Source organism: Aegilops tauschii, chromosome 6 (genome assembly GCF_002575655.3).
Source record: "Aegilops tauschii subsp. strangulata cultivar AL8/78 chromosome 6, Aet v6.0, whole genome shotgun sequence".
NCBI classification, from domain to species: domain Eukaryota; kingdom Viridiplantae; phylum Streptophyta; class Magnoliopsida; order Poales; family Poaceae; genus Aegilops; species Aegilops tauschii.
Genome location: NC_053040.3, coordinates 376,806,764 through 376,878,852, shown reverse-complemented (window position 1 = coordinate 376,878,852; position 72,089 = coordinate 376,806,764).

Below are 72,089 nucleotides of genomic sequence, written 5' to 3'. Positions count from 1 at the left end.
GCCACCCGAAACAGTTTTTCCGCCGCCACAAGTTTCTGTTGTTCCGCGCTCCCATCTGGAGGCCTTTTCGGGCATCCTGCCAGAGGGAAAATCGTTCACGGAGGGCTTCTGTATCACCCTTGCTGCCCTTCCGATGATGTGTGAGTAGTTCACCACAGACCTATGAGTCCATAGCTAGTAGCTAGATGGCTTATTCAATCTCTTTGATCTTCAATACATTATTCTCCTCGATGTTCTTGGAGTTCTATCTGATGTAATCTTCTTTTGCGGTGTGTTTGTTGGGATCTGATGAATTGTGGGTTTATGATCAGATTATTCATGGATATTAATAGAGTCTTTTCTGAATTCTTTTATGCATTATTATTATTATAACATTGTATTTCTCTCCGGTCTATCTATTTAGTTTGGCCAACTAGATTGGATTTTCTTGAAATGGGAGAGGTGCTTTCTGATGGGTTCAATATTGCGATGATCAATCCCAGTGATAGAAAGGGATATGACACATATTTGTATTGTTTCCATTAAGGATAAAATGATGGGGTTTAGTCATATTGCTTGGGTTTACTTTGTCTACATTATGTCATCTTGCTTAAGGTGCTAATCTGTTATTATTAACTTAATACCCTAGATTCATGCTGGATAGCGGTCGATGGATGCAGTAATAGTAGTAGATGTAGGCAGGAGTCGGTCTACTTGTCTCGGATGTGATGCCTATGTACATGATCATTGCCTTGACTATCATCATAACTATGCTTTTTTATCAATTGCCCAACAGTAATTTGTTCACCCATCGTATGTTATGTGCTCGAGAGAGAAGCCTCTAGAGAAAACTATGGCCCCGGGTCTACTTTTATCATATATAAAACACAAAATACATTGCTGCACTTTTCTTTATTTTATTTTATTTTGCTGCACTTTTATCTATTTACCTACCACTACGAGATTCGATTCTTGCAAATAACCGCCAAGGGGATTGACAACCCCCTTGTTTGCGTTGGGTGCAAGTATTTTCTTTTGTGTGTGCTACTAACGAGGTTCTGTATGGTTCTCCTACTGGATTGGTAATCTTGGTTCTTAACTAAGGGAAATACTTTTCTCTACTATACTGCTTCATCCTCTCCTCTTAGAGGAAATCCCAACGCAGCTCACAAGTAGCAGTACAACGCTACATGGAGAGGGAGGATGATGTTGATGACGACGACGAAGTTGATGGAGATGGTCGACGTGACGATGGTTCCCCCAGAGGTGCTTCGGTACCACCGGGAGAGAGAGGGAGAGAGGCCCACATCCTTATTGTTGCTAGGCCTTCCCCCCTAGATGGGACAAGATTTCCCCATCTGGTCCTTGGCCTCCATGGCTCCTAGAGGGCGGGATCCCCTCCTAGATTGGATCTATCCTCCTCCATTTCTCTCTATTTTTGGTACAGTTTTTTGGCCGAGCACCGTTTCTTTTATAACCGGCGATTCATAACAATGGTTGAGCTGAAATTTTGAGGGTTTTTTAAGTTATCTTTGTTGCGGCAAAAGAAGGGCTCCAACCGACTTAAGGAGGTGCCACACGGCCTCCCAGTGTGCCCTTCCCCCAAGGCATGCCACCTGGCTGTGTGGGGCCCTTGGGCGCCTCTTGCATTGATCCCTTTGCCCAAAAATCACATGTATTCCAAAAACTATATATATTAAATTGCCAAGGTATTTCGAATTTCCTAGATATTGATTTTTTTGCAAAACCAAAAAAGTAGAAAACAGGAACTGGCACTGTGTACTAGATTAATAGGTTAGTCCAGAAAAATAATATAAATTGATGACAAAAATATGTAAAAATGGTATGATAATAGCTTGAAACAATAAAAAACATAGGAGACGTATCACATCTCATTATGGATAGCCAGATGGACCAAAACACCCTTTCTACCCCAATACCTAAGAGATCTTGATTTACCAGCTCTCCCCAGGAAGACCCAAAAATGTGAATACGACCAGATGAATTGAAATTAAATGGTAAATAAGCAACTCTCCATGCAATAAGTTCGACACAACAATAAAAGAAAGATGATGAATGATTTCTTGTTCAAAACAAAAACTATAATGAGTATTCCCCTTTCATATTTAATTAACCAAATCATACTTAGTATAACTACAATGAAGAATCAAGGGGCACCCTATAATTTAATGATATGGTCTTATTTATCTTAGTTATCCTTGTTGTATTTACAGATACTTGCATAGAGGGTATTATTGTAAGTATGTATGTGGTCCAAGTAAGGGCGGTACATAAGCACATGCTCCACTACACAACATTTATCAAAGCAATGAAAGTTGAAGTCAATGAAGTAGGTGAAAACAACTTGGTGACATCCCTTTGTCCTCGTTATTTGATCCATATAAGAAACAATACCAGCTTTTACTTAGCACAATTAAGGATTGGTCCACTTGCTTCATCCTTTTACTTTAGTTGAAATTTACATTGTTGTCGTTGCTCTCTCGTTCAAACAAACAACTAAACAATCTTTGCAACTTCCACCATGATCCCTTGCTAATTTCCATCGATCAATTCCTTCTGCTCCTCACTGGGGTCAACACTCTTACTTACCAAAAATATCTATAATTGATCCCCTGCATTTGTGGGTTATTAATAGTCCACTTGGTGAACAATCATATTTTAGGTTATTTGTATTCTCGTTAGATTTCTATCTGTCGTGCCAACATTAGGACTCCTGGCCATTTTTATTATTTTTTGACAACATTTAGATGTTCTACCATTCCCCCCTCTTAGATAACTGGAGAAAAATGCTAATTAATGACTGTTCCATAAAAAAGTTTATTTATTTCATGTTCATTATTATTAATGCTAAACCAAGGTGTAGTCAAGTTTTGAAGAGGAAAACAACTCACATGGTCAATGAAAAGGGTATGTGGACATTTAGTATGGGATGTTATGGGAGATAGTCCACTTGATGAACAATCATTTTTTCTCTTATTTGTATTCTTCTCAGATTTTATCATAACCAATTGTAATAAAATTAGAACTCCTGGTCAATTTTAGTATGTTTTACAACATTTAGATATTCTTTCTTTTCCCTGATCTAGCCGCTAAAAATGCTAAATTATGACTATTAGATAACAAAGGTGACTTTAATTTATATTTTTATTATATATCTTAAACCAAGGTGTAGGCAAAATTTTAAAGTGGAAAAGTGCTCAAATGATCACTCAAATTGGGTATGTGGATAATTGCATTGGATGTTATGGGAGATAGCCCACTTGGTGAAAAATCATTATTTCTCTTATTTTTATTCTTCTCAAATTTATACGATAACCTATTGGATGAATACTAGGGCTCCTTTCTTTGTAGTAATTTGTTTTACAACATTTAGATATCTTTCATTTTGCTCTCATGAATAACAACAATAGCAACAACAACAAAGCCTTTAGTCCCAAACAAGTAGGGGTAGGCTAGAGCTAAAACCCATAAGATCTCGCAACCAAGTCATGGTTCTGCACATGGATAACAAGCTTCCACGCACCCTTGTCCATGGCTAGTTCTTTGGTGATACCCCAATCCTTCAGATCTCCCTTTACGGACTCCACCCATGTAAAGTTTGGTATATTCGGACCTTTCTTGACATTATCAACACACTTTAGCCGTCCGCTATGCACTGGAGCTTCTAGAGGTCTATGTTGAATATGCCAAACCATCTCAGACAATGTTGGACAAGATTCTCTTCAATTGGTGTGATACGTCTCCAACGTATCTATAATTTTTTATTGTTCCATGTTGTTTTATTATCAATCTTGGATGTTTTATAATCATTTTATAGTCATTTTATATCATTTTTTGGTACTAACCTATTGACATAGTGCCAAGTGCCAGTTGCTGTTTTTTCCATGTCTTTTACATCGCAGGAAATCAATATCAGACGGAGTCCAAATGCCACAAAACTCCACGATGATTTTTTATGGGCCAGAAGGAACACAACGGGCCCTGGTTGCACCTGGGGGAGTCCCGAGGAGGGGAAAACCCACCAGGGCGCGCCAGGAGGCCCAGGCGCGCCTTGGTGGGTTGTGCCCACCTCAGGTGCCCTCCGGACCGCCTCTTTGCTCTATAAATACCCCAATATTCTAGAAACCCTAGGGGAGTCGACGAAATATTCATCCAGCCGCCGCAGAGTCCAGAACCACCAGATCCAATCTAGACACCATCTCGTATGGGGTTCACCACCTCCATTGGTGCCTCTCCGATGATGCGTGAGTAGTTCTTTGTAGACCTACGGGTCCGTAGTTAGTAGCTAGATGGCTTCCTCTCTCTCGCTGAATTCTCAATACAATGGTCTCTTGGAGATCCATATGATGTAACTCTTTTTGTGGTGTGTTTGTTGTGATCTGATGAACTTTGAGTTTATGATCAGTCATATCTTTTTATATCCATGAAAGTTATTTGAGTTTCTTTGATCTCTTATATGCATGATCTCTTATAGCCTCATATTTCTTCTCTGATATTTCGGTTTTGTTTGGCCAACTTGATCTATTTATCTTGCAATGGGTAGAGGTGCCCAGTAGTGGGTTCGATCTTACGGTGCTTGATCCCAGTGACAGAAAGGAAAATGACATGTATGTATCGTTGCTACTAAGGACAAAAAGATGGGATCTGTATCTACGCAATAGATAAACGGATCTTGTCTACATCATGTCATCGTTTTTATTGCATTACTCCGTTTTTCCATGAACTTAATACACTAGATGCATGTTGGATAGCGGTCGATGTGTGGAGTAATAGTAGTAGATGCAGGCAGGAGTCGGTCTACTAATCTTGGACGTGATGCCTACGTAATGATCATTGCCTGGATATCGTCATAATTATTCGAGGTTCTATCATTTGCCCAACAGTAATTTGTTTACCCACCGTTTGCTATTTTTCTCGAGAGAAGCCACTAGTGAAACCTACGGCCCCTGGGTCTTCTTTCTCATATATTTGCTTTGCAATCTACTTTTCCTTTGCATTTTTATTCAGATATATTAAACCAAAAATACGAAAATACTTTGCTGCACTTTATTTTATTTGCGATCTATTTTTCAATCTATTAAATATTTCTCTCGTCATCACGCAATTTCTGGCATCGTTACCCGAAAGGGATTGACAACCCCTTTAATATGTCGGGTTGCGAGTAGTTGTTGTTTGTGTGCAGGAGATGTTTACACTGTGTTGCTTGGTTCTCCTACTGGTTCGATAACCTTGGTTTCATCACTGAGGGAAATACCTACCATTGATGTGCTACATCATCCATTCCTCTCTGGGGAAATACCGACGTAGTCCTAGCAGACAGGAGCTTTTCTGGTACCATAGTCAGAGAGCAATCAAAAGGAATTTCTGGCACCGTTGCCGGGGAGGATCTTCAACATATACCAGGTTCCTAATCACAATTCTCATCTCCTCGCAATTTACATGATTTGCCATTTGCCTCTCGCTTTCCTCTCCCCCACTTCACAAAAATTTGCCGTTTTATTCGCCTCTCTTTTCCATTCGCCGTTTTCTTGCCGAATCTGTTTTTGAGTGCAATCTTGTTGTGTGGTCATCATGACTCAAGAGAACACCAAATTATGTGATTTTTCAAATACCAAAAACAATGATTTTATTGGCACTCCGCTTGCTCCTCCCATCACTAGTGCGGAGACTTGTGATATTAATACTGCTTTGCTGAATCTTGTTATGAAAGATCAATTTTCCGGTACTCCTAATGAGGATGCCGCGTCTCATCTTAATACCTTCGTGGAATTATGCGATATGCAAAATAAAAAGATGTGGACAATGATGTGGTCAATATGAAATTATTTCCATTTTCTTTGCGCGATTCTGCAAAAATTTGGTTCTCTTCTTTGCCTCGTGATAGTATCGATTCTTGGAATAAGTGCAAAGATGCTTCTATCACTAAGTATTTTCCGCCCGCAAAAATTATTTCCCTTAGAACCCAGATCATGAATTTCAAGCAACTTGAACATGAGCATGTTGCAGAATCGTGGGAAAGGATGAAAATGATGCTAAGGAATTGCCCAACTCATGGGTTAAATCTTTGGATGATCATACAAATTTTTTATGCGGGCTTGAATTTTGTTTCTCGTAATCTTTTAGATTCCGCCGCGGGTGGAACTTTTATGGAAATTACTTTCGCTGAAGCCACCAAATTGCTTGATAATATCATGGCAAATTATTAACAATGGCATACTGAAAGAGCTCCTACTAGTAAAAAAGTTAATTCGGTTGAAGAAATTTCCTCTTTGAGTGAAAAAGTTGATGCTCTTATGAAATTGGTTGCTAGTAAAAGTGCTCCTATTGATTTTAATGATATGCCTTTGTCTACTTTGATTGAGAAAAATTGTGATGCCCTTGATGTGAATTTTATCTCTTGCAATAGTTTCAATAACAATGCGTATAGAGGTAATTTTAATCCTAGGCCTTTTCCTAGTAATTCCTCTAATAATTATGGTAATTCCTATGGAAATCAATCTTACAATAATAATAGGAACACCTCTGATCTTGAGAATAATATTAAAGAATTTATCAACATGCAGAAAGCTTTCAACACTTCTATAGAAGAAAAGTTAAATCAGATTGATGATTTGTCTAGAAGTGTTGATAGAATTGCTCATGATGTGGAAAATCTCAAGTTGAAATTTTTTGTGCCTAAAGTAGATGAATCAATTAAAGATCTTTATGTTTCTATGGATGAAAGTAAGAAAAGAACTGCTATGCTTAGAGCTAAAAGAGAATTTTTAGAAAAAGCGTTCTCTAGTGATTTCTTTCGTAAAAGTGATGAAGATATTAAAATGATTGGTGTTTCTTCTATTGATTCCTTGTTTAGTACAGTTAATATTGATGAAAAAGGGACTGGAGAAGAGTCAACTTTAGGTAGAAGGCATCCCAATATTTCGGAGGGTGAAAATCTTGTTGAAGAAATTGAAAAAAGTGGGTTTGGAGAGGTCAAAACTTTAGCTAGTGATGCACCCACTCTTTTGGATTACAAAGACTTTAATTATGATAGTTTCTCTTTGATTGATTGTATTTCTTTGTTGCAATCCATGCTAAATTCACCCCATGCTTATGAACAAAATAAAGCTTTTACTAAACATATTGTTGATGTTATGATGAAAGCTTTGGAAGAAAAGTTGGAATTAGAAGTTTCAATTCCTAGAAAATTGCATGATGAATGGGAACCTACTATCAATGTCAAGATTAAAAATAATGAGTGTTTCGCTTTGTGTGACTTGGGTGCTAGTGTTTCCACAATTCCGAAATCTTTATGTGATGTGCTTGGTCTTACCAATCTTGAAGAATGTTCTTTGAATTTGCACTTGGCGGATTCTACTATTAAAAAGCCTATGGGAAGAATTAATGATGTTCTTATTCTTGCAAATAGGAATTATGTGCCCACAGATTTTATTGTTCTTGATATTGATTGCAATCCGTCTTGTCCAATTATTCTTGGTAGACCGTTTTTATGCACTATCGGTGCCATGATTGATATGAAAGAAGGCAATATCAAGTTCCAATTTCCTTTGAGAAAGGGTATGGAACACTTTCCTAGAACAAAAATCAGGCCACCTTATGAATCAATCATGATGGCATCTTATGGATCTCGAACCAAAGATGACAATACTTAGATCCTTGCCTTATGCCTAGCTAAGGGCGTAAAACTATAGTGCTTGTTGGGAGGCAACCCAATGAATGAAATTTATTTTCGCTTTTTGCTTTATGTTTTTGTGTGTTTGCACAATTATTCTACTGGGATGATTGTGTTTTTTGTGTTTTAATTAGTATTTGTGCCAAGTAAAGCCTTTAGGATCTTCTTGGGTGGTAGTTGTTTGATCTTGCTGAAAAGACAGAAACTTTGTGCTCACAAAAATAATTTTCATAAATCACAGAAAAGAGCTTTTTCCCTGATTCTTTTTGTAGAAGATTAATATACAAATTAACCTGATCTTCCTAATTTGGTAGAAGTTTTGGAGTTCCAGAAGTATTCGCAAAAGTCAGATTTGTACAGACTGTTCTGTTTTTACAGATTCTGTTTTCTTTGTGTTCTGCTCTATGGTTTTCTTCGATGATTTTTTGCCATAGAAAAGTTGGAATACAGTAGATATAATGCAAAAAAAATGAATTGGTTTGATACAGTACTTATGGTAGTGGTTTGCTTTCTTATACTAACGGATCTCATGAAGGTTTTGTTGAGTTTTGTGTGATTGAAGTTTTCAAGTTTTGGGTTATCTTATGATGGATGAAGGAAGGATGGATGGGGATGCCCCGACATCCCAAGCTTTTATCCAAGAATGAGCAACCAACTAAGCTTGGGGATGCCCCTGAGTGGCATCCCCTCTTTCTTCTAACAACTATCGGTATTTTACTCGACGCTACATTTTTGTTCGTCACATGATATGTGTTTTGCTTGGAGCGTCTTGTATGATATGCGTCTTTGCTTGCTTTATTTTGTGTTTTAAGTCATCAATCCTTGATGTACACACCTATTTGACAGAGCCAAAATTATTTCATGACTTGTTAGAATTGCTCTCTGTAGTTCACTTAAATCTTTTATGAGCTAGAACTTGCTGTAGTACTCCACTTATATCTTTTTGAGCACGGTGTGCTTGTTATTTTTGAAGAAATACTCTCTTGATTCACTTAGATTTGTTTGAGAGTTAGTAAATTTTTTGAAGAAATTCTCTCTTGCTTCACTTAAATTATTTTGAGAGAAAGAAAAAATTTATGCTCCTGATGTTCACTTATATTTGTTTGAGCTTATGAAAAGCAACACATGAAAATTAGTCCCAAAGTGATAGATATCCAATAAGGATAAAATAAAAAAATTGTCATGAAGATCATTGGACAAAATAAACTTGATTCTTAGTAATATTTTTGAGATATGATGATGTGATATGTGAGTTATGTTGATGGGTAATTATGCTTTAGTAAGAATATTGGTGTTAAGGTTTGTGATTCCCTATGCATGGACGAAAGTCAATAGTCATGCAATGAAATTATATCCTACTTGTGGTGCATTATTCAGTGTTAATTATGCTTAATGCTTGCTTATGAGATTATTCGTTTCTTGGTTGGTCGCTTCTCAATCTTTTAGCTAGCCTTCATTTTGCACCAAGTATGACCTCTACTTGTGCATCCAAAATCCTTTAAACCAGTTTTGCCATATGAGTCCACTATATCTACCTATATGCGGTATTTTTTTGCCATTCTAAGCAAATTTGCATGTGCCATCTCTAACTTTCGAAATAAACTTCTCTTTTGTGTATTTGTTTCACTCGCGGAACTGTAATGGGTGGCTAATATTTTCCATGCTGGATGTGTTATTCTCATGATGAGTGTTTATTCACTTGTCATTGCACGAGAGTAAGGCAAAGGTTTTAGGGATGCCCAGTCCCAAAATGCAAAAATGAATTTACTTTATTTTGTCAAATAATAAATTCCTTGGAAAGTGTTGGTATGGAAGGCGCCCGTGGATAAGGCTAGCTGATAACCCACAAGTATAGGGGATCAATTGTAGCCTCTTTCGATAAGTAAGAGTGTCAAACCCAACGAGGAGCTAAAGGTAGAACAAATATTCCCTCAAGTTCTATCGACCACCGATACAACTCTACGCACGCTTGACGTTCGCTTTACCTAAAACAAGTATGAAACTAGAAGTACTTTGTAGGTGTTGTTGGATAGGTTTGCAAGATAATAAAGAGCGCGTAAATAAAAAGTAGGGGCTATTTAGATAAAGACACAACTAAATTAGTTTTATTAGAGAGATTTTTTACGAGAAAGTTATTTGTCACTAGGCAATCGCTAACTAGACCGGTAATCGTTATTGCAATTTTATTTGAGGGAGAGGCATAAGCTAACATACTTTCTCTACTTGGATCATATGCACTTATGATTGGAACTTTAGCAAGCGTCTGCAACTACTAAATATCATTAAGGTAAAACCCAACCATAGCATTAAAGTATCAAGTCCTCTTTATTCCCATACGCAAACAACCTACTTACTCGGGTATGTGCTTCTGTCACTCACGCCACCCACCATAAGCAAATCATGAACATATTGCAAACCCTACAACGAGGATCCCTCACGCTTGCGCGACACGGAGAGCACCATAGGACAGCACCAATAATAAAACATGCAACCGATCACGATCATCAATTAACCCATAGGACAAAACGGATCTACTCAAACATCATAGGATAGCCACACATCATTAGGAAATAATATATAGCGTTGAGCACCATGTTTAAGTGGAGATTACAGCGGGTAAAAGAGGGGTTACACCACTTCATAGAGGGGAGAAGAGTTGGTGATGATGGCGGTGAATTTGTTGGTGAAGATTGCGGTGATGATGATGGCCCTGGCGGTGTTCCGGCGCCACCGGAAGCGAGGTGGAGAGAGCCCCCCTCCTTCTTCTTCTTCCTTGACCTTCTCCCTAGGTGGGAGAAGGGTTTCCCCTCTGGTCCTTGGTCTCCATGGCGTGGGAGGGGCGAGAGCCCCTCCGAGATTGGATCTGTCTCTCTGTCTCTCTCTGTTTCTGCATTCTTGATTCTGCCCTTTCACCGTTTCTTTTATAACCGGAGAGCCGTAACTCCGATTGGGCTGAATTTTGGACACAATCTCTATCCGGATATTAGCTTTCTTGCGGCGAAAGAAGGGCTCCAACTGCCTTACGGGGTGGCCACGAGGGTCCAGGGCGCGCCTGAAACCCTAGGGCGTGCCCCCTGCCTCGTGGCCCCCCTCGGTCATCGTATCGCGTTGATTCTTCTTCCCAAAAATCACAAATATTCCAAAAAATCCTCCGTCAGTTTTTATCCCATTTGGACTCCGTTTGATATGGATTTTCTGCGAAACAAAAAACATGCAACAAACAGGAACTGGCACTGGGCACTGGATCAATATGTTAGTCCCAAAAATAGTATAAAAAGTTGCAAAAATTATATGAAAGTTGTAGAATATTGGCATGGAACAATCAAAAATTATAGATACGATGGAGATGTATCAGCATCCCCAAGCTTAATTCCTGCTCGTCCTCGAGTAGGTAAATGATAAAAAAGATAATTTTTGATGTGGAATGCTACCTAGCATAATCTTGATCATGTATCTAATCATGGCATGAATATTAAGACACGAGAGATTCAAGGCAATAGTCTATCATTTGACATTAAGACAATAATACTTCAAGCATACTAACCAAGCAATTATGTCTTATCAAAATAACATAGCCAAAGAAAGGTCATCCCTACAAAATCATATAGTCTGGCTATGCTCCATCTTCACCACACAAAGCATTCAAATCATGCACAACCCCGATGACAAGCCGAGCAATTGGTTCATACTTTTTAATGCGCTTCAGCCTTTTCAACCCTCACGCAATACATGAGCACAAGCCATGGACATAGCACTATGGGTGGAATAGAATATGTTGATGGAGGTTTGTGTGAGAAGACAAAAAAAAGAGAAAGTCTCACATCGACGCGGCTAATCAACGGGCTATGGAGATGCCCATCAAGTGATGTCAATGTGAGGAGTAGGGATTGCCATGCAATAGATGCACTAGAGCTATAAGTGTATGAAAGCTCAAACTGAAACTAAGTGGGTGTGCATCCAACTCGCTTGCTCATGGAGACCTAGGGCATTTGAGGAAGCCCATCATTGGAATATGCAAGCCAAGTTCTATAATGAAAATTCCCACTAGTACATGAAAGTGATAACTCAAGAGACTCTCTATATGAAGAACATGGTGCTACTCTGAAGCACAAGTGTGGTAAAAGGATAGTAACATTGCCCCTTCTCTCTTTTTCTCTCATTTTTTTGGTGGGCTTCTTTGGCCTCTTTTTTTATTTGGGCTTCTTTGGCCTCTTTTATTTTTTGTAAAGTCCGGTGTCTCATCCCGACTTGTGGGGGAATCATAGTCTCCATCATCCTTTCCTCACTGGGGCAATGCTCTAATAATGATGATCATCACACTTTCATTTACTTACAACTCAATATTACAACTCGATACTAGAACAAAGATATGACTCTATATGAATGCCTCCGGCGGTGTACCGAGATGTGCAATGATCTGGCGTAGCAATGACATCAAAAAGCGGACAAGCCATGAAAACATCATGCTGGCTATCTTACGATCATGCAAAGCAATATGACAATGAATGCTCAAGTCATGTATACGATGATGATGGGAGTTGCATGGCAATATATCTCGGAATGGCTATGGAAATGCCATGATAGGTAGGTATGGTGGCTTTTTTGAGGAAGATATAATGAGGCTTATGTGTGATAGAGCGTATCGTATCACGGGGTTTGGATGCACCGGCAAAGTTTGCACCAACTCTCGAGGTGAGAAAGGGCAATGCACGGTACCGAAGAGGCTAGCAATGATGGAAGAGTGAGAGTGCGTATAATCCATATACTCACATTAGTCATAAAGAACTCATATACTTATTGCAAAAGTTTATTAGCCCTCGAAGCAAAGTACTACTATGCATGCCCCTAGGGGGATAGATTGGTAGGAAAAGACCATCGCTCGTCCCCGACCGCCACTCATAAGGAAGACATTCAATAAATACCTCATGCTCCAACTTCGTTACATAACGGTTCACCATACGTGCATGCTACGGGACTTGCAAACCTCAACACAAGTATTTATCAATTTCACAATTACTCAACTAGCACGACTGTAATATCACCACCTTTATATCGCAAAACTATTGCAAGGAATTAAACATATCATATTCGGTGATCTACAAGTTTTATGTAGGATTTTATGACTAACCATGTGAATGGCCAATTCCTGTCAACTCTCTAAATAGATATAAGTGAAGCAAGAGAGTTTAATTCTTTCTACAAAAGATATGCCCACGCTCTAACAAATATAAGTGAAGCAAAAGAGCATTCTACAAATGGCGGTTTTCTACATGAAGAGAAACAGGCAATCCAAACTTCAAATGATATAAGTGAAGCACATGAAGCATTCTATAAAGCCGTACTAAAAAAATATAAGTGAAGTGCAATGAGCATTCTATAAATCAACCATGGACTATCTCATACCAGCATGGTGCATAAAAGAAAAGTGAAAACTAAATGCAAAAGACGCTCCAAGATTTGCACATATCGCATGAACGAAACGAATCCGAAAACATACCAATACTTGTTGAAGAAAGATGGGATGCCTTCCGGGGCATCCCCAAGCTTAGAGGCTTGAGTCTCCTTGAATATTTACTTGGGGTGCCTTGGGCATCCCCAAGCTTGAGCTCTTGCCTCTCTTCCTTCTCCTCACATCGAGACCTTCTCGATCTTCGAACACTTCATCCACACAAAAATCAACAGAAAACTCGGTAAGATCCGTTAGTATAATAAAGCAAATCACTACTCTAAGTACTGTTGCAAACCAATTCATATTTTGTTTTTGCATTGTAGCTACTGTAATATAACTTTTCCATGGCTTAACCCACTGATATAAATTGATAGTTTCATCAAAACAAGCAAACTATGCATCAAAAACAGAATCTTTTTTAAACAGGACAGTCTGTAATAATCTGAACATTCACCATACTTCTGTTACTCAAACAATTCCTGAAAAATTAGGAAAAACAAACAATTTGTATAGAAAGACATTGCAAAAAGTTTCAGAACCATTTGATGTTCCAGTAAAAAATGTAACATCGCGCACTACAGAAAAAAGTTTCTGTCCTGCACCTCACAAACCAACAAGCATTGTAAACATCCTAAAGGCAAACCTTGGCACATTATTTTTATAATACAATGGAATTGTACAAGGGGATAATTATTTTTATTGCAAATTTTCTGTAATTAAGATTCACAAAGTTTCCATGAGCATGAACAAAGTTCAAGGAGCTCTCCCACTTCAACAATGCTTGTCTTTCTCACTTTCACTTTCCTTTTTGAAAAGTTTTAGGTTCCCCTCTTTATTTATTTTTGTTTTTAAACTTTATAAAAGCACTCAAGAGAAATAAATGACTCTCTAAAACTTCCGGGTTGTCTCCCTGGCAGCGCTTTCTTTAAAGCCATTAAGCTAGGCATATAGTGCTCAAGTAGTGGATCCACCCGGATCCCAAGGTATATCAAAGCCAATTTTAATTAGCAATGATTTGGCATTTAGTAGTGAGCACAAAGCAACATATATCAAGCAATAACGAAGTCTAACTCTCTTCCTATGCATCGGCATGTCATAAAAGAACAGTTCATGCACACATAGTAAAGGCCAATGCATAGTATAAACAGTTTCTTGCAATTTTATCATGTTGGGAACATAGAGAGGTGGAGATATAGTTCCTCTCTCATAATAATTGCAAGTAGGAGCAGCAAGCACATGCATATTATATATATCAAAATCATCATGTGTAATGGTAAAAGGCAACCCATCAATATAATCCTTAATAAAGGCAAACTTCTCCGATATAGTGTAGTCGGGAGAATTCAAAAAGATAATAGGACTATCATGTGTGGGTGCAATAGCAACAATTTCATGTTTAACATAAGGAACCATAGCAAGTTCATACCCATAAGCATAATTCATATTGGCATCTTGGCCACAAGCATAGCAAGCATCATCAAAAAGGGATATTTCAAGAGAATCAACGGGATCATAACAGTTATCATAGCAATCATCCTTCGGTAAGCACGAAGGGAAATTAAACAATGTATGAGTAGAAGAGTTACTCTCATTATAAGGTGGGCACGGGTGATGAATCCGCTCTTCCTCCTTTTGTTCTTCGCTCTCCTCCTCATCTTTTTCATCCAATGAGCTCACAGTTTCATCAATTTCTTCTTCCATAGACTCCTGCAAAATATTAGTCTCTTCTTGGACAACGGAGACTTTCTCAATAAATGCATCAATATCGGCATTGTATTCATAATTCTCATAGCAATATTTAAGGATAGCTAAATTTTCAGGTCTATAAACAACATCATAAAGATTTTCACACTCTTTAAATACAGATTCAATTTCATAAGCACCCATAAAAGCAACAAATTCTTCTATTTGTTCCACATCATAGTAATCATATATACCTCTAGCATAAGAAGCCCAGGTTTCATTATCATTAAATTTGCATGAAAAGGGAAGGTGTGGAGCCTTCTGTCGGTGTCAAAACCGGTGGATCACAGGTAGGGGGGTCCCGAACTGTGCGTCTAGGATCGATGGTAACAGGTGACGGGGGACACGATGTTTACCCAGGTTCGGGGCCTCTCTATGGAGGTCATACCCTACTTCCTGCTTGATTGATCTTGATGAATATGAGTGTCACAAGAGCTGATCTACCACGAGATCGTAATGGCTAAACCCTAGAAGCCTAGCCTATGTGTATATGGTAATGAATGTGTCCTATCCGGACTATGCTCTTCGGTTTATATAGACACCGGAGAGATCTAGGGTTACATGGAGTAGGTTACATAAGAAGGAATCTTCACAGCTGGTCGCCTAGCTTGCCTTCGACGCCAAGGAAAGTCCAATCCGGACACGAGTATGGTCTTCAGTCTTCACAACCCATCTGTCCGGCCCATGGATAGCAGGTCGGACGCCCGAGGACTCCTTAGTCTAGGGCTCCCTCAGTAGCCCCTGAACCTGGCTTCAATGACGAGGAGTCCGGCACGCAGATTGTCTTCGGCATTGCAATGTGGGTTCCCCATTCTCTGAACTCCAAGATAGTCTGCGGATGTAGTAGATATATTCGGACCTGTATATATAGTTGCAGAAAATATACAAGCCTAATTTATTAGTAACTGTTTATGACATCATGCCTGCCCAGTCACTATTTCCAACCGTTGGCTGGCGCGTTGCACCGCATCTCGGGACGCAGTTTTACTGGCTTGTCTTGCCAAGGCAGAGATCGTGTTCCTTTTTTCACGAGATTTTCATTAATGCAGGCATGGGTAACCCAACCGTCCCCCGGGTACAACTCTCGGGAGATTGGTAAGTTTCGAGACCGAGGTGGATACGCTTAGTACTTGGGGTCTTTATATAGGGTCCCAGACTCGTCTTCTTCCTTTGCGCTCGCTTCTTCCTCAACCCTAGCCACCCCAAGTTCCAGCCCTCGGGTTCCCATCGCCACCAGCCCCAATCATGTCCGGGTCCAGCCGTCCAGGCCAGTGGGTGGCTTCTTTTGTCACAGAGGAGGATATTGCGAAGCTCCGCGCAGCGAGGTATCTGACCCCGGAAATCCTCCATCGGCTTCCTGCACAGGGACAGGTCGTTCCTACCCCAAAATCCGGCGAGAGGGTAGTGTTTGTGTCCCACTTCCTCCATGGGCTAGGGGTCGCGCTTAACCCCTTCGTCCGGGGGCTCATGTTTTACTATGGGCTAGACTTTCATGATCTGGCCCCGGACTCTATTCTCCACATCTCGACATTTATCGTCACATGTGAGGCCTTCCTCCGGACTCCTCCGCACTTTGGTTTGTGGCTCAAGACTTTTGACGTGAGGCCGCAGGTGACAGAGGAGGAGCAGGTAGAGTGCGGCAGCGTCACAACAGGCAAGCTTGCCAGCGCGGTTTGGTTTGAAGGATCTTTCGCCAAGTCTTCCGACCTATGGCAGCAGGGGTGGTTTTATATCAACGAGCCGCGGGGCTCCAAGTGGCAGCTACGCCTGGGTTCCGTTTCGTCCCTCCAATTCAGCTTGCTTCATGGATCAATAAGGGACTGGACTGGGGATCCGTCAATGAAGTGCAGACTCTGCAAGGTCGCGTCCGAAGCCTTACCGAGAAGGGCATCGGTCCTGTGAACGTCGTTCAAGTAATGCTAGTCCGCCGGACCCTGCCATTTCAGCGGCGACCTCTCCGTATGTGGGAGTTTAATCCCGAAGGACGGCGGACTCTTCAGCACTTCCTCGGCACTACGCACGAGGGAATGTGGAAATTATATTTCGGGGAACGAGAGCAATGGGCGGACACCACCGAAGATGTTGGCCTCGACTGCAGTCATCCGGACACCGCGGTAAGTATTCGATTTCCGCACACCCTTTATTTGAGTATCCCTTAGTAAGATATTGAACAATCCGTCCCTTCACAGGACTGTATAAAGAAAGCGGTGTTGATCTGGTGTCCGGCGCCCCTTCCCGAAGACTCTGCGAATGCCCTACTAACGAGGATGCTAACTCCGACACCGTACCAGGTGTCTGCGGAGGAGGGTGAGAACAGGGAGTCCGGAGGTGGTCTCTGCCCCAAGGATAAATCAGACGTTGTGTTCGGGGAAACCGAAAACCTCTTGCCCGAGGGCAAAGGTGCAGAGGAGGCCTTCCATGGCAAGAAAAGGGCCGCTTCTGAAGGTCAGGAGGGGAAACCTTCCAAGAAAGGGAAAACGCCATCGACGGGCGGCTTGGGCCGGGCAAGCGATGTTGACGTGGAGCTTTATGATGAGGATAAGCCTCTGGCCAAGCTGTAAGTGCAGCAGGGTACTTCAACCATACCTCCTTCCTTTCTTATTACTGAAGTAATCCTCCGACATACGTATGTCCTCACAGGTTAACGCCTAGGGTTTCCCAGTCGTCCTCCTCCTCGGGAGACCTTCTTCCAGAGACGATGGAGAGTGATACGCCTTCTCTGTCCCCCTCGCCCAATAGGGCGGATGATTCTGAGGTATCGTCCCGGGGGGCTCCTCCTGGTCGACAAGCAGTGCAGGAAACGAAGAGGGTGCTACCCAAAGGTGGTGTCTCTGTCACTCAGGGTTCGGGAATCAAGCATGGCGGCCCCGCCCTATCTGGTTTAGAGCCGGAGACATTCCCGGGGGCGAGTGGGCGGATTCCTTCAAAGGGATACCGTACTCCGGCAGCGGCTTCCGAAGACCCAGAAGCGCCGGAAATGCTGACGGACATGCTGCGCGAAGCGTCCATTTCAGAGGAACACTGTGCCTTGATGGTTACGGTGGTCGAAAAGGTTCTATCCGCGAAGAGCGGGTTGAACGAGGCCTTCACGAGCCTCCTAAGGGGTTTTGAGGTTTGTGTTGTAGTTTTGCCAATTGAATAATATTGACAGAATGCACCTGTTGTATATGCAGTAGCCCCTCAGACTTGGATTGCCATCCGACGGAAGCGATCCGAGGATCAAAAAGATATGCTCAGTTGCTAACCTTGATTTAACTAGGAATACAGGCTGCCTCCCCTCCCGCGGCTACCCGAAATACGGAAGTGGCCGAACTGCAACGAAAGCTGGATATTGCAGAAGATGACATTGCATTGATCAACAGGCGTCTTGACGACTCGCAAGGTATATATGTCGAGCATTCCTTACACCAATGTGCTTGTAATGTAGGCCTGATGCCGAAAAGGTTTTATATGAAATGTGCATGATTGCAGATGGTGCTGCCGCCGTTGAAGCTCTTCGGGCAGAGCTAGCCCGGGCCAAGGAGCAGGCCTGGCGTAGTGATGCGGCTGCCGAGAAGGCATCGGCTGATCTAAGAGCTGAACAAGCAGCTCGGCGCCAAAGTGAGGAGAAAATATCCGCACTTGCGCTTGAATTGAAGAATACTGCCAGCCGATGTGTATTCCTTGAGAAGGAGAATAAAGCCAAAATGGCTGAGCTTGATAAGGCTGTACAAGAGGCGAGTGAAGCTCGGTCTGAATCTAGGGCAGCTCGTGAAGAGATTCGGTAGGCTAACGAGATAGCGGCCAGGAAGCCCTTTTTGCTTCAGACTAGGTTTGGCGATCCGGACTATGCTCAGGTAAACCAGGTCTGGAGTTCTCTGGCTGAATTTTTGGACTTGCCGAAGAGTTCTTCCGATGCGGCACAATTTTACCACGCTCAAGAGGGGTATGCAACGGAGAAGCTTTTCTGGTCACAATTCGGCGCGTCGAAGCGCCCTCTGTAGCTCAATGAACAGATGTCCCAATGGGCCGAGCTTCATAGGATATTTGGTGATGCCATGAAGAATGTCATAATCCGGTTATGGCCAAGTGAGCCTATTCCGAGTAGTTATTTTGGCCTGGTGCGGCGGCTTGTTGACGCGGTGCCACATATCGACGTTGTGAAGCGGTCGGCGTGCATTGAGGGTGCACAGATGGCCTTTGCCCGAGTCAAAACATTTTGGGGAAAGATGAAGGCCATTGATGTTGCGGCGCGGAGTCCACCCAAGGGCCAGGACCATAATGAGCCGGAGCACTATTTTGAAGACGTCTTAGATGCCGCCCGCTTGATAGAAGGTCAATGCACCAAAGATATAATGTTCGAGTAATTTATATAATGATGTAACAGACAACTTTATAGTTAATCTATTTATATTTTGCTCAAAAGCTTGAATTCCTCCTCTGTGGCCGTTTTAGCATAATCTGAAAGTTTTTCCTATCGTCGGCTTTAGCCCCCTCGTAGGAAGTACAGGGGTGTTCGGAAAAGCATTTAATCACTCTTTATCCAACGTCTTGGTCCATGAAGGAGGTGATAATGCGGCGAACCAGGCAACCGGACTATAGGGCGTTAACACTTTCACTTAGCCATAAGAGTTTTATGGTGGGGCTACGACATAGCCCCTGGTATGTATACGGCGCATAGTGCCTTACATATGTTGATCTAAAAAAGATCCCTTGTGTGACACGGAGAATCACTAAAGATTCGAATAAGTTGTCAAGTGGTTGACCAGCTCTCGCCGCATCACGACAGTCAGTTTTCGGCTTTCTCTAGTGAGGTGCTCATCCGGTCTAGGCCAGGGCACAATCGCAGTAGTTCTTCCTTTACTACCCTAGCCGATAGAGCGGAACGTAGGGTAGCAAGCACAGGAGCCGGGCAACCCAACTATTGACCAAAGACAATGATTCGGAGCTGATGCATATAAGGCCAAACTTGCGACGCCGAAGTACGCTATAGAGATGTTCGGACATTTACTGGCGGCTCGTTCGTTCCCATACCGGGCCCCTGGCAAGTTATGCTGAGGCGCGTCTTGTAAGGCAGCCGTTACAGCCGGACTCATTGGAGAAAGAGCATAAAAGATTAGTTCGGATAAAGTTTACTGGGAGCGGAGCAATATGCCAATGATAAATATATATAGAGAGTAAAAACCACAACCCAGCTATTTGACATGCTCGGGGTTGGGAACAGAGGAAAAGGGCATGGTACAGGCTCAAAAGAAAGAGTGCGGTCTACAAAAGCTTATTTGGACCTCCTGCCGCACGTCTGCGCCGCCCGTCCTCGGGGTGGGGATTCCTTAACTGGAGTGGCCCCGTAGGTGAGTATGCGGATCCGAACTTCGAGAGAGTCCGTTGTAGATGATGTCCTGATGGTCACCTGTTTTTAAGAAATGATACAGAAAAATAAGAAAGACGGATAAGAACGTTACGGGGCTTCTTGCAGGGTTGTCCATATTGTGCTTCCGCCGATGCCCATGGTATCTTGAGTGCATAGTGATGTACGCGTGGTGTGAACTTTGCCAGTACAGTGGGTGGGCGACGGAAGCCGAACTGCTATTTCCGTTCTGGGAGTGGTCGAACTTCAGAGGGAAAGTGTTTCTGGCCCCCGGTGTTCGGCTGGCAAGCTGATCCGTCGTCTCTATCGCCTGGTAGCCTCCTCCCCTTGTGATCGGCGTTGAGCTTGCCTGCCTGCTTGAGGACCCAACAGTTTCTGTTGGTATGATTAGCTGGCCTATCAGGGTGATCGTGAATCTGGCAAGGTCGGTCCAATATCCTCTCAAGGATGGATGGTCCATCCTGGTTTGCCTTTAGTGGCTTCTTCCCTTGACCAGGCTTCGGATTGTGAAATCCGGTGTTCACCGCTGTGTCGCATGTATTACTGCGAATGTTGTGTTCGGTTTGTCGTGGCTTACCATTGCCATCTCGAATTTCGGAAGTGCCCGAGTTGCTAGCGTTGTTGCTTTTACGAGAGAGCCAGTTGTCTTCTCCCGCACAAAAGCGAGTCATTAGAGCGGTAAGGGCTGTCATGGACTTGGGTCCTTCCTGGCCGAGGTGACGCGCTAGCCATTCATCCCGGACGCCGTGTTTGAAGGCTGGTAGGGCTTCTGCGTCCGGACAGTCGACAATTTGGTTCTTTTTTACTAAGAACCTAGTCCAGAGCTCCCTGACTGACTCGCCGGGCTTCTGGACAATATGACTTAAGTCATCGGCATCTAGAGGCCGGTCATATGTTCCTTGGAAGTTGTCTCGAAAGGCGTCTTCCAAGTCTTCCCAGCTACCAGTAGAATTTTCTGGTGAACTATTTAGCCAGTAGCGAGTTGGCCCCTTAAACTTGAGAGGTATGTATTCGATGGCATGAAGGTCATCTCCGCGAGCCATGTGAATATGGAGGAGGTAATCCTTAATCCATACCGCGGGATCTGTTGTTCCGTCGTATGATTCGATGTTAATGGGTTTGATCCCGTCTGGGAATTCATGCTCCATTACCTCGTCGGTGAAGCAAAGAGGGTGTGCGGCTCCTCTATGTTGGGCCACACTGTGAAGCACCTCCGGCAGACTCCGCTTACGGAGTTCGGACCGGGCGTCGTCGGCTCTGTAGTGTCCGAATGGGTGACCATCATAGTCGGCCGGGGTGTATCTCCGTGATCTGTACATCGATCTTGAGCGCCCTGCTCTATCCTCCGGGTCTTGGTTGATGTCGCGAGTGTTCCCTCGAGCTGTTTTGCTCTTGATTTGACGGCCGTATGGGTTGGTATGTTGCTCTGTTTGGGATGCTGCTTTGTCTGGACCGAACTGTGGCCGGCCCGCCGCATTGTTCGATGGTGGTGTGGGCTCCAGCGCCCTGCCATCGTATTGATGGAGCCACCTACCCTTTGGGTGGCTTTTGTCTGGGCTACTAAGGCCGTATTCTTCGGCGGCCAAGACCTCGGTCCATCTATCATTGAGCAAATCTTGGCTTGCTTGAAGTTGTAGCTGCTTCTTCCTTAGGCTCATTGCAGTGGCTATAAGCCGGCGTTTGAAACGCTCCTGCTCGAGAGGTTCCTTAGGCACGATAAAATCCTCGTTGTCGAGGATCTCCTCTTCCTCGGAGGGTGGGAGATAATTGCTATCCTCTGAGTCTCCATATGTGGCCTGTTCATCAGGGCTGTTTTGCCCGCTTTCCTGTTCCTCCTGTTCGGATTCTACCTCAACAGGGTCTTGATTGTCCAGAGTTTTATCTTTTTTGGTGCTAGCAGTGTTTTCTCTTGGGCGATGTGGCTTGGAGCGGCGCCGTGGGCGCCGGTGTTCGGACTGTGTACCAGGAGTTTTATTCTCGACAGGATCCTCCTTGTCATCGTCGAGAGCGTCGTCGGGTGTGTCTATCATACACACGTCGTACCAGGAAGTGGCCATCCCGTGTCTTGCGGGTAGAAGGCTCTGGCCCTGCCCCTGCCCCTCATCGTCGTCCATACCGGCGATGTCTTCGGAGCGGGGGTCAGGCGTGTTGGTTGGGTCCTCGACGGTGGCTGTAAAGTGGGTGGCGGGTGGGGAGCAAATTTCTCCATCATCCGCCGTAAGTTCGAACCGAACATAGTTCGGCGACGAGCCATCTGCCAGGGATAGATGTTTTAATGAGTTTAGTAGGTCGCCCATGGGCGAGTGTTGGAAGACTTTGCGGCGCTGAACTTGAAGAACGATAACCGATCGAGTTCGGTATCTGCGGCCTCGCATGTTTCGGAACTCGACACCATAGAAGAGTCCGAGGTTCCGTTGATGCAGATGTCGTACACAGCGGAATCCGCGAGCGGCTCCAACGCCGCAGAATCGGTAGCCCCCGCGATGGAGTGGAGCTCCCCATGTTCGGGGGGCTTGATCTGCTCCAGATCTAAGGCCACAGTTGTTGCAGGAGCTCTCTCCTGGATGCGGCCCGATGACAGGTTTAAGCCATGTGCATCAGGGCGGCGGGGAGCGATTGCCGCAGTCTCGAATCCATCGAAGATAAAGTCTCCATGGTTGTCCGCAACGTAGTTCCAGCTTCCGAATTTGACCTGATGGCCAGGGGCGTAGCTGTCGATCTGATCCAGATGGCCAAGCAAGTTGGCCCACAGTACGAAGCCACCGAACACGAAGATCTGTCCGGAGAGAAAGGTTTTTCCCTGGACAGCGTCATCATCGACGATTCAAGGGGCCATCAAACCTTTTGACGACAGCACAGTGGAACTCTCAATGAAAGCACCAATGTCGGTGTCAAAACTGGCGGATCTCGGGTAGGGGGGTCCCGAACTGTGCGTCTAGGATCGATGGTAACAGGAGACGAGGGACACGATGTTTACCCAGGTTCGGGCCCTCTCTATGGAGGTAATACCATACTTCCTGCTTGATTGATCTTGATGAATATGAGTGTTTCAAGAGTTGATCTACCACGAGATCGTAATGGCTAAACCCTAGAAGCCTAGCCTATGTGTATATGGTAATGAATGTGTCCTATCCAGACTATGCTCTCCGGTTTATATAGACACCGGAGAGATCTAGGGTTACATGGAGTCGGTTACATAAGAAGGAATCTTCACAGCTGGTCGCCTAGCTTGCCTTCCACGCCAAGGAAAGTCCAATCCGGACACGAGTATGGTCTTCGGTCTTCACAGCCCATCAGTCCGGCCCATGGATAGCAGGCCGGACGCCCGAGGACCACTTAGTCTAGGACTCCCTCACCTTCATCCTAGAGCAACAAGTATTATCATATCTCAAGCATAGTTGCCTAGCATACCACTTCAACATATAAATTTGATCCAATAATAGTTTCCCTTTTTGAGTCAAGCGATAATCCCTAAAGTATTCACGTTGATCCAACGTGTCTCCCATTACCAAATTGAATGGGTTTTTCTCAGGATTATCAAAGTAGTACATAATATCTATCACATAACGAGCATCGAGGGTTTTAGGAGGTTCCCCATCTCCATGAGTAGCAAGTAAACCTAATTTTTTTGGTATTTCGTGTTCCATATCCATAACTAAAGATAGAGAACAACTAAGAACAGCAAATAAAAATTACTTAGTGATAAAGCAAACAAGCACACACGAGAATATTCACCCCACGCTATAACTCCCCGGCAACGGCGCCAGAAAAAGGTCTTGATAACCCACAAGTATAGGGGATCAATTGTAGCCTCTTTCAATAAATAAGAGTGTCGAACCCAACGAGGAGCTAAAGGTAGAACACATATTCCCTCAAGTTCTATCGACCACCGATACAACTCTACACACGCTTGACGTTCGCTTTACCTAAAACAAGTATGAAACTAGAAGTACTTTGTAGGTGTTGTTGGATAGGTTTGCAAGATAATAAAGAGCGCATAAATAAAAAGTAGGGGCTGTTTAGATAAAGAGACAACTAAATTAGTTTTAGTAGAGAGCTTTTTGTTACGATAAAGTTATTTGTCCCTAGGCAATCGATAACTAGACCGGTAATCGTTATTGCAATTTTATTTGAGGGAGAGGCATAAGCTAACATACTTTCTCTACTTGGATCATATGCACTTATGATTGGAACTCTAGCTAGCGTCCGCAACTACTAAAGACCATTAAGGTAAAACCCAACCATAGCATTAAAGTATCAAGTCCTCTTTATTCCCATACGCAAACAACCTACTTACTCGGGTATGTGCTTCTGTCACTCACGCCACCCACCATAAGCAAATCATGAACATATTGCAAACCCTACAGCGGGGATCCCTCATGCTTGCGCGACATGGAGAGCACCACAGGACAGCACCAATAATAAAACATGCAACTCAAACCAATCACGATCATCAATTAACCCATAGGACAAAACAGATCTACTCAAACATCATAGGATAGCCATACATCATTGGGAAATAATATATAGCGTTGAGCACCATGTCTTTAAGTAGAGACTACAGCGGGTAAAAGAGGGGTTACACCGCTGCATAGAGTGGGGAATAGTTGGTGATGATGGCGGTGAAGTTGTCGGTGAAGATTGCGGTGATGATGATGGCCCCGGCGGCATTCCGGCGCCACCGGAAGCGAGGGGGAGAGAGCCCCCTCCTTCTTCTTCTTCCTTGACCTTCTCCCTAGGTGGGAGAAGGGTTTCCCCTCTGGTCCTTGGTCTCCATGGCGTGGGAGGGGCGAGAGCCCCTCCGAGATTGGATCTATCTCTTTGTCTCTCTTTGTTTCTGCATTCTTGATTCTGCCCTTTCACCGTTTCTTTTATAGCCGGAGATCCGTAACTCCGATTGGGCTGTATTTTGGACACGATCTCTATCTGGATATTAGCTTTCTTGCGGCGAAAGAAGGGCTCCAACCGCCTTACGGGGTGGCCACGAGGGTCCAGGGCACGCCTGACCCCCTGGGGCGCGCCCCCTGCCTCGTGGCCCCCTCGGTCATCGTATCGCGTTGATTCTTCTTCCCAAAAATCACAAATATTCCAAAAAAATATCAGTCAGTTTTTATCCCGTTTGGACTCCATTTGATATGGATTTTCTGCAAAACAAAAAACATGCAACAAACAGGAACTGGCACTGGGCACTGGATCAATATGTTAGTCCCAAAAAATGTATAAAAAGTTGCCAAAAGTATATGAAAGGTGTTGAATAGTGGCATGGAACAATAAAAAATTATAGATATGACGGAGACGTATCACTAGCCATGGAAAGTGAAAAAAATGGTGGAAAAAGGAATAAACTTTATTTTCTGTTTGGGAACCGCCTATGGCATATCTAGCATGGAAAGTGTTCGGATCTCTGAGTCGTTTTCGTTGGTGGGATGGATACACCTCCCAAAATGTTTTTATCTCTAATCTTTCACTTTGAGCTCTGCCACCTCTACAAATCCCTACTTCCCTCTGCGAAGGGCCTTTCTTTTACTTTATGCAATTTTTATTTTTGAATTTGAATCTCCATCTTCTCATATAAAAGCACCAACTAAGAGGCAATATGATCACGCTTAAGTATTGGGTGTAGCTAATATTCAAGTGTGTTTCATGAATGGATCAATGTTTGAGCATGATGGGCTAGGGATAACTTATTTTAGCGTTGGTATTTTGAAATACATGGTTTCTTGTTGATATGCTTGAGTATCTATATTATTATGTCAAAACTAGACTATTGCTCTGAATCACATAAAAGTCCAAATGTCCATGCTATAAAGAAAAGAATATGTTATGACTTGATAAACAGCACTCCACATCAAAAATTCTGTTGTTATCACTTACCTACGCGAGGACGAGCAGGAGTTGAGCTTGGGGATGCTGATACGTCTCCAACGTATCTATAATTTTTTATTGTTCCATGCTGTTTTATTATCAATCTTGGATGTTTTATGATCATTTTATAGTCATTTTATATCATTTTTTGGTACTAACATATTGACATAGTGCCAAGTGTCAGTTGTTGTTTTTTCCATGTTTTTTACATCGTAGGAAATCAATATTAGACGGAGTCCAAATGCCATGAAACTCCACGATGATATTTTATGGGTCAGAAGGAACACAACGGGCCCTGGTTGCACCTGGGGGGAGTCCCAAGGAGGGGACAAGCCACCAGGGCGCGCCAGGAGGCCCAGGCGCGCCCTGGTGGGTTGTGCCCACCTCGGGTGCCCCCCGGACCGCCTCTTTGCTCTATAAATACCCCAATATTCCATAAACCCTAGGGGAGTCGACGAAATGTTAATCCAGCTGCCGCAGAGTCCAGAACCACCAGATACAATCTAGACACCATCTCGGATGGGGTTCACCACCTCCATTGGTGCCTCTTCGATGATGCGTGAGTAGTTCTTTGTAGACCTACGGGTCCATAGTTAGAAGCTAGATGGCTTCCTCTCTCTCGCTGAATTCTCAATACAGTGGTCTCTTGGAGATCCATATGATGTAACTCTTTTTGCGGTGTGTTTGTTGGGATCTGATGAACTTTGATTTTATGATCAGTCATATCTTTTTATATCCATGAAAGTTATTTTAGTTTCTTTGATCTCTTATATGCATGATCTCTTATGGCCTCGTATTTCTTCTCCGATATTTGGGTTTTGTTTGGCCAACTTGATCTATTTATCTTGCAATGGGAAGAGGTGCCCGGTAGTAGGATCGATCTTACGGTGCTTGATCCCAGTGACAGAAAGGGAAACGACTCGTATGTATCGTTGCCACTAAGGATAAAAAGATGGGATCTATATTTACGCAATAGATAAATGGATCTTGTCTACATCATGTCATCGTTCTTATTGCATTAATCCGTTTTCCCATGAACTTAATACACTAGATGCATGCTGGATAGCGGTCGATGAGTGGAGTAATAGTAGTAGATGCAGGCAGGAGTCGGTCTACTAATCTTGGACGTGATACCTATGTAATGATCATTGCCTTGATATCTTCATAATTATTTCAGGTTCTATCAATTTCCCAACAGTAATTTGTGTACCCACCGTTTGCTGTTTTTCTCAAGAGAAGCCACTAGTGAAACCTACGGCCCCCGGTTCTTCTTTCTCATATATTTGCTTTGCGATCTACTTTTCCTTTCCATTTTTATTCAGATCTATTAAACCAAAAACACAAAAATACTTTGCTGCACTTTATTTTATTTGCGATCTATTATTTCAATCTATTAAATCTTTCTCTCATCAAAACGCAATTTCTGGCATCGTTACCCGAAAGGGATTGACAACCCCTTTAACACGTCGGGTTGCGAGTATTTGTTGTTTGTGTGCAGGAGATGTTTATGTTGTGTTGCTTGGTTCTCCTACTAGTTCGATAACCTTGGTTTCATCACTGAGGGAAATACCTACCGTCGCTATGCTGCATCATCCCTTCCTCTTTGGGGAAATACCGACGTAGTCCTAGCAGACAGGAGCTTTTCTGGCGCCATAGTCAGAGAGCAATCATGGTGCTACCCGAACTCTATCTCATATATCATCATTTCGAACCAAGTCCTTCCTTGTGTGGCCACACATCCATCTCAACATACACATCTCCGCCACACCTAACTGTTGAACATGTCATATTTTAGCCGGTTAACACTCAGCGCCATACGACATTGTGGGTCGAATCACCGTCCTATAGAGCCTGCTTTTAGCTTTTGTGGAACTCTCTTGTCACAGAGAATGCCAGAAGCCTGGCGCCACTTCATCCACTCGGCTTTGATTCGATGGTTCACACCTTCATTGATATTCCCCTCCTTCTATAGCATTGACCCCAAATATCGAATGGTGTCCTTCTGAGGCACCACCTGCCCATCAAGACTAACCTCCTCCACCTTGTGCCTACTAGAGAAAATGCTTATTGCGGTTATTACACAATAAAATGGTTTTCATTTAAATTTTTACTATATATCCTAAACCAAGGCAATGGAACATTTTGAACTGTAAATTACTAAAATGGTCATTGAAATTTGTTTTGGCGGTACAAAGTTGGGGATTTGGAGTGAATGTTGTGAAACCTCATGTAAGATAGTCCCTTTTGTGGACAACCTTGCATTTCAATTTTTTATTGTCCCCAAAATATTATGACAAGCTCATGTACCGATATTAGGACTCCATGACAAGTTTTAGTATTTTCGAAAAAATCTATTATTGTTTATTTTTTCTAACATGCAAAAAAACCTTTCATTCTTCTGCCGAAAACAACTGAATATTTTGGAAATCCCCATGGAAATGATCTAAAATTGTATATGTGTACCTCCATATATTCTTGTGCAGTTTTTAAGTATTTAATTTGCACACCTATAGTTCAAAAAGGAATTGATTTCAATAAGTGGGTGGAAATTCATTTAAACTAGAGTCAATGGCATGTGGGAGGCCTCCTTCTATTGGCCGCTCGTAAGGACCACTATCATTGGACCCAACCACTGTGGTTAGATCATAGGTTTTCATCCCAAAAAAATTCTATGCAATCTCTAGGCAATGCCTGAAAAACGAAACAATGTTAAAGAACGACATTGCCAAGTACAACTAACAAGGGTCAAACCTATAGGTTTCTCTCCAGAGCTCGAGACCGTATACTCGAATATAGCAACACGAAGTCAAAAGTTAGCATGTGTTTCCGCCGCCCACTTCCAAAAAAGAAATCGCTGCTACCAGCCAGATCGTACGTGCGCTCAACAATTCTGGATTTGGTAGAACAATCCGACTGGTGAGCTTTAGTATTACTACTAGCTGACCTACCTAACTGGTAAGCAACCCTTTGCTAACTGCATCTCTATGTGACTCATGTTGGTTGGGTGATATCACATACTCCGGGGCTAACATCTTTTACCCCTAGGCGCAAAACAATTTTGATAGCCCTATAAAGTTAGCTGGTGCCCTGCTTGTAAGTGCCTCGCACGAACCCATTAATTCAAGGAGACCTAGTGGCACCCCAATTTTATAGGCCCACCACTAGATATACATGACTTGTGATGGTGTGACATCTAGGAAGACAATTTTAACTTTATATTATGTGAGAGATCATTCTACCATTCATCATGCATAGAAAAAGAAGAAATGACAATCACAAATAATGATATTAAGTGGAATAGTATGGCTCCTGCACAAAGATTCTCCCGAGGCACCAAGTTGGTTCCGAATCAAAAATGTCAAGTCAGAATTCCAAGTTGAGTCATCAAGTTGGATCTCTATTCGACTTGTCAGGCTAGGACAGGGACGCACAACCGAATCGCTATCTGAGCAGAGTGGTTGATTCCGTTCCTTCAAGTACCACCACTAGCAATGAAGTTACAAATAAATCATCTCAATCCAACACACATGACGTTATACATTATAATGAAAACAGTTTGGCTCCAGCCTGCTGACAAACTCATGAAACGCAGGTCATCCAAATTACACACATGCATCACATACATACGAGCCATACTATTCACATCAAACCTGCAAAACAAGGTTATGTATAGAATCACATTCTACTGGGTGTATGAAATTTACGGTGCCACGACACGTGGCAACAGCGGTTAGGGAGAGGGGTTCAAAGAGGTAGCTCCTCTCGCGGGTGCGGGCAATGCTCGACAATTTTCAAAATCATAGATCAAATATGTATTCAGATCATGAAGATTTTTTGATCTGATCAATCACATTGATCATCGTAATTCATGTCGCATGGCCCTGATAATTCAAGTTGGACCACATGAGGGCCCTAGGGTATAACTCTCTAGGTCGGAGGGGCAAATCCCTTCGTAGTTGGCCATGTCACATGACATGGGTCTGGACCAGCCAAAAACCCACCTTTATAACTACCTAGTTATGGAGTAGCATTTGGTCAACCCTAAGCAAGTCAGTCACCATCCACGTCCATGCCCCGGCCTCATGTCTAGGACAAAGAACATATGTCGTGCTTGAGACTAGCTAATAGACGACCTACCGCTGTGTCTCATAGTTGGGTCATTTTGACCTAAGAACTACTCTGATCCCGGTACCGAGTAGCCAGAGCTGACCTCACATCCCATCAAGTCCATATTATATAGTTAGCGTCCAATTCTACATGGCCAGTGAGACTGAGCCATCTACTGCTTTGTATGCCGATCTAATCACATGTGAGTCCGGGCGCATCATTTTACCGAAGAGTGATCTTTTAGAATGCACCATGCAATGCATATTCTCACAAACAAGTCACATACTTTGGATACACAGGAAATATCATCTGAGCTTATTACCTCTAGGGCATATTTCTAAGACGTACACCGCATGCCACTGGTAAGTGGTTACTAGTGGCATGTTTGTCGCACACCATTGGTTTCCCACCTACCAGTGGCATGGGAGACCATCGCCACTTGAACAAACTAACTGGTGGCGTTTCCTTTCGAAGCACACATCACTAGTAAATTATATATTAGTGGTGTGCTATTTTACCAAGACGCCACTAGTTAACGTTGATAGTTTAAAAAAATACCTGCCCTAGCAGTATTTTTGTCTAAATCTGCATTATGGGGTACAACGTACCCTGCAACTAAGAGCACCCCGGTATATAGAACCACAACTGTACACCACATTACGAAATGACACCAATTATTAATTTGGATTATGACTATTTTCATATATATATATAGCTACATTAATTGCGGCTAACTACTGCAAACTCAATGGCATATAACCTAGCAAATATAAAAACATCAGATAGTAGCATGGTATCCTTAGACTTGAGCTGGTGCTTGTGCATTCTAGATGTAATCCTCTTCTCTAGTTTTAACCTCTCATTTAGAGAAAAGGCATGAGCCCGACTTTATAAATAAAGCCACCAGGCAGCGTTCACTACAAATAGACAACCAGAATAAGGGTAGCAACCACACAGAAAATACTGGAATGCAAGGAGTACATGGCACCCAGGCCACCAAACGGCACACAGGCTGAGAGATTAAGACAGAGCATGACAAATGGGACCACCAAGTTCCTCTAGCTGCTAGACTGGTGTTGCAAAAGTGAAGTAGTAGTGGCCCGAATCTTGGCAGTCATCAGGTCAAAAGCCTCGCGGTCGGCCTCCTTAGTCAATAATCTCCACTGCTACAAGAATAGGCAGGATTTAAATAAGCAATCACTAGGTTTAGCGGGAAAGATATGCTCGATAGTGAACTTGTTCCTAGTCGTCCACAGCGCCCAGCAAATAGCCGGGAATCCCACCCAGAACAACCACTTAGAGGCCCCAACTAGACTAGAAGCAAGGGTCCTGTCGTGGTTTTGTCATGGCAGATGCCCTAGTGAAAGGACTTATGTGTGGAGCCATCCCAACGTGGGTTAGCTCGAAGGGGTCGAACAGGACAAAGGACACAAAGGATTTACCCAGGTTCGGCCCCTCACAATGAGGTAATAGCCTACGTCCTGCTTCTAGTTGTATTGCTTGGATTTCAGTTACAATGGAGCGAATACGCTTGACCTAGCTATTGATCAATTGTTTCTTGGGTTAACCTGCCACCGGGTCTCGCCTTTATATACACAGGTCGAGGTCCGATGGCTTACAAGAGTCCGAGCCAGATCATACAACGTGACTAGCTCGGTTTCTAAACCTCCCCGCCTTACTAAGCAAGTCATCATCGGACGGCTCATACCTTCGGGTCTTGAGTCTCCCCCCGGGTCTTGGGCCTCCGATGAGTCTGCTTATGAACCACCGCCTGCAGGTCTTGTCTTCTTGGGCTTTCTTGGGCCCTTCGCTATAAGTCGCTAACTGTGTAACCCGACCCTTGCTGGGCGGGTCACACCGCGGGATTATATCCCCAACATTAGGCCCTAGATTGGTTCGAACCTGTTCAGGTCAATCTTCATCCTTCAGTTGGCGAATCTTTTAAATCTTTTTATATTTAACCTGACAAACCTTCACGACCCGCCATAAAGAAAGTTGACGTCCTGTTATTAATCTCAGGAAAAATCCTATGACATTACAACGAATCCTTGCATTAATCAGCCATCCTAAGAATCAAGGCGCCTCCATGGCTTAAGATAATGATTATGCCTCCTCGATTTTCATGCCTGCCGTTTTACTGTTTCACTTCTTCTTTCATAAATAGGTGCGCGGGGGTTCATTTTTCACTTTTACCCCATCCCTCTCTCTTCTTCTTCTTCCCTGAGTCAAGCGCCACCGTCAGAGCTCCACCGCCGCTGTTCTTCTCCACCGACCTCATCTCTGGCCACTGCATCGACTTGCATGAATCAGAGAACCTCGGCACCCGTCCGCTCATCATCACCGTTGTCAGGTACCACTTTCCTGCATTTTCAGATCCACACTAGGTCACTGACCTTTCGCAAGTTCGTCGGTGTTCATCACAATTTGTCATAGCTCCGAGTAGATCCTGTCTTCCAATCTAAAAATACCATCAAAATAATTTGGCAGCTAGTTTAGCATCCATATTGAATCTCAAATAGATCCTCTTTTTCTTTAGAATCAGTATCATCCCACTAGTTCTTCCACAACCATGTTCTAGGTTTAGCCATTTTCTTTCATTTTCAGTGCTGTAGTAGATCCGAATTTATAAGCAAAAATTGTGAAACTTGTTTTTCTCATACTTAGCAGAATTTTTCCAACTCAGACTCATATATGACTGCCCTGCCAACGCAATTCATGCGCCTTATGTAATAGTCTCATAACCCGCCAGCCTTTTAGCCAGCTCATCTGTAATGCCGATAACCCGCCTGGAGTTCTGAACACACCTGTGCAATCTGACTTAACAATATGTTGCTTCATAACTTTGATGATCATACCTTATAATTGAAATTTCTTTTAGCCATAGCTAACCCATCTCTCAACGGCTTATGATATCCTCATAACCATGACCACCTTATACTTTCCAGGCTATAATTTTTTCAACTGTCAAAAAGTGACCATCGTCAACTGGGAGCGATCCTTGGTTACCAAGCAGATCCTTGATGATTTTGTGGGCAAGGCTTATTGGCGAGTCAACAAGACCTTGGATGGCGAGTCAGTAATGGAGAAGTACCCCCTACTCCTGCTAAAGATGAGATCATAGTCTTTACTGACCACATACTTAGAGGGTTTACCCCACCCGGGTCTAGGTTCTTCCGAGATCTTCTTCATTATTTTAATCTGCACCCTCAAGATATAGGGCCAAACTCAGTGTCCAATATCTGCCATTTCCAAATCTTCTGTGAGGTTTATCTTCAGACAGCACCTACAGTCCCCCTTTTCAAGGAGTTTTTCTATATAAACCACAAAACTGAGTGCAAAAATGGCCCGAGTCAAGAACTAGGAGGGATCTCAATTCAGAGACGGAGGGATAACAACTTTCCCTCTACCGTCTTACCCAGTCACCCCAAGGGATGGGTAACCACCTGGTTTTATTGCAAAAACACCACACCTGCCACAAAAAACCCTTTGTCCGGGTTTAGAGCTGAGCATCTTCCACCGAACTTTGACCCGCCAAGCAAAATTATTCCAGAAGAGCATGCCATGGTTCTCCCATTCCTTTCCAGAGCCAAAGCCTTGTTGGCTAACGGGTTACTTGGGGTTGACTTAACCCGCTGTTGGGTCTCCTGGAAGATACTTCCTCCTGGAAGATACTTCCTTTAAGCCGCCGCTCCGGCTTAATGTATGAATATCCCGACGAACCAGATGAACCTCAACGGTTTACAAAAGATAACTTTACCACTGAAGAGCTTTTTAAGACTTTGAGGACCTTACTTGACGAGTCTCAAGAGAACTGCAACAAAGTGGGCCCGCCCCCGTTCTTTAAACAAAACCCAGCTCCGCCTGTGAGTATTTATCTTTACTTTCTTCAATATATGTTAACCCGCCCCTGTTCTTTAAACAAAACCCAGCTCCGCCCTTTTTTGCGTTTTATGCAGGCTGACTCCGCCTTCTGGACTAGGAAACTGCAAGCTGCCGCCTCGGTTAAGAAACCTAAGGCCAACTCTCATGCTCCAGTTCTCCATAAAAAGCAAACAGCAGAGGATGTTATGAAGCTGGATGACTCGGAGGTAGAACCCGATTCGTTTGGTCGACTTTTTATGCAACTTATTAGCGCCGACTCTTCACAGGATGACGCGGAGACAAGCCAAGCAAATGCAACAGAGGCAGTACCTATCTCCTCCAACTCAAACCCTTTGCCAAGAAAGAAAACGTGGTGGGTCATCCAGAAAGTAAGATTTTCTCATCCTCTTGCTTATTTGGACCCCAATTTTCTTTTGAAGAAGCGGCAACATGACTCCAGACGTATGGCTCGGAGTGAGGGTTCTCAAGACCTCAACTCCAGCTTAACTAATACCCTGGTTTGCAAGCGCCGAAATGAGGTGCCTCATAACCCGACAATTACTTTTCCAAAAGCTGGTCTTTTTTGTCAACCTCTTAATCTTTCCGATTCAAACTATCAGGGGACCCCTCCATCATCTGGTGACTCCTCATGCGCTCAAATGCTGGTCTTCAAAGTTTCCCAAGGGTAAGTATACTGTTTTGCTTTGTATATATAATTTGTGAAAATATATGCTTATGACCACTTTCATCTTTATTGTAGAGGCGTAGCCAAAGCAGGAAAGAGGCAGATAGTGGGCGGGTCTTCTAAAGATCCCAAGGCTATTGAACCAGAAACACAAATAGCTGAGGCCCCTCAAAACCCTGAAGGTCCTGTCAATGACCCGCCACCACAAACTGACCCGACAACTCTGGAATCAATCCATAATGAAACCAACCCAGCTGCCAGTGATAACCCGCCAAATCCCAAGCCGTCAAGCCCTGAGAAGACTACTGAAGATGTTCTCATTACTGGGACAGGCTACACGGAACCAGGGGATCCAACTGTCTTAGGAAAACAAAGTGCTAAAGAAGAAACTCATTCTTTGGAAAAGGGCAAAGGAAAACTGGATCTAGAGACTTATGCTGCCCTCAGTGCTAGCGACATCCACGCTCGCTATCTTAGCTGCCTTCACACCAGCCGCAACCTTGATGCCGACTTAGTGAATCTTATGAAGGAGCGTTATGAGGTACGCGACAAACTTCTTTCCATATGTACTTATATAGCCGCCATGTCTTAATTATAGGAAAGAATGTTGAATATGCTTAGGACTTTCTGATAATCTGTAGCCGTAGCAAGGGCCGGCTTAAATTAACAAGCTAGGCCGGTGCTTGTAATTACTTGAAGTAATCCAAATATGTAGCCCCCAAGGGCCGGCTTAAACTAATAAGTTAAATTGGGACTTGCATGTACTTAAGAAATCCAAACATGTAGTCCCCAAGGTCTGGCTTAAACTGATAAGTTAAGCCGGGTCATAAGAACCTTAAAATGGCCTGCATTAGCCCCCAATGGCCAAGTGCACTGCTTGCAATGTGCTTGGGACTTTTTAATGAATTGCATGGCCAAAAATTTGCTTCTTATTATGTAACCTTTACTTTTATCTATTCCAGGCGGAATTGAACATGAAAGAGTCGCAAGTGGGTGACTTAAGACAAGGTTTAAAGTTGCAGCAATCTGAAACCTCAAAGGACAATCCGAGCTGAAGGCCTCATTAGACGCAATAGAGAAGTTGAATACGGACTATGAATCTAAGAGAGCCGGCTGGGAAACTGACAAGGCAACTTTAATCAAGAAGGCTGAAGATGCAGAAGCTGCTCTTAAGCCGGTAACTGAAGAGTTATAAAGCTTAAAACAACATATTATTCGAAAGCTGCTGTCTTTGGTAAGATTCAAATCTTTACTCATCAGTAACTTCGATATTGCTTTGGCTCGCCTGGTGACTTATGTTTATGCAGTCTTTCTAATTCATCTGGCGGCTCTTATGTCTTATATAAACAGGCACCAGAAGCGCTAGTCTTGGGGAAAGTACGCTGATGAAGTTAAAGGCAGTTTTCTCCTTGACTGAACAGCTGTATACCGGAACCCTGCGCAGCCTCATTGCCCTGTGAGGTGGAAAGAAGCCCCCAGCACTCCTCAAGACTGTACTAGAACAATTGTCAACTGCACCGGCTCAAATCAAAGAGTGCCGGCTATCAGCAGCCTAAGCAGGGTCTATCGTTGATCTAGGCCGAGCCAAGGCATGGGCAACATAACTTGACCCGGAAGAGATCGCCACCAGGTGCTCGAGTTTAAAGATGACGAGTTAGCCTTCGAGGAGCAAGACTTTAACAAGTGCGTGAGAGAGATGCGCCCTGTGGCGTGTAAGCTTATTGAAGAACTAAATCTGAAGCACTACACGCCAGCTTATGATGAGCAGAACAACAAGATTAAGCCGCCCGCTCATCAAGTGATGAACCTTGTTCCTGCCAGGCGTAATCACCTCTTTGCCCCTGATCTTGAGTCTGCCCTCATTATAAACGATGAAGGCATATTCGAGGCCTTAACCAGCATCGACTGGATGTCTGCTGACGTCCAGATGGGCGAAGAAGAAGAGCCGGAGCAGGATGACCCGGAGTCGTCAACTCGCCATGAAGGAAATCAATGATAAACCAGGCGGCTCTCAAGCCAAGGTGCAAGATCTCTTCTTCAAAAAACATTTTAGTTCCAAACTTATGGGCTTATGATAGCCTTGTAATAGAATGGTCTTTTGAGACAGTGATCTGCCTTGTCATGCCATCATGCATGCTAACTGTTAAGATACCAAGTTTAATCTTTTATGACAGGCTTGATCTTGATTGCCCATGTGAGCCATAGCAGTAATTTTACTTGTGTGTCAAACCCTACATGTCCTGTACAAAGTTTAAACAACATATTCCCTGGCGACTTATCGTAAAAAACCAGGGTGGGTAACAACCCAAACATAATATAGTCTTATAACTTTTATAGAAAAGACTAAAATTAATGGACATTCAAGCCAAAATATACTAGCGACTTAAAGTCAAAAAGCCCGGGCGGGTTATCAAACCACGCATACTCGGCTAACAATGCATAACATACCTGTAAAATTGGCCTATATGGCCGGCTTACATCGCCGTATCCAGTGAGGGTGACAACCAAAAGATTTGTAAACGTATGATCCCAATGGCGCAAATCAAAATAGGCTGGCGACTTAAAGTCCATAGCCAGGGCGGGTTACCAAACCCAAAATACTCAAATATGAGTCATATAATCAGGGCTGCATGATCCGGATTGTTAAAAAAATCACTTAGCAGAAAAAATCTTGAGGAAACACAATTCCAAAAGAATCAAAAAGAAAGAAAAAATCTCAAATAATAGTCTGGCCGGGTCACCAAAGCACGGCGAGATAAATTGACTAGCAAAGCCATGTGCTTTCAATGGCCGCACAACCTTTGAGTTAATCCTAGCTCACTGTAAGCCGGCCCTCACGTGACATAACCGTCATTTTAACCTTAGCGAGTTCAGGGTCTTGAAAAGGATTGACTGTTAAGAGTACGGCGGGTCACTCAGGATTACCTAGAGAGTGGCAAGTTGCAAACAGGCAGGATAACTCAGGATTCGGCATCCACGCCTGGTCAAGAGGGTATGAAAGCTAAACCCGGTGGGTTGGAAGCCCCCAAGTGACCTTATGAACAAATAATAAAGACTTGGATACTTAGAAATGAAACGACATAGGCCCTGAATTATCAGGGATGTTGGCTTTATTATATTGATCATAATATATACATTGATAAAAGTATGTACAATGACAAGAGCCGGTGGCTCAAGTGTAATAAGGTCGAAGATGAGTAATATTCCAAGGCCGGCGGGTCTCCTCCTCTGACTTGCGCGAGTCCTTGTGTTCTCGTATATCAATGAGGTAGTATGACCCATTGTTCAGGTTCTTGCTGACCACAAAAGGTCCTTCCCAAGGTGGGGATAACTTGTGCATATCTGTTTGATCTTGGATTAGCCGGAGCACCAAGTCGCCTTCTTGAAATGTTCTGGTCTTGACTCTGTGACTATGATAGCGACGCAGGTCTTCCTGATATATTGCTGAACGAGCCGCCGCAAGGTCACGCTCCTCATCAAAACATCCAGTGCATCTTGACGTGCTATCTCATTAGTAGCTTCAACATAAGCCGCCACTCGAGGCGAGTCATGACGGATATCACTTGGAAGAACCGCCTCTGCCCCATAAACCATGAAGAAAGGCGTATAGCCTGTTGACCTGTTCGGGATGGTATTGATACTCCAGAGTACTGAAGGTAACTCCTCAACCCAACAACCCGGCGTACCGTTCAAGGGAACCATAAGCCGAGGTTTTATACCTCTCAAAATTTCTTGGTTAGCTCTCTCAGCTTGACCATTAGACTGTGGATGGGCCATAGAAGACACATCAAGACGAATATGCTCTTGTTGACAGAACTCCTTCATAGAACCCTTAGATAAATTAGTGCCATTGTCCGTGATGATACTATGAGGGTAACCAAAATGGAAGATCAGTTTTTTAACAAACTGAACTGCAGTTGCCGCATCACACTTATTGACCGGCTCTGCTTCAACCCACTTGGTAAATTTTTCAACCGCCACCAAGAGGTGTGTTTTCTTATCTTTAGATCTTTTGAAAGGCCCCACCATATTAAGCTCCCAGACTGCAAATGGCCAAGTAATTGGAATCATCCTCAACTCTTGAGCCGACACAGGAGGCTGTCGAGAAAATTTCTGACAACCATCACATTTGCTGACTATATCCTCTGCATCAGCATGAGCCGTCAACCAATAAAACCATGACAAAAAACTTTGGCCACTAAAGATTTTGAGCCGGCATGATGACCACAATCATCCTCATGAATCTCACGCAAGATCTCATGACCCTCTTCAGGAGAAACACAACGCTGGAACACACCTTTTATGCTGCATCAGTGTAACTCGCCATTGACGATAGTCATAAACTTAGACCGCCGGGTTATCTGTCGTGCCAAAGTTTCATCCTCTTGTAACTCGCCCCGCGTCATATAAGCCAGGTAAGGCAAAGTCCAATCTGGAATAACATGGAGAGCCACCACCAATTCTGCCTCTGGGTCAGGAATAGCCAGATCCTCCTCAGATGGCAACTTGACCGAGGGATTGTGTAAGACATCAAGAAACACATTGGGAGGCACCGGCTTACGTTGAGAACCAAGCCGTCTTAAAGCATCAGCCGCCTCATGATTCCTTCGATCAATGTGCTCCACCTGATAACCCTTGAAATGACCAGCAATGTTATCCACCGCCCGGCGATAAGCTGCCATGAGCGGGTCTTTGGAATACCATGTGCCCGAAACTTGCTCAGCCACAAGGCCCGAGTTGCCAAAACACCTGACCCGGCTCAAATTCATCTCCTTGGCCATACGAAGGCCATTGAGTAAAGGCTCATATTCAGCTACATTGTTAGTACAAGGAAACATTAACCTTAAAACATAGCAAAATTTGTCACCTCGTGGGGAAGTCAGTATAACCCCAGCCCCCGAGCCTTCTAGCTGCCTGGATCCATCAAAGTGGATTGTCCAATATGTGTTATCAGGCTTCTTCTCAGGCGTCTGTAACTCTGTCCAGTCAATGATGAAGTCCACCAGAGCCTAAGATTTGTTAGCTGTTCTTGGTACATATTGTAAACCATGAGGTCCAAGTTCTATTGCCCACTTAGCAACTCGGCCTGTGGCCTCTCTTTTTTGAATTATGTCTCCTAAAGGGGCAGAACTGACCGCTGTAATGGGATGGCCAAGAAATAGTGCTTCAGCTTACGACTGGCCATGAACACCCCATATACCAGTTTTTGCCAATGTGGGTATCGCTGTTTAGACTCGATTAACACCTCACTGACATAATAAGCCGTCCTTTGGACTGGGTACTCCTTACCCGTCTCCTTACGTTCCACTACAATTGCCACACTGACAGCTCTGCTGTTAGCCGCCACGTATAAAAGCAAGGGTTCTTTCTCAATGGGAGCCGCAAGGACAGGCAGCTCAGCTAGCTGCTTTTTGAGTGCCTCAAACACCTCGTTAGCCGCGTCACTCCAAACAAGATGGTATGTTTTCTTCATCATCTGGTATAAAGGAATTGCCTTTTCTCCCAGGCGGGTTATGAACCAGCTTAAAGTGGCGATATGACCAGCCAAGCGCTGGACATCATTGACACTCGCCGGCTTAGCCAATGAAGTAATAGCCTTAATCTTCTCCGGGTTAGCTTCAATACGTCTCTGGGAGACCAGAAAACCCAAGAGCTTGCCTGCAGGCACACCAAAAACACACTTTGCCGGGTTAAGCATCATCTTGTAGACCTGGATATTGTCAAAGGTCTCTTTCAAATCATCTAACAGAGTCTCCCTCTTCCTGGACTTGACAACAATATCGTCCACATAAGCATGAACATTGCGCCCAATCTAGTCATGAAAACAGTTTTGGACACAACATTGATAAGTCGTCTGCGCACTCTTGAGCCCAAAAGGCATAGCACATAGCAGAAAGCCCCAAAATGTGTGATAAAAGCCGTCTTCTCTTGGCCTTTAACTGCCATCTTAATCTGATGATAACCAGAATAAGCATCCAGGAAGCTCAAATGCTCACAACCCGTCGTGGCATCTATGATCTGATCAATACGGGGAAGAGCAAAAGGATCAGCTGGACAGGCCTTATTGAGGTCTTTATATTCCACACACATACACCAAGTGCCATTTTTATTAAGTACCAGCACCGGGTTAGCCAACCACTAAGGGTGAAAAACTTCAACGATGAACCCGGCCGCCAAGAGCCGGGCCACCTCTTCTCCAATTACCTTACGTTGCTCTTCATCAAAATGGCGAAGGAACTGCTCCACCGGCTTAAACTTAGGATCAATATTGAGAGTGTGCTCAGTGAGTTCTCTCAGTACACATGGCATGTTTGAAGGCTTCCATGCAAAGATGTCCCGATTCTCACGGATGAACTCAATGAGCGCGCTTTCCTATTTCGGATCCATGTTAGCACTGATAGTGAACTGCTGAGATGAGTCGCCAGGGACAAAGTCAAATTGCTTAGTATCATTCGCCGACTTAAACTTCAACAAAGGGTCTTGCTCGATGGTGGGCTTCTTCAAAGGGGTCATATCAGCCGGGTCAACATTATCCTCTTAAAACTTAAGCTCCTCCGTGGCACAAGCAGACTCAGCATAGGCAGCATCACCTTCTTCACATTCCAAACAAATCTTTCTATTACCATGGATTGTAATGGTAGTCTTATGTCCTGGCATCTTAAGCTGCAGATACACATAACAAGGTCGTGCCATAAATTTGGCATAAGCCGGCCATCCAAACAAAGCATGGTAAAGGCTCTTGATCTTAACCACTTCAAACCATAACGTCTCTGCCCTGTAATCACAATCATCGCTAAAACCCACTTCTAAGGCAATCTTACCAATTAGATATGCCGACTTACCAAGTACCACACCATGAAAGACTGTAGAGGACAGCTTAAGATCTTTATCAGTCAAATTCATTTGGCGAAAGGTATCATCATAAAGGATATTGATGTTGCTTCCACCATCCATGGGGACTTTAGTGAATGTGTAACCCCCAACCTGAGGAGCTACCACCAATGCTAGCTGACCCGGATTGTAAACCCGGGGCGGGTGATCTTCTCTACTCCATGTTATTGGCTGCTCTGACCACTACAAGTACTGAGGTACCGCCGACTCAACTGAATTGACCGCGCGCTTATGATCCTTCTGATCTCTCTTGCAAACACTTGTGGCAAAAACATGATACTGGCCACCGTTAAGCTGCTTCGGATTACTCCGGTATCCTGACTGCTGCTGGTGGTTACCCTGACTGTGCTATTGGTTATAACCGCCCTGATTGCCCTGTCCTTGATATCCAGAATTTGAGCCGCCACCCCCAAAGCCGGGCCCGTGAGAGCCAGATCCTGACCTGCCAGGCGGGCCATTATTACTGTCATGACTCTGATGAAAACCGGAATTCTTGTATTCCTTCATAATGAAACAATCCTTCCACAAATGAGTCGCTGGCTTATTGGGAAAACTGTGTTTCGGGCAATGTTTGTTCAACATCGCCTCAAGGTCAAATCTCGGACCTCCAAAGCCCGGCTTACCATGGCGCTGGTTTTTATAACCAATATTGGTGTTAGCTACAAGACCTGACCCTCCATCTGGGTGTCAGCGCTTTCCACCATTACCCTGGTTGTGACCATTATGTCCGGTCACATTCAGCTGTTGACCCTTACTGTTACCACTCTTATTTGCCTTGTTGGATTTTTCATCATCGGACCCAAGATCCTTGGTAGTATCAGAATCAGCATACTTGATGAGAGCAGCCATGAGCTCCCCCATGTCATTGCAATGACGTTTAAGCCGCCCAAGCTTCTGCTTAAGGGGGACAAAGTGACAATTCTTCTCCAGAATCAAAACAGCAGAGCCGGCCGCAATACTATCTGATGAATGAATGATAGTTGAGACCCGTCGAACCCAATGGTGAGCCAATTCATCCTCCCGCTGCACGCAGTTGTCCAGGTCGATAATCGACAAAGGCTGCTTACACGTTCCCTTAAAGTTCTGAATGAAGCGTGACTTCAACTCGGCCCATGAATTAATAGAGTTAGCGGGTAACCCTATCAACCAGGTACGAGCCGGTCCATCCAACATCATAGTGAAGTACTTGTCATATACAGCATCATTAACATCTAGCATCTCCATAGCCAGTTCATAGCTTTCAATCCAAGCCTCAGGTGGGAGATCAGCTGTATGTTAGGCACCTTTTGAGGACCCTTAAAGTCCTTGGGTAAACGTTGTTACGTAGATCCGTCACTAAACATGGCACACCAACCGTCCTAGAAGTCATCCCTGCCTCAACAGTCCTCGAAGGGCTTAACTGAAACTGCTGATGAGTGATACGTCCATTTTGCATCATGTTTACCTACTGTTATTTATAATGTTTTTATGCATAATAATGCTTTTTGGAGTAATTCTAATGCCTTTTCTCTCATAATACGCAAGGTTCACATAAAGAGGGAGAATTTCGGCAGCTGGAAATCTAGACCTAGAAAAGCCACATGGCGCCACCTATTCTGCACAACTCAAAATGAGCTGAAACTTCACGAGGAATTTTTATGGAATAAATAAGAAATACTGGAGCAAATAACTACCGGAGGGGGGCCACCTGGTGAGAACAAGACACGGCCAGGCGCGCCCTGGTGGGTGTGCTCAGCCCAGCCCACCTCTGGTGCCCCTCTTTTGGTATATAAGTCATTTTGACCTAGAAAAAAATAAGGAGAGCACTTCCGGGAGGGAGCATCGCCGTCTCGAGGCGGAACTAGGGCAGGAGCACTTTTGCCCTCTGGTGGAGCAATTCTGCCGAGGGAACTTCCCTCTCGGAGGGGGCAATCATCATCATCATCATCATCATCATCACCAACAACTCTCCCATCTTGGGGAGAGCAATCTCCATCAACATCTTCAACAACACCATCTCCTAACAAACCCTAGTTCATCTCTTGTGTTCAATCTTTTTACCGGTACTATAGATTGGTGCTTGTGGGTGACTAGTAGTGTTGATTACATCTTGTAGTTGATTACTATATAGTTTATTTGGTGGAAGATTATATGTTCATATCCAATATGCTATTTAATACCCCTCTGATATTGAGCATGATTATCATCTGTGAGTAGTTATTTTTGTTCTTGAGGTCATGGGAGAAATATTGTTGCAAGTAATCATGTGAACTTGATATGTGTTCGATATTTTGATAGTATGTATGTTGTGATTCCCTTAGTGGTGTCATGTGAAAGTAGACTACATGACACTTCACCATATTTGGGCCTAAGGGAATGCATTGTGGAGTAGTAATTAGATGATGGGTTAGGAGAGTGACAGAAGCTTAAACCCTACTTTATGTGTTATTCCGTAAGGGACTGATTGGATCCAAAAGTTTAATGCTATGGTTAGAATTTATTCTTAATACTTTTCTCATAGTTGCGGATGCTTGCGAGTGGGTTAATCATAAGTAGGAGGTTTGTTCAAGTAAGAACAACACCTATGCACCGGGCCACCCACATATCAAATTATCAAAGTAGCAAACACGAATCGAACCAACATGATGAAAGTGACTAGAGGAAATTCCCGTGTACTGTCAAGAATGCTTTGCTTATTATAAGAGACCATTTTGGCCAGTCCTTTGCCTCAAAAGGATTGGGCTACCTTTCTGCACTTTTGTTACTATTATCATCACTTGCTCATTACAAATTATCTTGCTATCAAACTACTGTGTTACTTAAAATTTTAGCACTTGAAGACATTACCTTGCTGAAAACCTCTTGTCATTTCCTTCTGCTCCTCGTTGGGTTTGACACTCTTACTTATCGAAAAGGCTACAATTTATCCCATTTACTTGTGGGTCATCAAGGCTATTTTCTGGCGCCTTTGACGGGGAGTGAAGCACTCTTGGTAAGTGGAAATTGGTAAGGAAAAATTATTACTACATGCTGAAATTTAGTGTCACTTGTTACTATGGAGAACAATCCTTTGAGGGGTTTGTTCGGGGTATCTTCACCTCGACCGGAACGACAATTAGTTACCCCTCAACCTACTGCACCTACTAAAAATATTGAATATGAAATTCCTTTGGGTATGATAGAACAACTGCTAGCTAATCCTTATGCAGGAGATGGAACCGAACATCCTGATATGCACTTGATATATTGGATGAAATTTGTGGATTGTTTAAGCTTGCAGGTTTATCCGAAGATGAAACTAAGAAGAAGGTTTTCCCTTTATGTTTGAAGGGAAAAAGATTGGCATGGTATAGGCTATGCGATGATATTGGATATTGGAATTGGAATCGATTAAAATCGGAGTTTCACCCAAAAAATATCCTATGCATCTAGTTCATCGTGATCGGAATTATATATATAACTTTTGGCCTCGTGAAGGAGTAATTATCGCTCTAGCTTGGGGGAGGCTTAAGTCAATGTTATACTAATGCCCCAATCATGATCTCTCAAGAGAAATTATTATTCAGAATTTTTATGCTCGGCTTTCTCATAATGATCGCTCCATGCTTGATACTTCATGTGCTGGTTCCTTTATGAAGAAGACTATTGAATTCTAGTGGGATCTCTTGGAAAGAATTAAACGCAACTTTGCAGATTGGGAACTCGAAGAAGGTAAAGAGTCAGGTATTAAGCTTGAGTTTGATTGTGTTAAATCTTTTATGAATATTGATGCTTTTCAAAAGTTTAGCACTAAATATTGATTTGACTCTGAGATAGTAGCCTCCTTTTGTGAATCATTTGCTACTCATGTTTATCTCCCTAAAGAGAAGTAGTTTAAATATCAACCACCTATTAAAGAACCGTTAGCTGAAGATGAAACTATTGTTTATAATGTTGATCTGGTTGTTCCTACTACTTATATTGAGAAACCACCTTTCCCTGTTAGGATAAAGGTACATGCTAAAGTTTCAACTATGGTCAACAAAAGTTATATTAGAACACCTAAGCCAGCTAAACAAATCAACGTAGAACCTAGTGTTTCTATGGTTAAAGATCTCCTAGAAGAAAATATAGATGGGCATGTTATTTACTTCTGTGATGAAGCTGCTAGAATTGCCAAACCCGATAAAAAGGATAAACATAGACCATTCTTGGCATGCCTGTTGTCTCAGTTAAAATAGGAGAACACTGTTATCATGGTTTATGTGACATAGGCGCTAGCGTAAGTGCTATCCCTTTTACCTTATATCAAGAAATTATGAATGACATAGCACCCGCTGAAATAGAAGACATAGATGTTACTATTAAACTTGCTAATAGAGACACTATCACACTACTTGGGATTGTTAGATATGTTGAAGTCTTGTGTGGGAAAATAAAATACCCTACTGATTTTCTTGTTCTTGGCTCCCCACAAGATGACTTTTGTCCCATTATCTTTGGTAGACCTTTCTTGAACACCGTTAATGCTAAAATAGATTGTGAGAAGCAAATTGTCGGTGTTAGTTTTGGTGATGAGTCTCATGAGTTTAATTTTTCTAAGTTTAGTAGAAAACCTCATAAAAAAGAATTGCCTAGTAAGGATGAAATTATTGGTCTTGCTTCTATTGCTGTACCTCCTACTGATCCTTTAGAACAATATTTGCTAGACCATGAAAATGATTTACATATGCATGAAAGAAATGAAATAGATAATATTTTCTTTGTACAACGTCCTCTGCTTATACACAATTTGCCTATTGAAACTCTAGGAGGTCCTCCTCCACCTAAAGGTGATCCTGTGTTTGAATTAAAGCAATTGCCAGACATTTTGAAATATGCTTATCTTGATGAGAAGAAGATATATCCTGGTATTATTAGTGCTAACCCTTCAGGACATGAAGAAGAAAGATTATTGAAAGTTCTAAGGAAGCACTGAGCTGCTATTGGGTATACTCTTGATGATCTTAAGGGCATTAGTCCTACTCTATGTCAGCACAAGATTAATATGGAACCTGATACTAAACCCGTTGTTGATCACCAACGTCGGTTAAATCCAAAGATGAAAGAAGTGGTAAGAACAGAAATATTAAAGCTTCTGGAAGCAGGTATAATCTATCCTATAGCTGATAGTAGATGGGTAAGTCATGTTCATTGTGTCCCTAAGAAGGGAGGTATTACTGTTGTTCCTAATGATAAGAATGAACTTATTCCACAAAGAATTGTTACAGGCTATAGAATGGTAATTGATTTTAGAAAAATTTAACAAAGCAACTAGAAAAGATCATTACCCTCTGCCTTTTATTGATCAAATGCTAGAAAGATTATCTAAGCACACACATTTTTGCTTCCTTGATGGATATTCTGGTTTTTCACAAATACCTGTTTCTCAGCCTGATCAAGGAAAGACCACTTTTACTTGCCCTTTTGGAACTTATGCTTATAGACGTATGTCTTTTGGTAATTCACCCGCTACCTTTCAGAGATGTATGACTGCTATATTTTCTGACTTTTGTGAAAAGATTGTTGAGGTTTTCATGGATGACTTTTCTGTTTATGGGAGGTCTTTTGATGATTGTTTAAGCAATCTTGATCGAGTTTTGCAGAGATGTGAGCAAACAAATCTTGTCTTGAACTGGGAGAAGTGCCACTTTATGGTTAATGAGGATATTGTTTTGGGCCATAAAATTTCTGAAAGAGGTATTGAAGTGGACAAAGCTAAGGTTGATGCAATTGAGAAAATGCCATGTCCTAAAGATATCAAAGGTGTTCGTAGTTTCCTAGGTCATGCTGGTTTCTATAGGAGATTTATTAAAGACTTTTCTAAAATTTCTAGGCCCCTTCCAAATCTTTTGCAAAAGGATATTCCTTTTGTTTTTGATGATGATTTTTTAGAATCCTTCGAAACACTCAAGAAAGCCTTAATTTCTGCACCTGTTGTTCAACCACCTGATTGGAACTTGCCTTTTTAAATTATGTGTGATGCTAGTGATTATGCTATTGGTCTTGTTCTAGGACAAAGAGTTGATAAGAAACTAAATGTTATTCATTATGCTAGTAAAACTCTAGACAGTGCACAACGAAATTATGCTACTGCTGAAAAAGAATTTCTAGGAATGGTGTTTGCTTGTGATAAATTTAGATCTTACATTGTAGAGTCAAAAGTAATTGTCCACACCAATCATGCTGCTATAAAATATCTTATGGAAAAGAAAGATGCCAAACTTAGGCTTATTCGATGGGTTCTCTTGCTACAAGAATTTGATTTGCATATCACTGATAGAAAAGGAGCGGAGAACCCCGTAGCTAATAACTTGTCTAGGCTTGAAAATGTTCTTGATGACCCACTACCTATTGATGATAGTTTTCCTGATCAGCAGTTAGCTGCAATAAATGTTTCTAATAACACTCCTTGGTATGCTGACTATGCTAATTACATTGTTGTTAAATATTTACCACCTAGTTTCATGTACCAACAAAAGAAAAAAATTCTTCTATGATTTAAGACATTACTTTTGGGATGACCCACATATTTATAAAGGAGTAGATGGTGTTATTAGACGTTGTGTACCTGAGCATGAACAGGGGCAAATCCTACGGAAATGTCACTCCGAAGCTTATGGAGGACATCATGCGAGAGACAGAACTGCTCATAAGGAATTACAATCCGGGTTTTATTGGCCTACTCTCTTCAAGGATGCTCGTAAGTTAGTCTTATCTTGTGATGAATGTCAAAGAATAGGTAATATCGGTAAGCGTCAAGAAATGCCTATGAATTATTCACTTGGTGTTGAACCATTTGATGTTTGGGGATTTTATTACATGGGACCTTTTCCTTCCTCTAACGGGTATACTCATATTTTGGTTGCTGTTGATTATGTTACTAAGTGGGTAGAAGCTATTCCAACTAGTAGTGCTGATCACAACACCTCTATTAAATTGCTTAAGGAAGTTATTTTCCCAAGGTTTGGAGTCCCTAGATATTTAATGACTGATGGTGGTTCACACTTTATTCATGGTGCTTTTCGTAAAATGCTTGCCAAGTATTATGTTAACCATAGAATTACATCACCCTATCATCCTCGGTCTAGTGGTCAAGTTGAACTTAGCAATAGGGAAATAAAATTAAGTTTTCAAAAGACTGTCAATAGGTCCCGAAAGAATTGGTCTAAGAAGTTAGATGATGCACTTTGGACTTATAGAACATCATATAAAAATCCCACGGGTATGTATCCTTATAAAATTGTTTATGGAAAAGCTTGTCATTTGCCTCTTGAGTTAGAACATAAAGCTTATTGGGAAATTAAAGAACTCAACTATGATTTCAAACTTGCTGGCGAGAAGAGGTTATTTGATATTAGCTCATTAGATCTATGGAAAACCCAAGCTTATGAAAATGCCAAATTATTTAAAGAAAAAGTTAAAAGATGGCATGATAAAAGAATCCAAAAGCGTGAGTCCAAAGTTGGAGAATATGTTCTTTTGTACAACTCTCGTTTCAGATTCTTTGCAGGAAAACTCCTCTCCAAATGGGAAGGACCCTATGTTATCGAGGAGGTTTATCAATCTGGAGCTATCAAAATAAATAATGCTGAAGGTACTAACCCGAAGGTTGTTAATGGGCAACGAATAAAACATTATATCTCAGGTACGCCCATTAAGGTTGAAAGCAATATTATCCTAACTATGACACCGGAAGAACACATAAAAGAAACCTTCCGGAACACTCCAGAATTGTGAAAAAAGAGGAGGAACGTGATACGGTAAGTAAACGGACTACGAAAAATCTGCAAAAATATTTTCTGTCCATTTTGGAATATAACAAAAATTAGGAAAATAAGAAACTATCGGGAAGGTGACCATGGTGGGCACAAGACACCAGGGCGCGCCCAGGTGGGTTGTGCCCACCTCGGGTACCTTTCGGACTCCGTTTTTCTTCCGTTTGCTTGTTCCCCAAGATAAAAAAAATCTTTATATACCTCCCGAAACTATTGACCACCGTATCGCGGAGAAATCTCCTATTTTCTTTTCCTTGCTGTTTTTCTGACAGATCCCATTGAGGGAGTCCTGGATTAGGGGGTCCCCGGGCGTCCGTGTTATGTGACATGGGCCGGACTGGTGGGCCGTGAAGATACAAGATAGAAGGCCTTCCCCCTTGTCCGGATGAGACTCTCCTTTGCATGGATGGCAAGCTTGGCGTTCAGATGTGTAGTTTCCTTTCTCTGTAAACTGACTTTGTACAACCCTAGGCCCCTCTAGTGTCTATATAAACCGGAGGGTTTAGTCCGTAGAGGCAATCACAAATCATACAGGCTAGACATCTAGGGTTTAGCCATTACGATCTCGAGGTAGGTCAACTCTTGTAACCCCTATACTCATCAAAGTAAATCAAGTAGGAAGTAGGGTATTACCTCCATTAAGAGGGCCCGAACCTGGGTAAACATCGTGTCCCCTGGCTCCTGTTACCTTCGATCCTCAGACGCACAGTTCGGGACTCCCTACCCGAGATCGGCCGGTTTTGGTACCGACATTGGTGCTTTCATTAAGAGTTCCTCTGTGTCGTCGATAGAAGGTTCGATGGCTCATTCGATCATCTACAACGATGCCGTTTCCGGGGAAGCTTTCCTCCCCGGCCATATTTTCTTATTCGACGGCTTCGTGCTGCATGCCAACTCGATTGGCCACCTTGAACAGATCGGCGGCTATGCCCCTGGTCATCAGATCAGTTTTGGAAATTTGAATTATATCGCTGATATCCGAGGAGACTTGATCTTCGAAGGGTTCGTGGCCCCAACCACCGCTTTGGCCTTAGATCCAGAGTAGACTACCGGGTCCAAGGATGGGAGTTTAGAGCCCGCCGGACTCTCTGCAATTATGGAGCTAGTTGCCGAAGATCCGGAGGGGACTGCATCATCGGCAAGCCCGGAGTCAAACCGGGCTCCCCTTGTCATTGAAATCATCGGAGAGGATTCAGAGGATAGTAATTATCTACCACTCTTCGAGGATGTTGTGAGCCTCGGTGACGAAGATTTCATCGTGCCAGAGGAACCCCTCGAGCAAGAGCGCTTCAAGCGCCAGGTAATCATGACAGCAAGAAGCCTAAAAAAGAAGTAGCGGCAGCTTCAAGCCGAACAGGATATGCTCAATGACAGATGGACTACAGTCCTGGCAGCCGAAGAATACGGCCTCGAACGCCCAACAAAGAGCCAGCCGAAGCGCAAGCTACTACCACAATTTGACGATGAGGCTCTTGAGCCAATACTGCCAAAGTATAAAGCTGCTGACAAACCTGGCCGACCACCATGTGGGCGGGACAGAGCGGCTACTTACGCCGAACATCAGCCCGCACCTCCCCGCCGTAGAGGTAAGGAGGTAGCAGCTACAGGCTACAACTACGACCTATGTATGGACCTGGACAATAGAGCCGGTCAAACCATATCAATCTATGGATTAAGGGGGCGTGCTCCAATGCGAGAAGACGGTCACCAGGCCTGGCGTGACAAGCACAACCTCACCCGGGCCGAAAACCGCATACAGACTTCATCCGAACTACATGGCGACGTCGCCCGGTACGGAGGCGCCGCACACCCCTTAAGCTTCACCGATGAGGTAATGGAGCACCAGTTCCCATACGGGTTTAAACCCGTGAACATTGAATCATACGATGGAATGAGAGATCCCGCGGTATGGATTGAAGATTTTCTTCTCCAATATCCACATGGCTCGCGGTGATGATCTCCATGCCATCAAGTACCTCACGCTAAAACTAAAGGGACCAGCTCGGCATTGGCTAAACAGCCTCCCAGAAAACTCCATTGGTAGCAAGGAAGATTTGGAAGATGCCTTTAGAGACAACTTCCAAGGTACCTATGTTCGGCCCCCAGATGTCGATGACCTCATTCACATAGTCCAGCAACCCGGAGAGTTAGCCCGGAAACTCCGGACCAGGTTCTTAATTAAAAAGAACCAAATTGTCGATTGTCCAGACGCCGAAGCCCTTGCGGCCTTTAAACACAGCGTCCATGATGAGTGGCTCGCCCGACACCTCGCCCAAGAAAAACCAAAGTCTATGGCAGCTCTCACCGCACTCATGACCCGCTTTTGCGCTTGATAAGTAAGCTGGTTAGCTCGTAGAAGCAACAACACTAGTGACCCTGGTACCTCCGAAGCCAGAGATGGAAACAGCAAGCCACGATGCAACAAACACAAGCGTCGAAGCAACAATGAAGATACCGAAGACACGGCGGTCAACGCCAGATTCAGTGGCTCTAAACCCGGTTAGCGGAAGAAGCTATTCAAAGGAAATAAAGATGGTCCATCTAGTTTGGACAGAATACTCGATCGGCCTTGTCAGATTCATGGCACCCCTGACAAGCCCGCCAATCATACAAACATAAATTGCTGGGTCTTTAAACAGGCCGGTAAGCTAAACACCGAACACAAGGGGAAAGGGCCGCCCAGCAAGGACGACCATGAAGAACCTCGCCCACCGAACACAGGGGGACAGAAGAAATCCCCCCCCCCCCGAGGTAAAAACGGTAAATATGATATATGTTACACATATCCCCAAGAGGGAGCGCAAGCGCGCACTAAGGGACGTCTACGCCATAGAGCCAGTCGCCCCAAAATTCAACCCATGGTCAGCCTGTCCGATCACTTTCGATCGCAGAGACCATCCGACCAGTATCCGTCATGGAGGTTCGGCATCATTGGTCCTCGATCCAATTATCGATGGATTCCATCTCACGCGAGTCCTTATGGACGGTGGTAGCAGCTTTAACCTGCTTTATCAGGACACTGTCCGCAAAATGGGCATCGATCCATCAAGAATCAAGCCCACTAAAACCACCTTTAAAGGAGTAATACCTGGTGTAGAAGCCCGCTGCATGGGCTCAATAACATTGGAAGTGGTCTTCAGTTCGCCGGACAACTTTCGAAGCGAAGACTTGATCTTCGACGTCGTCCATTTCCGAAGTGGTTATCATGCACTGCTCGGGAGAACCGCCTTCGCCCGCTTCAATGCGGTCCCGCATTATGCTTACTTAGAGCTCAAATGCCCGGACCCCGCGGTGTTATTACAATTAATGGAAACATGGAGCGCTCCCTCTGTACTGAGGATCATACTGCGTCCATATTGAGCCGAATACTAAATCGGCAGTCAAACCCTCAGACACTGTCAAACGAGTCTGGTCTACCCTGCAGAATGGCAGTCCGGCTCATCCAGAGCTAGATTAGCAACCGGCCTGTGTCAAAGCCCCAACCTGACAGCAGCATATGTACCACACGTACATAACTACGCACTAAAGATACCATGGGCAACGACAGAGGCATACTAAAAATAAAGTCCACGGTACGGCTCGACCCTATCCGGACCTTCATATTTTTTCACCTTTTTCTTCTTATTTTTATTTTTCAGGTTCTTTACAACCCACATCACTTTCCGATCGTACCAAGGGCCACTTTCCAGGCCCCTTATGTATACTCGATTTTTTATCCTCTCAAAGGATCATACACCAAGGAGAAAAGCGGCGTAGACATGCGGCAGAGTGTCCGAAGGATCTTCAAGATCATCTTTCCTTTTTAGGACATGTATACAGCTTTCCCTTGTTCTCGGCATGTAAAATAGCCTTGATGCTTATGGCATCTTCTATAAAAATACGTTTTGACGTACCAATCAGACTATAATGGAAACAGTTTCGCCCAACCTTGTTCGGTATTGGCTTATTTCTTAATCTGTCTTCCCCCTTTACGTCAGATTGGCATATCCACGTCGGCACGACTTAAATCGCCAGGGGCTCTATTCAGCCATATATATTGTCGAAAACGGAAAGTTCGAACACTCTCAGAGTAGACTTCGGCGTCCCAAATACGGCATTATATGCTTCGGCTCCGAATCATGTCTTTGGTCAATAGTTGGGTTGCCCGGCTCCTGTGTTTGCTACCTTACGTTCCGCTTGTTCGGCTAAGGTAGTAAAGGGAGAACTACCGCGATTGTTTCTGGTTCGCCCGGTCAAAAACCTCAGTAGAGAAAGCTGAAAATTGACTGTCATGATGCGGTGAGAGCTGGTCAGCAATTCGGTGACTTACTAAATCTCTAGCGATTTCTTCCATATTACACGAAGGACTGGCTCTTTCCAGTCACACGCTTAAGGCACCCAAGTTCGGATAGCCGCATACGCACCAGGGGCTATCTTACAGACCCATTGTCAAACTCCTATGGCTAAGTGAGAGTGATAAAGCCGCATAGTCTGATTGCCTGGTTCGCCGCACTGACACCTCCTTTACGGACCAAGACGTTGGGTCAAGTGTGGTCATGTGCTATTCCGAACACCCCCGTAGTATCTACGTGGGGGCTGAAGCCGACGACTGGCAAACTCTCAGTGATTAAAACGACCACACAGGAGGAAAAACACTTTAAGATAAAAGGCATAAATATATTACAAAGCCTTGGTTTTAAATATAATGTCTGGGCAATTCGGATACATTTACTCGAATATAATGTCCTTCGAGCATTGACCCTCTATCAAACGGGCACCCTCTAGGACGTCTTCAAAATAGCGCTCCAGCGGTGGTCCTTGCCTCCGGGCGGACCCTCAACTACCACGACGGCGGCCTTCATCTTCGCCCAGTGCATCTTGACATGGGCAAAGGCCACCCGCGCACCTTCTATACATGCCGAGCGCTTCACAGCCTCAACTCGGGGCAAGCCGTCGCCGAGCCGCTTGACGAGGACGAAGTAGCTGCTAGGAATGGGTCTGGCTGGCCATAGCCGGACTATGATGTCCTTCATGGCCAAACCAGACATCCTATGCAGCTCCGCCAGCTGCATCATTTGGTTGTTTAGCAGCGCTAGCCACTTCGGCGCCAGGTACTGCGAGCAGAAGAGCTTCTCCATCATGTTCGTGTGGCGTCGGCAGCACTCCGTGGGAGATCCGCAAAGGCGTCTGGAGCACTCCATAGTCGATTTAGCAAAACATATCTCCGACCACCATATACTCTGTTAAAGAAAAGTCTTACCAGCCGCTATTTGTTCAGCTTGCTTGATCTCCTCGCGAGCCGGCCAGAACTCAGTCCGCGCATCCTTGGCCTCTTGAAGAGCCTTGGCGAGTTCGGTTGCCTGGGCCTTATTCTGCTCCACCAAGGACTCACACTTGTTGGCGGCGTCCTTGAGCTCTCGCTTCACCTCGGTCACCCTCTCCTCATACTGGCGGCGGGCGACCTGTTCGTCCTTTAAATCCGCAGCCGCTTTGTTCGCCTGCGCCTCCTCCTTGGCTTCGGCAAGGGCACTCTTGAGGGCCTCGACCTCGGTCGCGCTGCCTACAGTCATGCACATAGCAGCACATGAGCTTACACTCTGACTTTGCATTACAGTTCAGGCTTGTAAGGGGTCTTTTAAAAAGTATACCTTGCGCCTCATCGAACCGCTTGTTAACGCGGTCAATCTCATCGTCAGCCAGCTTCAGCTTCCGCGTGAGTTTGGAAACTTCAGCGGCCTGGGCTGAAGCCGCTAACAGTGAAGCCTGTTTATCAGAATAGATAAGTATATTATCTCTAGCGAATATTTGATCCTCTATCCGGCCTCTTTTTCAAAAAGTCGAACAGAGTCTCAGGGGCTACTATCTATACACAGGCATATTTTTTGCACATGCAAAAGCTGCAATGAATATTACATCGCACACCTCAAAGCTTGTTAACAGGCCGGTGAAAGCTTCGTTCAGTCCGCTTTTGGCGGACTGAACCTTTTCAACCATCGTACCCATCAGGGTACGGTGCTCCTCCAAGACGGAGGCGCTACAAAGTGGTTCCCTCAAAGTGTCCGGCGCCTCCGGATTGATGGAGGACGTCGGCGGAGTCGGCACTCCCCCGTCCTTCAAAGGGGGCTGCTCGCTCGATTCCGGAGTCGTGTGGGTCTCCGGAATGGTATTCGGCTGGGGACGAACTGGTCCGGCCTCCCGTCATCAGTTTCCATGGGGTATGTGCTCCCCATGTTCATAGTAGCCGAGGTAATACCCTCTGGCGCCATATCAGCAGCCTTCCGCACCTCTCCCTGGCCCGGAGAGGTCCGTTGGGATAACACCTCGGTGTCATCCGCGGCATGTGGCGGGGAGGCTCGCAGAGATGTTTCGCTCTCCATCATCTCTGGCGCCAAAGAGTTCCCCGAAGACGATGATTGTTGGGGGAGATCACGAGCCGGACTGAAATACATAAATGATATGTTATCCTACAATTTGTAAAAAGTCGGGCATATTCATAGTATCTTTTTTTAGGTTTGTATTCATAGTATCTTTGAATACTTACGATTCGGCCAGGGGCTTCGCCCTGGGGCGCCACATGGGATTGGCCTCGGCATCCGAGTCCGAGCCATCTGGGAGGGATATCTTCCCCCTTTTGGACGCCTCCGCCTCTAGGTCGGCGAAGGCTGCCCTCTTCTTCTTCTTCTTCTTGTTCATCTTCTCCTTGAGGGGAGAGTTGCTCTCTTCCTCCTCCTCTTCGTCTTAATCTCCCTCGTGGGAGGTGAGAGCTTCGGTATCTCTGGACACCGCGTCCGAAGTACCTTTATGGCGGAGGCCACTTTTGGCCTCCTTGCCCATCTTCTTGGCCTTCTTCTCCCGCGCTTTGTACGGCGCCGGGACCAGCATCCTTGTTAGCAGAGGAATGGCTGGGTCCTCAGGTAGCGGAGCCGGACATCGAATCCTCTCCGCCTTCTTTGTCCAGGCCTGAGGGAAGAATGGAATGCTCAGCATACCCCTTGGGGTTACAACTCGAAGATATATTTGGAAATCATGAAACTTACTGGAGTGGCCGGATGAACACAGTCGAGGCCGGTGTCTTCGTGCATCATGCTGAAGAATCACTACAGGGTCCGAGGGCCAGCCAGATTGAACTCCCACATGTGGAGAAGCCGGCGCTGGCAGGGGAGAATCCGGAGAAAAAGCATCACCTGGATCACATCAGCAAGAGTGGTGTTCTTCTCTATCATATTCTTGATGCGCTTCTGCAGCATCATCACCTCGTCGGACGACGCCCAATCCAGGCCCTTGTTAATCCATGATGCAAGACGCATTGGAGGCCCGGATTTAAACTCGGGAGTGGCGGCCCAATTGGTGTCACGAGGTTCCTTGATATAGAACCACTCCTGTTGCCATCCCTTCATGGTCTCCACAAAGGCCCCCTTGGGCCAGGTGACATTAGGGAGCTTGCTCACCATGGCGCCGCCGCAGTTTGCATGTTGCCTGTCGACCACTTTAGGCTTCACATTGAAGACCTTAAGCCATAGGCCGAAGTGTTGGGGAATGTGGAGGAGCACCTCGCACACGACGAGGAACGCCGAAATGTGAAGAAAGGAATTTGGGGCTAGATCATGGAAATCTAGCCCATAATAGAACATGAGGCCGCGGAAGAAAGGGTGGAGAGGAAACCCTAGCCCGCGGAGAAAGTGGGGGATAAACACAACCCTCTCATTGGGCTCCAGAGTAGGGATGATCTGCTTTTTGGCAGGGAGCCGATGCGCGATGTTCGCAGCCAAGTACCCCGCTTCCCGGAGTTCCTTGACGTTCCTCTCCGTTACGGAGGAAGCCATCCACTTGCCCTGCGAGCCGGGTCCGGCCATGGCTGGGAGTGTTTGGTGGCTACGGAAAAGATCAAAACTTGGGCGCTGGAGCTCGAGGACGGAAGGGCTGAGGAAGAAGAAGGCGTGGGGTAAAAAGATGGGTCCTTATCCTCTTATAAAGGCAATGAATATCAAGAGCCCCCTAACAGGCCTTAAAACTCGCCTATTCCTAGGGGGTCGTGCGAACAACACGGTTGGAATACCCAAACCCGTATTGATCAGAATCCAGCAATAAGGGGACATGATCTCTGCTTTAACAAGACGTGTCAATGGAGGCCGCACCTCGAAATGCGAAGCGGGAGGCCACGAAACGGTTCAAAACAATGATAAGGCCAGATGTAACATCTCGTCGAAAAAGCTGTCAGTGGACGTTGAGGGAGTCCTGGACTAAGGGGTCCTCGGGCGTCCGGCCTGTTACTCATTGGGCCGGACTAATGGGCTATGAAGACACGAAGTCCGAAGACTATATCCTTGTCCGGATTGGACTCTACTTGGCGTGGAAGGCAAGCTAGGCGATTGATTATGAAGATTCCCTCTTATGTAACCGACCTCATGTAACCCTAGATCTCTCCGGTGCCTATATAGACCGGAGAGCATAGTCCGGATAGGACAGATTCATTACCATATACTTATAGGCTAGGCTTCTAGGGTTTAGCCATTACGATCTCGTGGTAGATCAACTCTTGTAACACTCATATTCATCAAGATCAATCCAGCAGGAAGTAGGGTATTACCTCCATAGAGAGGGCCCGAACCTGGGTAAACATCGTGTCCCCCGTCTCCGGTTACCATCGATTCTAGATGCACAGTTCGGGACCCCCTACCCGAGATCCGCCGGTTTTGACACCGACAGACGTGACTTATTTTGTTTAAGTATTTTGCCTCCGTGGTTGGGGGTTGTAACTGTTATACAAAGCCGGATATAGTTCTTTTGTTCAACTGCTTTTAAGTATTCGGAGGAGGAACCAGCTTTGCAATGCCGAAGACAATCTGCGCGCCAGACCCATTGTCATTGAAGCCTGGTTCAGGGGCTACTGAGGGAGTCCTAGATTAGGGGGTCCCCAGGCGTCCGGGCTATGTGACATGGGCCGGACTGGTGGGCCGTGAAGATACAAGATAGAAGGCCTTCCCCCGTGTCCGGACGGGACTCTCCTTTGCGTGGATGGCAAGCTTGGCGTTCAGATGTGTAGTTTCGTTTCTCTGTAAACCGACTTTGTACAGCCCTAGGCCCCTTTGGTGTCTATATAAACCGGAGGGTTTAGTCCCTAGAGGCAATAACAAATCATACAGGCTAGACATCTAGGGTTTAGCCATTACGATCTCGAGGTAGATCAACTCTTGTAACCCCTATACTCATCAAAGTCAATCAAGCAGCAAGTAGGGTATTACCTCCATTAAGAGGGCCTGAACCTGGGTAAACATCGTGTCTCCTGCCTCCTGTTACCTTCGATCCTCAGACGCACAGTTCGGGACCCCTTACCTAAGATCGGCCGGTTTTGACACCGACACCCATCTACCACGGCCGCTTCATGCTCCTCCAAGGACAAGTTCTTCGAGAACATCATCAACCTATATTTCCGGGAGGTGATGCAACACCCTCAGGCTATCCAGATGCATGAGGGGGTGCTTCACATCCGTGATGTGCAAGGTCCCAAAGGGACGGGAACCGTGGAGGCCAGGCTTGAAGCTATGGAGGAGGAGGTCTTCCGGTGCAAGGGGATGGTGGAACATGGACTCAATGCCAATCACCTCATGATCGTAGACTACACCCGTGATCTCAAGGTGGATGGCAAGTCCATGAAGGACATCATCTTCAACTTCAACGAGCAAATCAACTTCCTCCAGAGCCAGATCTACGACCTCCAAAACCAAGTCTTTGAATATGAGGCGAGTTTTAAAGGTATAAGTTCGGCTACCAGTTGCAGGACCCGTGAGACTCACTCCTCCTCTTATGATGGTGAGCCTCTGCCATGGAAACCCGAGGATAAAATCGCTACTCCATCACCACCACCTCCTTCTTCATCACCAAAAGAAAATTGAGTATCGGGTATGGGCACTCCCCTTGGCTTATGCCAAGCTTGGGGGAGGTGCCCCGATATCGTATCACCTCCGCTATCTTTTTCCTTTACTTATTTTAGTTCGATCCATAGTTACCTTTTGCTTTAGATGAATTAAAGATTAGTTCGATCCTTTCTTTCGACATTTTGCTTAGTGATCTATCTTTGTAATCGTGTGCGAGATATATAATAAAGTTTAGTTTTAATTTTGCCTTCTTTACTTTCATGTTTCAATAAAAAGAAAGGAAATAAATGAAAAAGATCATATGCTAATCTTATGGTAAGTAGTGACATCATATATATGAAAATTATAAGTAGAAAATTTTATTGAAGATTGACAAACATAGCATTGGTCAATGATGCAATTCATGAAAGAATTAATAAAGGAAAAGAAGATTCGCATACAAATACACTATCCTGGAAATCTTTTGTGATTGTGAGCCCCCACCAAAATATTAAATGCCAAAATTGGTGACATTGGACAAGGAAGACAACGTAATGATTTATGTTTGTTCATATTCACATAGAAGTTATATTTTCATAGATCCTTCAACATGTGGTGCTTGCCCCCATCTATGCTAGCCAAAAATTCCGCACCAAGTAGAGATACTACTTGTGCATCCGAAAACCCTTAAACCCAAATCTTATTTTCAAGAGTCCACCATACCTACCTAAGGATTGAGTAAGATCCTTCAAGTAAGTTGTCATCGGTGCAATAAGGCAATAAAAATTGCTTCTAAAAGTGTTAGATCATTTAGTGTAAGAGAAAATTGAACGTTGTACGAACTTGTGATAGCAAAGAAAAAAAGCAACATACTGCATAATAATGGTTGCTATCATAAGGGGCAATATAACGTGATGTTCTTTTGCACTAAGGGGTTCATCATACAAACAAAAAGCGCATGGAAACCTCTGCTTCCCTCTGCGAAGGACCTATCTTTTACTTTTATGTATTTACTTTCAAGCAAGAGTCAATGATTTTCCCTCTTTTCCTTTTTATTTTCTCTTTTGGCAAGCATCATGTGGTGAGGAAAGATCTAGGCACATATATCCAGTGGGATATTGGCGGTGTACAAAAGAGGGGGCGCACTTTTGTACCCCTTTACTTGCGCACGGACAGTCGGAGCCGCGCCCATGGCCGCACCAAGCAGAGCAGAGGAGGTGAACCAAGGTAAAACCAAAGCTCAAGACGGCCAGAGCAACGCCAAGATCAAGCCGCAAAGAAGCAGAGAGGCAAAGAAGGTTCCCCCGGCAAGATCCTTGCCGGGGGCAGCCTCAGCAGCCCCGGCAAGACCCTTGCCAGGGCGGCTCGCCCACACCAGCGGAGTGAGCCACCCTCGAGCCCACGGGTTCCAACTCAGCCAACCACGTTGGAACTAGGGCTCGGGAGGCACCTCCATGCTGGCATGCAGATTTTTGTCAAGACCAAGGAATGTTCAAGATCAGATGAGGATTAAAAGACAACAGCCCTCGGCAAGATCCTTGTCGAGGAAGGCCACAAGGCCCCCGGCAAGATCCTTGCTGGGGATGCTAGCGCGCCACGGCAAGACCCTTGCCGGGCCACCCGGCGAGGCCCTCACCGAGGACGCCAGCGGGGCCACTGCCAGACCCGCACCAACAAAGTCTCTGCCGCCGTTCGCATGCAGCTGCCAGCTCAACCAGCTGAGGAGGCACCTGCGTGGCAACATGCAGCTCCCAGGCCAACTCATCAAGCGCCTGCGTGGCGGCATGCAGATCTTCGTGAAGGCTCCACCACCGCACCACCTCAGCTGCCTGCCTGCCTACATGGCGCTGCATGCATCGCTGGCCAGGGCGCGTGTTGAAGCGAGGAGGAGCGGCGACGGACGGGACGGGCCTCGCCCCCGTCCCCGATAAAGCTAGGGGACACCTCAGCGGCGCATTAAATGCGTCTTGTCCGGTAATACGAGCGATAAGCTCGCAATACTGTACGCCTTTCCACCTCCTGTATGCCACTGTGGCAGCCCCTTTCGACTATAAAAGGAGGCCCATGGCATACTGGAGAAGGATTTCGGCTCTTTGGAACCACGCACCCACCATAGCTAGTTCGAGAGCTCAAGAACTCTCTGAAATACATCCACCAAAGAAGGACTAGGGTTTTACGCATCCTCGCGGCCCGAACCTGGGTAAACGATCCTTGTGCTGATTACTAATCCTGCTCTTCCCTGCGCCTCGGCAACCGTAGTAGGGATTCTTGTGATCCCATAGGTGTCGTTCCACACCGACATCTTTGGCGCGCCAGGTAGGGGGCGCGATTGTGAGAATCTAGTCTAGTAGTTAGCCTAGCGTTTCTTCATCGCCATGGCTCCCAAGAAGAAGACGGCCACGGCGGTCGGCTTGTTGGGAGCCGAACGTCCCGTGCCGGTGCGGACGAGCAGCGGGCCGGTCGCGGACAGGACCCGGGCCGCAGTCCGCGAGCACCAGCATCGCCCTGGCAGTCAGAGCCTGGCGAGCGGCATCGTTCGCGTGCCAGACGACCGGCCGCATGGCGCCAGATCCAAAGATGGAGCTGGGGCCCCCGCAGGCGGCGCGGGGCCCTCCAGGAGTGTCGTTGTGCCACCCCCGGGCGGTGCAGCAACCTCCAGGACACCCATGCCGGTGCCCACAGCGCTCTCTTCCTAGGGTGCGCGCAATGAGCAGCGTCACCGTGCTGAAGACCCCGGACACCGCAGTGGAAGAGCCCCGTGCATCATCCGCGGGACGGAGGAGATCAGCATGCCCGCCGAAGTGCTGGCAAAAATGGCGCGCAGCCGCTGGGTCGTGATAGAGCTCCTTCTAACGTGGTTAGAAGTCGAAGCGCGCCACGGTCAACACAGCTGTCGCCGCCACCCACGCCGGCAGAAGCTTTGGCGCGCGCGCAACTGCTCCTTGACTTCCCTCCTGGTGAGGAGAAGCTCGACGAGTGGAGGGCCACCATCCGGAGCCTCGTCGCCGTCGCCAACAAAGATGATCCGCGACCGACGGGACCCTCGGGCCGGTGCCCCACCGAGCCACCACATGCCAGCGCTGGGAGGACCGGGGGTGCTCAGTTACGGTGCACTCTCCCCCTCCTCGCCAGCCGCCGCGAGCGTCGGCCTGTCACAACGATGCTTGTGATAACATCTCCATAGCGTCGTCCGACCCGCGGACCCGCCGCGACCAGCGCCAAGTTCTTCGAGAACAAGCTCACGAAGATGCTCGAACCACTATTGAGCGTCAGTGTGATACACGCCACCAGTCGGACAAGCAGGCGGGACCCGCTATGGACCACCCAGTGCCGGGGGGCTCCGGCGGCCTACCTTACGAGGTCGGCTGCCCAGCCTTTACCCGTGAGTTGCGGCAGTTCCAGTGGCCGTCCCACCGCACGTTCAAGCCCGACGTCGGCGAGAAGTATACTGGCAAGACACATCCATCCGAGTTCCCCAGCATCTACACCATCGTGATGCAGGCTGCCGGAGCTCGCGACGACAAGGTGCTTGCCAATTACTTCGTGTTGGCACTGTAGCCCAATGTTATGTCTTGGTTGATGCACTTGCCGGCGGATTCCATTTCTTCTTGGTCGGATCTGTGCCATGAGTTCGTTGGCGCCTTCACTGGGGGCCACCAAGCTCATGGCCAGGCCAGTGATCTGCATATCATTCCCCAGAAGGAAGGGGAAACCCTGCGCAATACATCCAGAGATTCAGCCGAGTGCAGTACAACATCCCCGACGTTCATCCCGCCGCTGTGATCAGCATGTTCCATCAGAACATGCACAACCGCAAGATGCGTGAAGAGCTGGCGATGACCAAGGTGAAGGATGTGGCCGAACTCTACGTTCTGGCCGACAGGAGCGCCCGGGCTGAAGAGGGAAGGAAGTACCCTGGCGAGGACGCCGGCGCAGAAACCGACTCTACTGATGAAGACACCGCCGCCCCGACGAAGAAGGGCCGGTGTCGCAACAGGAAATGCAAGGGCAAGGCGTCACTAGTAACCAAGTGTGAAGCGTGGCAGTTCCATTCAAAGAAGCTTCATCAACCGGCTCAAGCCCTTCAAACGATCGCTCTCTCCTGGCCATTCTCGGTCTGGGGGCTCGACATACTGGGCCCTTTCCCCCGTGCTGTCGGGGGCTTTGGAGTACTTGTACGTTGCAATCGACAAGTTCACAAAGTGGCCAGAGGTGGAACTAGTGAGGAAGGTGACAACCCAGTCAGCCGTCAAGTTCTTCAAAGGACTAGTCTGCCGTTTTGGTGTGCCAAGCAGAGTCATCACTGACAATGGCACGCAGTTCACAAGCCACACCTTCATGCAGTACATTCAAGACCTTGGCAGCAAGGTCTATTTTGCTTCCGTGGCACACCCCCGGAGCAACGGCCAAGCAGAGAGGGCGAACGCTGAAGTGTTGCGAGGCCTGAGAATGAAGAACTTTGATAGGCTGCACGAGAGCGGAAGGCGCTGGATTGATGAGTTGCCGGCGGTTCTTTGGTCAATCAGGACGACGCCAAATCGAGCCACCGGTCAGACACCCTTCGCCCTAGTATACGGGGCGGAGGCAGTTCTCCCCACGGAACTCATATATGGTTCACCTCGAGTGCTCACTTATGATGAGCTTGAGCAAGAGTAGTTGCGGCAAGATGACGCGACGCTCCTTGAGGAAGATCATCTTCGGGCGGCTGTGAGAGCAGCACGCTACCAGCAAGCCTTGCGCCGCTACCATAGCCGCAAGGTTCATGCCCGAAGCTTTGAGGAAGGCGACCTTGTTCTTCGGCGCGTTCAGTCGGCCAAGAATTCCAACAAGTTGACGTCGAAGTGGGAAGGCCCTTATTGGGTAATATGAGTCATCAGGCCCGGCGCAGTCCGCCTGGAGACCGAAGATGCCATTCCAGTGAGCAACTCCTGGAACATTGAGCATCTTCGCAAGTTTTACCCATAAGGCGCGGCTTGCCGGGCCCCCCGGCAAGGCATGTAACCCTTTGTACAAAGCCAGGCGCAGACCCTGAGCACAAATAAATGAAGCGCTGGCACCCTGAGTTATAGCATGCATGCTAGGTCGAGTCTCTTCCTTGGTTAGGGTTGATAGTGCTTAGCGGCGACTAACCCCTAGCCTCGAGGTCGAGTGTGCGTCTCTCTGTTCTTTTCTGTCCTCCTTTGGTTCGCAGGGTACATGAGCACTTCTGCTGAGCTACTTGGAAGAAAGATAATGGACCGGCGTCCTGACCCCGGCAAACCAGAGTTGCCGGGGGCTGCAAGTACAAGGATCCAACCGCGGCGAGACAAGGTTGCCCGGGGCTGCAGATCTAGATAAGTCTTTCATCCTCTGTCATGCATTTCGGAACGGAACTTGGGCATGTGAAACCTCGTTTTATCTCCAGGCTACCGTGCTCCCCTTTTTCCTATACCTAAGGATTATCTCCTAGGTCTGGATTTGGTTGTAGCCGCGGCGGCAAGGAGATAGAACGAGGAGCCTAAGCCCACTTCATCCCTGCCTCCGCCAAGAGCGCGAGAATGGTCGAGCGAAGTGAGGGGGGCGGCAAGGCCTGTTGCCAGGCAAAAAACATTTATCTTAAATAATAACAAGGATTTGCTCCTTGTCGCGGGATCTACCCGTGAACGAAAAACCCGGCAAACATCCCTTTTTCATTAAAAACATCCCATACAGGTACAGTAAATAAGGAATGAAAAACATGAGCAAGGGGATTACAAGTTCTAAATTTAACGAAGGCCCGCGGGCTTACAAACTAAAAAAGAGATAAGATGCCCATAATCCCTTTCTTGTCCCTCTCCTCAGGAGGCAGGTCAAGAAGGCTAAAGGGCAAAAGGGGCGCCTAGGCGAGCTACGAGCAGCAGAAAGCACCAAGAGAACACCTCGGTGGCTACCCAAGGGTGGGCCGGTGATGACGGTGCCGGGAAAGGAGCTGGAAGACGAGGCGGCAGGACCGGCAATACGCGATGAAGGCGTCGGTGCCCGCATACTCCAAGTTGACGGCCTTGCCGCCCGCCCTCTTCCTCTTCCGCAGCCTCTCGACGCCAGCCACCCAAGGAGACGGCCCCGAGAAGTTCAAGGAACATGCCCCTCCCCCGGCGAAACCCCGCCGGAGGAGCGGCCAAGTGCAGATGCTGCTGCTGCCGCACCCGCCCAGGCGCGGGGCGTCCGACGCCTAGTCGGACTCGTCCCCGTCATCTGCCCCGTTGTCCTCCTCGTCACTATCGCTCGAGGAAGAGCTTCCATCGTCGGAATCTCCGTCGGAGGAGCTCTCGACGCAGCACTTCAGGCGAGTTCCAAACTCTCCGAAGACCTTGACAGAGAGCAGGCCGTTCTCCAGTAATTTGAAGTAGAGGACGAGCCCCGCCGTCAGGCTATGGATGCGAGTGAACGTCTTCCATCCACGGCGGAGGTACATGACCCGAGGAGCCGGGAAGTCAACGTCGACCCGCGAGCCCCCATTCCCACAGCCCCTCATGTGCAACCTGAGGGTCTGGGGCGGGTCACGCCCCATCACCTGAGCAAACGGGGCAGGGAGACAAAGACGACGACGCCGAGGCCGGCGCAGCCTGATGAAGAACTCGCAGGGCTGGTCTTCAACGTGGCCCTCCGTCAGGAAAGGCATCATTGGCAGGGGCGAGGCCGGCACGCCGCCCTGTCCTCCTCTTCCCCGAGCACCACGACCTCTGCCGCGGCCGCGCCCACGGCCTCGCCCCCTCCCCCTTCCCCTCATGGCCGGCTCCACCACCGCGGGCTCAGGAGGAGGAGGGACGCGTTGTCAAGCGGCGACCCTCGCCGCCACCGTCGAGGGACCGGGATTCCCTTTCTCCATGGCGGGTGAGAGGAAGAAGCAGAAGCAGGAGGAGATAGAAGATAGAAGAATGTGGGATGCCATCCCCCCTTCCATCTCCTTATAAAGGGGTGGGGACGGGGCTTGGCTGCCCCGCTCGACCAATCCAGACACCAGAGGCGCAGGGGATCGAGACCGACCCGCTGCCCCAACCAGCGACGGACCGGTTTCCCGCCTCCACCGCTTGCCACCCCAGGCGCATGAAGGACACGTGCCAATGTGCAGAACCGAGGGGACGGGTAAAGCGACCTCTCCCCACCCCATGATCATGGGGTGTGGACGCCTTGAAGACCGTGACCCAGCCCCATTCAGTAAATGAGGCGCGCCTCCATGCCTCCCTCTTTTTAGGGGGAAAGCGCGAGCCGCCTCTTTACTATTATGTGACGCATGCATGCGGAAACCGCCCCACGCATGCCGCCCACGTCACGCGCACCCCTCCACGTCGCGCATTCAACACAGGTCGTGAGAAGCGCGGCGCGCGAAAAGTTTTACTGCAGTAAAAACCGCCCCGCCTGACCGCGCACCGTTTTGGGCCTGGCCCAACAACGAGTCGCGCTTATGTGTGGCCCAGGCCCGGGGGCTCCTGTCGGTGTACAAAAGAGGGGGTGCACTTTTGTACCCCTTTACTTGCGCACGGACAGTCGGAGCCGCGCCCACGGCCGCACCAAGTAGAGCGGAGGAGGTGAACCAAGGTAAAACCGAAGCTCAAGACGGCCAGAGCAATGCCAAGATCAAGACCGCAACGAAGCAGAGAGGCGAAGCAGGTTCCCCCGGCAAGATCCTTGCCGGGGGCAGCCTCAGCAGCCCCGGCAAGACCCTTGACGGGGCGGCTCGCTGACACCAGTGGAGTGAGCCACCCTCGAGCTCACGGGTTCCAACTCAGCCAACCACGTTGGAACTAGGGCTCGGGAGGCACCTCCATGGTGGCATGCAGATCTTTGTCAACACCAAGGAATGTTCAAGATCAGATGAGGATTAAAAGACAACAGCCCTCCGCAAGATCCTTGCCGAGGAAGGCCACAAGGCCCCCGGCAAGATCCTTGCCGGGGACGATAGCGCGCCACGGCAAGACCCTTGCCAGGCCACCCGGCGAGGCCCTCACCGAGGACGCCAGCGGGGCCACTGCCAGACCCGCACCAACCAAGTCTCCGCCGCCGTTCGCATGCAGCTGCCAGCTCAACTAGCTGAGCAGGCACCCGCGTGGCAACATGCAGCTCCCAGGCCAACTCATCAAGCGCCTGCGTGGCGGCATGCAGATCTTCGTGAAGGCTCCACCACCGCGCCACCTCAGCTGCCTGCCTGCTAACATGGCGCCGCACGCATCGCTGGCCAGGGCGCGTGTCGAAGCGAGGAGGAGCGGCGACGGACGGGACGAGCCTCGCCCCCGTCCCCGATAAAGCTAGGGGACACCTCAGCGGCACATTAAATGTGTCTTGTCCTGTAATACGAGCGATAAGCTCGCAATACTGTAGGCCTTTCCACCTCCTGTATGCCACCGTGGCAGCTCCTTTCGACTATAAAAGGAGGCCCGTGGCAAACTGGAGAAGGATTTCGGCTCTTTGGAACCACGCACCCACCATAGCTAGTTCGAGAGCTCAAGAACTCTCTGAAATACATCCACCAAAGCAGGACTAGGGTTTTACGCATCCTCGCGGCCCGAACCTGGGTAAATGATCCTTGTGCTGTTTACTAATCATGCTCTGCTCGCAACCCTACGCCCCGGCAACCGTAGTAGGGATTCTTGTGATCCCATAGGTGTCGTTCCACTCCGACAGATATGGGTAGCATGAGTTATTATTGTTGACATCACCCTTGAGGTGAATACATTGGGAGGCGAAATCATAAGCCCCTATCTTTCTATGTGTCTGGTTGAAACATTTTACTCATGTGTATGCGGTGAGTGTTAGCAATCATAGAAGACTATAAGATGGTTGAGTATGTGGACTTGCCTAAAGGCTCCGATACGTGACCCTTCCTGAAAAGATGATGAATTTTAGTTGCAAAGTTGACTGAGAACATAGTTTGTTGGTTTCCAATAGAGTTTATGCTTTATACTTCGATGTTGTGATGAATTGTTACTTATTCATGAGAAGCCTATGATAAAAGTGCTATGGTAAAAGTTTTATGTTAAAGTTTGTTGTTGTTATAAAAATTTACATGATGCTTCTATGTCTGTATTTTGTTTTTATCGGCACCTCTCTCTCTAAGCATGTGGTCATGTTTCTCGATTTCGGTTTTCGCTTGAGGACAAGCGAGGTCTCAGCTTGGGGGAGTTGATACGTCCATTTTGCATCATGTTTACCTACTGTTATTTATAATGTTTTTATGCATAATAATGCTTTTTGGAGTAATTCTAATACCTTTTCTCTCATAATATGCAAGGTTCACATAAAGAGGGAGAATATCAGCAGCTGGAAATCTAGACCTGGAAAAGCTATGTCGCGCCACCTATTCTGCACAACTCCAAATGAGCTGAAACTTCACGAGGAATTTTGATGGAACAAATAAGAAATATTGGAGCAAATAACTACCGGAGGGGGGCCACCTGGTGAGCACAAGATACCAGGGCGCGCCTGGCCCCCCAAGCGCCCTGGTGGGTTGTGCTGAACCCGGCCCACCTCCGGTGCCCCTCTTCTGGTATATAAGTCATTTTGACCTAGAAAAAAATAAGGAGATGACTTTCAGGATGGAGCGCCGCCGTCTCGAGGTGGAACTTGGGTAGGAGCACTTTTGCCCTCCGGCGGGGCGATTTCGCCGGGGGAACTTCCCTCCCGGAGGAGGAAATTGTCGGATTTCAGGCTCCGGCGAAACCCTTGAGGTTCGAACACTGGGGTGCACACGAAGCTCTCTCCCCCTCTTGCCCACACCCTCACCGCGATCTCAAATCTCTAGCGCGTCGAACTCGTGGAACAAAGGGACACAAGGTTTATACTGGTTCGGGCCACCGATGTGGTGTAATACCCTACTCTAGTGTGGTGTGGTGGATTGCCTCTTGGGCTGTGGATGAACAGTTACCAGGGAAGAAAAGCCTCCTGAGGAGAGGTGCTCTTGTGCTTGGCGAGTTGCGTGGTTTTGGGGATGATCTCAATGATCCTCCCTCTCCCTATGGTGGTGGCTAGTCCTATTTATAGAGGCCCTAGTCCTCTTCCCAAATGTTTAGGCAGGAAGGGATGCCAAAACGGCCAAATTTGAAGGGAGACAACTAGTACAAGTTATCCTGACTAAAGGTGGTCTTCGCCTGCCAAAGGCTCTGGTGGTGACGCCGTCTTGGGCTCCACGGTGACCTCCGTCCTGCCGTCCTGCTGGTCTTGGTCTCGTTGCATTGATATGGAAACCTTTGTCTGAGGCCTCGGGACTCCTCGCCTGCGCTTGCCTCTTTAGCACCAAAGAGGAAACGAGGACACTGTGCGCGCTGGCGCCTGCCTGGCCCCGGTCATCATGGCTTGTGTCACAGGAACCTCGCGAGGTGCCCCTTGCCTTGATCTCTCTGCCTCTCGCGAGCCAGCCTGGTGAGGCCGCCCCCGAGGAGGTCTTGCGTCGTCCCCCTCGCGAGGCTTGGCCACTCGCATGGGTCTTGAGTGTTGGCTGATGAAGATGGGTCGTACATGGCTGCTGGTGGAGCCACGCCATGGGCCGCAGGCAGGCAAGTCTGGGGACCCCCGTTCCCAGGACGCCGACAGTAGCCCCCGGGGCCCAAGGCGCGCTCGGACTTGGCTTTGAGGCGAAGCCAAGGGGCAAGTGCGGAGCGTCGCTGGCCCCAACAACCTGTGGCCTCGTCTGATGCGTGGTGATTGATTGGACGTGGGCATCTCCGCTTCCTCATGCTGCCTCGGCAACTGCTCGACTGACAAAAGACTGGCGCGGGCTGTATTCGCCTTCATTGCCCTCCTTCGCCTTGCTACAGATCCCCTTTCTTGCCTTTCACTTCTAGAGACTTCAGATCCTCCTTCGAGCTTGCCGTCGATGGTGCCCAAGAAGGCTCGGGCTACCCCTCCGCCATCCTGGTACAACCCTGCGCTTGACGCGCCGAGCGTGTCGGAGAAGAACCTTGCCGCCGTGTGTTTGATGATGGCGGAGGGTGACGAGAAGAGGAAGACCGTGCTCCAGGTCGGTTCCACCGAGCCAAAGGCTCCCAGCAGCACCTTCTACCCCTTCTTCACGAGCAGCATCGTCGCCGGGTTGGCGCCAGCCTCCCGTGGCCCACTGTTGATGATGGCGTCGGCCGCGCTGGCGCTTGTAGATAGTGCCCCTAGAAACTCCCTTCTTTTTTCCCTGCGAGGAATCGAGATGGACCCCGTGGGGGCGTGTAAAGGGTCTGTAATGTGTTTTGTCGATATTATCCTTATTATGAAAATTTGAAAATGCATGCCCTGTCTCGGCTCGATCTGCCCTTTCCAACCCCGCGGCAGCTTGGTGCTCTACACCGACAGGTCCCGGTCCCCAGGAAGGCTGCAGCCGTCGCTGGTATGCCAGGTCGCGATGCCGTGGTGAAGGCCAGGAGGTGAGCGGCCCGAGGTCCAGTAAGAGCTCATGAGGCGCGATGCTCAAGAGGTCCCCTTTAGCACGCAAGCAGCCACCAAGAGGCAGGAAAGGGAGGCGACATGGCCGTAACGAGGCTGCAACAAGTGAGAATCCTATGCCGTAGTGCTTGGTCGACCCGGGCGCGAAACTTATCTTGGTAGTCCGGAGTTGGTTCCTCGTGCTCCACCCAACTCGTGCATCGACGGCTGTAGGGTAGCTAGGTTGGGCCCGTGCGAGCCTCCCCTCTTCTCCCCGCTCTTCTATGTGCTCTACGTCCTCAGGTCCTGTCCCTCAAGCGAGCTCAGCCGCCGCTGGTATGCCAGGTCACGGTGCCGTGGTCAAGGCCAGGGGGTGAGGGCTGGAGAGCTAGTAAGAGCTCTTGAGTCGCGATGCTCGGGAGCCCCCCTTTTAACGCGCAAGCGAATTGAATGGGAGAAGAGGGAGCCCGCGGTACCGCCTGCTATGGAAGGAGCATCCCTTGCAGGTGACGGCGGCATCCGGGGATGACGAGATGACTTGCTGGCGGTTCATTTCTTGTTTAGCTCCTGCAACATGCACCATGCCTCGTGGAGGCGTTTAAACTTGCGTTTGGTATCAGAAGAATAGTATGTCTTGTAATATTTGCTTGAGATTTCGTGATTTCCTTCCCATTTGCTTTACGTTCTACGTCTGCAGGGCCCGACCCCGCGCATGCCTCAGCCGCCGTTGGGTCGTCCGGATCACCAGGACGAGACCAAGGGGTGAGGGGCTATGTGGCCAGTTAGGCTCTTGAGTCGCGATGCTTAGGAGTCCCCCTTGACACACAAACAGCTTACAGAAAGGAAACACAGGAATAAGTCTAGTGTTCTACGTCGGCAGGGCCCGGCCCCGCGCATACCTCAGTCGTCGTTGGGTCGTCCGGATCACCAGGACGAGACCAAGGGGTGAGGGGCTACGTGGCCAGTTAGGCTCCTGAATCGCGATGCTCAGGAGTCCCCCTTGACGCTCAAACGACCTTCATACCTTTTCCCTCGCCGAGGCTCCGCTCGGGGGGGGGGGGGGGGGGCGCGCGCCGACCAAGCCCGAGGGACCTGGCGGGGTGGCGTACGCTTGGGCGTGATCCGAGCGTAGCCCCCGTGCCCAGCCCCCTCGCGCGACTCTCCCGGGGGGAGGTGTTCTGATGAGGCCAGACACTGAGCTCAAGGGCTCCCTGAGGTTGATACGGCCATGGGGCCACCCTCACTTCTTTATCACCAGCGCGGAGCATAGGGCTTCCGCACTTGCATGGGCATAACCGCTCCTCGGCCGTGTCGACTACCAGCACGGAGCATGGTGCTTCCACTAGTGCGTGGGTGAGGGCTCCCTCTGAGTGGAGCCCCCAGGGCGTGTACAGCCCCGCCCTGACACATGGCTTGCACGACAGGGCTGGACGAGGTGTGTCTGGGCACTCGTGAGACAGCGCGGGACTCACGAGGCCCTACCTCAAGGCGGGTTGC